The sequence below is a fragment of the Engraulis encrasicolus genome, chromosome 17 (assembly GCF_034702125.1).
Source record: "Engraulis encrasicolus isolate BLACKSEA-1 chromosome 17, IST_EnEncr_1.0, whole genome shotgun sequence".
NCBI lineage: Eukaryota > Metazoa > Chordata > Actinopteri > Clupeiformes > Engraulidae > Engraulis > Engraulis encrasicolus.
Genome location: NC_085873.1, coordinates 15,469,147 through 15,541,235, shown reverse-complemented (window position 1 = coordinate 15,541,235; position 72,089 = coordinate 15,469,147). Strand labels below are relative to the sequence as shown.

Sequence of the window (72,089 nt, the reverse complement as noted above, 5' to 3'; positions counted from 1 at the left end):
CAATAGTGTTAATAAGCCTTAACACTGCAAAATTAACACTGGCAAATTTACTGTGTAACACGTCCTTTATCTTGTGACAAAGCCCATTTTACAGCTATTGCAATGTCAAATTTACAGTAACTACAATATCCAATCAAATGCAGAGGAATTGAAGGCATTTACTGTATCTCAGTTTCAATGTTGGCATAGTTACTGCAATTTTCCTTTGTAGGGTAAGGGTAGCATAGTTTGCTATGTTAAACAAATGGACAGCGCGACCTCAAGTTGAAGCTGTGTCAGCATACGAAATCCCTCCCTTGCAGCGTTAAGATCTATAAATACCTTTCAGATAAGTAAAATTATTCCACTTTCCCAGACAATTGCCGCCGTGCTGCAGCCTCTCAAGCTGGTGTGTGAATGTGGGAAAGTGTGTGTGTGTGTGTCTGCTTGTGTACCTTCTCACGTGAACCTCGGACAATTGACGGCGTGCGGCAGCCTCCAGAGCTGGTGTGTGAAAGTGGGAAAGTGTATATGTGTGTATGTGTATTTTGAAAGCACTTTGAGACAACTTTAGTTTTGATATTGCGCTATATTTAAATACAGGTTGGTTCGTATTGTATTGTATACAAATATAAGAATCAGCAATATTAAGGGTAGAAAATGGTGATTCAGAGGCAGATTTTGCAGCTTTGGGCAATGAAAATGACTATGAGCATGCGGCGTGAACTTACCTATAAAGCTCACTGAGCAAGGACAAAGACCATGAAAAAGCAATAAGGTAGGCAAGGCACACACATTGTGCAGTACTGTAAAAAATGTCTGCAGAGTGTAATTGAGGTCCAGCTGCAGATAGAAAACCACAGTTTGCAGGATAGCAGAAACCCAATCATAGAAGAGGGAAATGATGACCGATGATGGGGAAAAGAAGAAACCAGTCAGACAGAGAGAAAACGTGGACACAGAAAGATACTGTATGGTACATTAGCTGTAGATGGGGGTAAAAGCAGTCGACAGGAGCTTGGTTACGTCGCTAGAACACAGCAAATAAAGGGACTTCTGAAGAGGAGTTTAGAAACGGTAGGGAAAGGGATTTATAGTTATGGTCTGGAAAGACGTGAAAGTAGCAGTGGGCTGAAGTGAGATGGGGGCATAGATCTGCTGCACAGTTGGCTGGGTTTAAATGCCCTTTCCCAATGGTACTCTTCCTAGGCACACAAATATCTTGTCTTATCTCCAAGTGGCAGGCTAGCAGACTACCATAATGCCAGTGTGTAGGTCACAAATCATATTTCACCTTTCCTGACCTTAGACATACTCCAATTTGGTATTGATCCACACATTATCTGTAGACATAATGACACTCTTTCTGTGCGACACAGATGCTTCCTAGGCACAGAATAGCTTGTTTCCTCTCTGATCTACAGGCTTGGAGTACCATCATTGCAGTTAATAGACACTTTTCATATGTTCATGTGCAAATTTCATAGGGATCCACACATAACTACACAATATGGCTACATTTACGGGAAACATTTAATTCAGAATCAACTCACTTTAATTCTGAATAAGGATAATTCCGCTTTGAAAGCGTCATGTAAGCACTATACAATTTGGAATTAAATGAAAGATCAAAAGTAAACTCGTCGGAACTATTTAATTATGAATTATTAATTCGGAACTAAAAAGTGTCACGTAAATGTAGCAATTGACACATTTTGTGTTGCTGTTGCTTCTGTACTGTATTCACCTCCTTGACTAAAGGTGAGTATGCCTCTCACAGCAAAATAATGATCTTTGCCAGAAGCTTTAGCGCCGCTGTCGGGCGTGGGAGACATGGGAGCTGCTGTAGACGACAAATCATATTCTAATTTCTCTGACCTTCCAGTTCATGGCGCAGTGATCAACACATAACGAGACAGAATAGCATGTGTTGGTGTTAGACAGTAGCTAAGGTCGTTACCTTATTAACTGAGTGTGATGAACCAGACTTAGACAACAAGTGTCGAGACCTTTGCATAACATGGAGCAGATGCTTTTATTCAAAGCATGGCTTACAGAAAGAAGAGACAACACGTTTTGTGTTAATGATGTAGCTACTATCGTCACCTTATCGACTGAATATGCATGACGTGCTGTTCTCAAACACGAGTTGCCAATGTTGGCCTGTTCAAACTGAAAAATAAGCTAAAAGTGGTACTTTTAGTGCTTTTTGAGTTCTAGCTGTAGCTATTATAAAATAAGCTTAAAGTGCTACTTTTAGTGCTTTTTGAGTTCTAGCTGTAGCTATTATAGTCACCTGAATGTGACATGTCTCTCTCTCCTCTCAGAGTCCCAGAAGCGGTAGGCATAATGATACATTTAGCTCTTGCTATTATCATCACTTTATTGAACATGATCTCCTCCCCCCCCCCCCTCTTTCTCTGAGCCTATTATCGTCACCATATTTTCTGAATGTGACATGTCTCTCTAAACAGAATGCCTCTCTCTCTCTCTCTCTCTCTCTCTCTCTCTCTCTCTCTCTCTCTCTCTCTCTCTCTCTCTCTCTCTCTCTCTCTCTCTCTCTCTCTCTCTCTCCTCTCCACCATGCAGGACCTGTCCCAGAAGCTGCAGGACTGCCAGGCGGAGACGCGGGAGCTGGCGGGCGAGAGCCTTGGGGCCGTGCGCGTGGTGCGCTCCTTCCACGCCGAGCGACAGGAGCTGGCGCGCTACCAGGCCGCCCTGGACAAGATGTTCCACATCAAGCGGCGCAAGGGCATCTACAGCGCCATGCACCTTCTGCTGAGGAGGGTAAGACTTGAGGAGAAGAAGGACCTTGCGTCCAATAAAATCCCAGGGCCAAAGAGGCCATAAGAGCATCTCTGCCAGAAATGAAAAGAAATGCAGCGAGAACCCAATTTAGTGTCTCAGTCCTGGATACGCCAGATGAGACCACAGCTGCGCTCTTTCATCCCAGCCACAGACATTTATTTAATGGCTTGCTTTGCTTGGTTTCTGTAGTAGTTTCTTTTTTCAGCTAGTCCTACGCAGAGGGGTATAAAGTAAAAGTTGAAATACTCTTGCGGTGTATCTACTTCATTACAGTGGAATAGCTGGTGTATAAACTTTGTAAGATCCATGTACTAGTAGCCTGGGAAATGCTGCTTTGCACAATCGTTCCGTTCTCACTTGTGATTAGGTCTGGTGGTAACCAGGCAAAGGTACTTGTGTAAATACATCAGAACTAGCACTACTTCTGCTGCTCCTACGACATGTACCTGTGTAATTACACCTACAACACTACTGAGTTTATGATAAAATTACGTCAGACACCGTTACCATGGTGGTGATAATATTTTATGCTACCGCGGGGCTTTGAACGTTCTAAAACAGAAAGGAAAACAAGCAAAGCTTGTTCTCGAATCCCATCCATGGCAATTCATTTAATGGCTTGCTGTTTCTCGATATCTGTTGTAGTTTATTTTTTTATGATAAAAAATGACGTCTGCGACCTCCGACGTAGTGGCCATGGTGGTGATAACATTTTATGTTGCTGCATGTGCACTGAGGCCGTGAAGACTCTAAAATAGATCCCATATGAGGATGATGTTCAGTAATTGCCATCCTCCGAGGGATACAGATGAAAACAAATGCGGCGGAGTTACGACGCCGTTGCAGATGTTGCTTACAGTTGTTAATAGCCACTTATATAATAGGGAACGATTGCGATCGTGCTATCAGAGTCAGCATTTTCCCCAGACCAGTGGGCAGAGAAGGGAGAGCATCACTCTGTAGTCTATTTTCATCGGGCGACAACAAGGACATTCTATGCAAATGAGTCCCAATCTCGGTGGGGCACGGCAGGCTGACAATGGCACCCCAAGCCAGCTCATTTCAGAGTTCAGTAGCTTGCAAGCTGTTGGAGTTATCTTTCATGCAGATGGCCCATTGTACATCCCCCGTCAGCTGGATGGGGTTATAGCAGTTGGAAAGTTTTGGTTACCATGGGTACCCACCAGTGTTGGTGACTTCCTGTGGTATTGCCGTGCATGTTTTTCATGGTGTGGGTGTGCGTGTGCCTGTGTGTGTGTCTGTGTGTGTGTGTGTGTGTGTGTGGGCATAAGGATTTAGCCAATCAACCAGTCACTCATGACGCTGCACGATTTGTGCCAGCGCGTTGTGGTTATTGGCGATAACCCCTTATAAAACTCGGAAAGCCTCCTAAAGTTGCCCAGGGAAAAATATCCGGAAGCTCGATATTTCAAGCCTTAATGAGATGTCAGCTGGGGAGCCATGGTACGTTGCATTTTCAGGTTGGCTTGTTTTCTCCCCTCTTTAGTTTCAGCGAGGGGCTTTGATTAATCTCTTCGTCGGAGCGTGTCTCCCTCCACCACTCCAGGCCCACTTCAGCTCAGTGTGTGCGCCTCTGGGGGCAAAAGCACAAAACAAACGATTAGCCTCGAACTTGAGGTTTGATCCGGAAGAATTGGATCTGAAACTAATTTGCATGACGGGCACAACCGTGCTCTGATCAGGGTGGTAAGTTAACTTTGAATGGGAGTTTAGTTCACACTGGGTCTCTTTCTTTGACGTGGAAAGCTGATTCATGGGCTGCCCAAGCACAATATCAAATAACAAATGAGGCAAAAAGTTTGAACAAAAGCAATATTAGATTTTCTTAATTGCGAGACATTTTAGCACCACATGATGTAGTGTATGACACACCAATGTAGTCCATAAGCATACTTTGCATGAACTCTTTAAAATTATACCAACAACAACACCAATATCATACAACAATGACAAGTGTCTAATCCAAGGGTTCAAGCAAGATGTCTACTGGGTCGTAACCACTAAAAAGCCACCAATCTTACAGGTCAATCATATCAAAACATGAACAAGGAACATGTAAGTATTCTTTCGAAAATCAAAGTTAGGATTTATTCTTACACTTCTGCAAAACAGTTCAGATAACTAGCAAAATGTCATATACTTCCCAAAACAGCTCATTCTTGCATCAGCACTAATCCTTCTCCCACATAAATAGTCGGTACCATAAAAATGGCATAGATCCTTCTCAATTGCTTTGGCTCATTTGCATTCATTTAGTCCTTCTGTCAAAATAAACTGGATGGTTCAGCATAACCTCATGGATCCTCATCACATGCTCATATCGCTCGGCTATGTATAAAAATGAAAAAGTGAGTGAAACCCTTGAAGTTTGATAACACAGACAATTTACTAAGGACATTTATCAGTAACTTTCTTTACTGTAAATTCACATACAGAAAGTAATGGCCATATATCACAGGTTTCTCATTGGTTTAGCTCATTTCTCAAAACAGAGATAACATTCTCAAAATAACATGGACAAATCCCAAAGCAACTAGCAATTGCTCAAAACAGAATGTCGTTTGAAAAAATGTCAAGAAATTAGCTAAATAACAGAGGAAACTGTACTATACACGGTTGTAAAATTATTTTCTACAAACTAATAAAGTTACAATATCATTTGGCCTGTTGAACACTGTCATGAATTTACCGTTTAATGAAATTCTTAAAATATTATGTCCTGGACTGTTTTGATAATTGTGTAGACTACTTTGCATATGATGACTTACACAATGAAATCATGCTGACATGTTTTGGAGAGGGCAGCCATTACACAGAGAATTGTCTAATTCGTTTAGATAAGCAAGATCAGTTTATTTGGAAAATGTGCTAAATGTATGCTCAATGTGTCAACTGTAGGGTACTTGTACATAGCCATCTGCAGAGATGTACTAAACATTTGAGACATGTACAAAGCATTTGATATTTGATGAAAGCAATGAAAAATGCCATTCTGTTTTGGGAAATTGCAAGTTGGTTTGGGGATTTGTCCGTGTTGTTTTGAGAATGTCATCTCAGTTTCGAGAAATTAGCCAAACCAATTGAGAAAAACTGTAATATACACTAAATGTATTTTGCAGCAGCCTTTTGTGTGACTCATTTCTTTTTCACTTTTTAGTAGTTCTGGCTTTGTTGAGTGAGCGCATCAAGTGAACAAGCGTCCACAGACAAAACGCACAAACGCAAACTTTGTTTTGTTTTTGTTTTGGGTTTTTTGGCCAAGAGGCGGGGGTTGCATTTACAAAAAGGGCTTTCGCAACTTTTGTAATGTGGAATGCTGATCATTCATAAAGACTGTGTGCGTGTGTGTGTGTGTGTGTGTGTGTGTGTGTGTGTGTGTGTGTGTGCATGCGTGCGTGTGCGTCCCGGTGTGTGCGTCCCGGTGCAGATGGTGACGGTGGGCCTGAAGGTGCTGATGCTTCTCCAGGGCCGAGCACTCATCTCCACCCAGAGGCTCAGCATGGGCAGCCTGCTCTCCTTCGTCCTCTACCAGAAAGACATGGCCACCAATATGAAGGTAATGTAAGCTTTATAACGCGCTCAACTCAACAAAAGTTAAGAGCAACTGGATTCTTATTCTGTAAGAAATATTCAAAGTAAAGAAGACAGTACAGCTCTCCTCGTTGCTTGTACTTTATTACCCATCAGATGTTTCGGTCTTACGTGTAACTTGTCCTGTCACCAATATGAAGGTACCACATTACTGTACTGGATTATATACAAGCAAAAAAGGAAATGGCCTTTTTTACTGGATTATATACAGGCATAAAGCAAATGGCATTTTTACACCATAGGGACAGTGCTTGTGAAATCCTACCCCCCGCCAGCTTGGTGTGTTTTTTATAGTTTCTTTCATATACAGGGCTGTAACTTGCAGTTATTTTAAATAACCTTTTGGGTCTGAGTCACTTAAGTGTCTTTAAGACCTCAGAAATAGATGAGGTTGTTCAAGAGATTGGATAGATAGATAGATAGATAGATAGATAGATAGATAGATAGATAGATAGATAGATAGATAGATAGATAGATAGATAGATAGATAGATAGATAGATAGATAGATAGATAGATAGATAGATAGATAGATAGATAGATAGATAGATAGATAGATAGATAGATAGATAGATAGATAGATAGATGCATACATTGTGTACAGTATGAAAGGGAAAGAGAGAAATGGAATGTTTATTCACTTTTTGAAGTGTGTTCGCCTTAGCAACTGCAAAGTTTTTTTTTTATTCTAAAGGGACAAAGACCAAACACACCTTTGACTATAACTAGCTGCAGCCTTGTCTATACCCCATGCTGTTCAGTGTCTGATCAGCAGGTGGACATTTTAAAAAAAAGCACTCGCAGCGAGACATTGCCAGTGTATTGTTTTTCCTGCTGGAGAGATGTGACTTCCACCAGATGTAGCCTTCCATCAGTGTGAGCTTATTGGTATTTATTTGCTGCTGTGTGCATAATTTCCATTGTATGCCTGCTAAGGAGTTTGATTACTCGATTCTGACAAAGAGTCTCAATTCTGCTGTTTTTGAAGGAAATGACGAATGTGCATTTCTGTTGCTTACTTAATTAAACACCACAGGGATTTGAGGAATTAGAAAAATAAATGGTCTACATAAAGAGTGTTGCACAATTCCATTTCAAATGCAAGGTAGGGGTGCTTTTTATTGTCAGGAAAAAAACAGTCATGTATTCAAAGGCGTATCCTGTGAATAGTGTCTTCTGATTTTCATTGTCGGGGAAAAGCAAAACTGTCAGCATTTCCCCGAATAGCATTCAATAGCACTCAGAGGCCTGCTTCCGTCTGTGACTGTAATAGCTGGCCCTGACTGCCGTCTGCAATTTCTCCATCTCCTGTTATTTCCCAGCACTTGGTCTACATCTATGGAGACATGCTGAGCACCATGATCTCCTCCAGGAAAGTCTTCGAGCTCTTGGACAGGAAGTCCAAGATGAGGGAGGAGGGCTCCCTGGCCCCAGAGACCCTGGAGGGCAGACTCACTTTCCACAACGTCACCTTCGCATACCCATCCAGGCAGGAGGTGCAAGCACTGAAGGTGAGAAGTTGTGAACAAGCCTTCTTTGTAAACAAGCCCTTTTGTCTGTTTAGTTTTTCCATTTGCAGTTCTCAGTGGGAAGTCAGTTGCAACCGATTACGTGAGATGAATTACACTGTTATTGATCAAGCAAAAGGAGAAAACGTTTTTTAAGCAAGATGCCTGTCAGGTACATGACATATTACAAATATCTGGCTTTTGCTTGTTGCTGATGTTGACTAAGTTGTACTCCTCAAGACAAATTACCTCGACAATTCCACACAGCAGCATTTTCATTTTCGTAACGTTTTGATGTTAAGAAACCTTTCTGATGATTCTGTTGTTTTTATGAAAATGTATTGTATAATTCCTGTTTTGACCCTGGAATAGCTGCAGTTGCTTAATTGGCAGTTGCTTGATTGGCAGCTAAATAAACGGCTAAATGAAAGATGCTTAGGGTGTGAATCAGGAGGTGGTCCCAAAGAGCATGGCAGTGCTGTTGGGGCCTGCTGGGGTGGGCAGAACTCCTGTGGTATTAGTCTCCAATATGCACCAGGCACAGTATACTGTACATAACCTAGGGGTGCACGATCTGACAATATTAAATCGTGAAGAACGAGAACGAGTAGAGGATCATAGACGACCTGCTAAAGTGGAGAAATAGTTTAGATCGCGTGGCCAATGAGCGTGATAACGGTCATAATTCACCTGGCCTGGCTTAAAGGTGCACTGTTTAATTGTAGTACGTAGTTTATTTAGAGAATTTATGCTGCTCATTCACAAATGTTACCTTTTTCACAAATACTCACAACCACCATAACATTCTAAGTATTTAGTATGAATGGGAAATTGCATTTTTCATACATGAAAAGGGGGATCTTTTTACTTACTGGCTTGCTTGTGATGGTGCTCCTCAGGGGGTGAGTCTGGAGGTGTCTGCGGGGAGCATGACGGCCCTGGTGGGGCCCTCTGGAGGAGGGAAGAGCTCCTGCGTCAGCCTGCTGCAGCGCTTCTACGAGCCCCAAGAGGGGGATGTGCTGCTGGACGGGGTGCCCCTCAGAGAGTACAGCCACCGATACCTGTGCAGCAAGGTGGGCATGGCATGGCAGTACCAATATTACATTACATTACACTTAGCCAACGCTATTTATCCAAAGCGACGTACAGATATTATTTTTTAGGGCATTGGTTACAATCCCTTGAGCAATGTGCGGTTAGGTGCAGGGCTGGATTAAGATCGCCTTGGGCCCCTAGGGTAAACGTTGCTGTGGGGCCCCCTGGAGGTCAAATTTCACCACAAATTTGCATAGACAGTGTCATAATTATGAGCTGGGGATCAAGGATAACATATTTACCAACTCAACTCAGCATTACAGTTGAATTCTTTCCATATTGCATCTTGTCACAATTCTGCCTAGACTGCAGCCATATCTAGCTTGTGCATTAATCCAGTCCTGGTTAGATGCCTTGCTCAAGGACACTTGAGGTGTAGGGAGGGGTCAGGTGGGATTCAAACTTACAACCCCCAGATAGAAAGACCAACTCCTTAACAACTAGGACACGGCTACCTCATTATGGGTTATGGGTCTGTGAATTGCTTGGAGACAGTGGTCACATAAATGGATGCATCATTGATGTGAACTAAAGCACGCTGGCAGGTTTTACCTAAAACAAGTAATTGAACTGCATCTTTCAACATTCAAATTTACTGTTTTATAACAGCACTACCATTACCTTCAAATTAATGTTTACACAATTGTTGCAGTGGTTCCTTGACAGACTGAAAGGCACTTCTTAATGGACTTCCCCACCCTCACTAAGGATGAGAAATGAGAAACAATTCCTCTTCATACCTGTCGGGTGATGGAAGAGGAAATGTATTTAATGCTGCCTTAAAGTTAAAGCTGTCTTTTTAATTTTGTGATGCGGGCTCTCTCTACCAAACCCAATTAAGCACAGCGAACCCTTTCCCCTTCCAGAACTCACCAATAATAATGGCACAGGCTTCCAATCTAATTTTGTATGTAGCCTGAAAGTCCTGCACCAGCCAAAGATCCGTCATTAGACCATAAATCAGCCCACTTCAGACATTCGGACAGCACTTTTGAAACCGACAAAGCACCATCTGGAAAGGTCGTCCTGTACCTTGTCAGATAGGTTGAATTGCTTAAAGAAGGTCATTAGAACGAGACGTCGCAAGTAAAACTCTGCAAATGTGAACAGTGTGTGGGAGCCTTTTTAGTTTCCTTGTCAGATAGATGCCTTCCACTTTGGGCACTTCTCAGCACAAAGCTGATGTCTGAAAAATGTTATTTGCCATGCGTCATTACTCACTATCAGTGTTTCCCAAACTAGCAAGGGGTACGGGAGAAGATTTGGAATTTAAAAAAAAAAAATGCAGGAAGAAAAAAAAATCAAATGGCAAAGAATAGTGGCAACGTAGGCCTTCTACAAAAAAAGTAACCTAGCAATCAGTCCCAGCACTTTACTATGCATATACATAGTTGTAGGTGAGGAAAAAAACGAATAAATAGGAATGTAGGAAACGCCATGTTCTCATTGCGCGTCTGCTCGTATGGTCATAGGAGGGAAAACGTAGGTCTAGTCTGGCATAACCAACAGGCCTACATTTTTTAAAAATGTGCTAGGCCTAAATAAATATATAATGAACACTTCATGACAGTCATCTACATTACGCCATGTATAGGGCTCCTACAACAAGACCTGTTTTGTTTTATTTTTTTCTAAAGCGGTCCACCTACTGGCACGTACCGACCACTTTGTTGTTTGACTTGTGCGCGTGCAGAAAGCAACATTTTCCCTCCGAATTGAGATGCGCAAATGTCCTGTCCACAACGAAGGAGTAATTTCCATTCTTCATTGTGAATGCTGCGTGCGCGCCTGGCCGCTATAGTACTCTCTTTGGCGCAAATTGGGCTATGGCTGGATAAGCACTTGGTGACCGTGTCGTAAAAATCACGTTCGTTTAAACCTGGCGCGGTCAAATGGGCAAGGAACACTGAACATGAATAAAACCAGAGCAGTCGCGTTGGAAAGCTGTAGGACTAAGTTGGAAAACTACTCTGTCTCTCCCTCTCCTTCTCTCTTCCTTGCGCGATTGACGGTATCGATTGACAGCTGAGACCTCCGTTCTGCAGTCGACGTGGTGTTTTATAGATAACAATCTTGTCGTCTTTTATATTCACAAGAACACCAAAATTAATATAATTTCTGAGCATTATTCAGCAAGCACCCTTCACAACAGGAAATTTGTGAAGTCCATCCTCGTTACATTGAATGCCTAACGCCAGCTGACGGCGCAGGAGAACAGAAAAACCTATTCCTACTTTCGAAAGCGATCCCTCCCGCTGCCTTTATTTGCGTTGCTTTTGACAAGCCTGAAAATTAAACGCCGACACAGGCAGGCTATGTGTAGCAGACGACGCACATTAACCAGGATTTCAGTCACAAGAGTTCCTGTGACGCACCCTCTTCAACTGGATGCAGAGCTCCACAGTTTTTTTTTGGGGGGGGGACGGGGAACGCGGATGGACATGAAGTGCTCCAAGGGGTACGTCATGTGAAAAAGTTTGGGAAGCACTGCTCACTATGACTTCTCGTGTATTCCTTTCAGGGCTAATTTGATGTTGTTGAACTTGACATTGAAACACACCTTGTTGGAGCTTAAAAAATGGCTGTGTAGATAGATAGATAGATAGATAAATAAATAAATAGATAGATAGATAGATAGATAGATAGATAGATAGATAGATAGATCGACTGACTGACTGACTGACTGTGTGAGTGACTGACTGACTGACTGACTGTGTGAGTGACTGACTGTCTGTCTGTCTGTCTATTTAGTCAAGTCAAGTCAAGTAGGTTTTATTGTCAATTTCTTTACATGCACTGGTCATACAAAGAATTTGAAATTACATTTCTTGCTTTCCCACACAGACATAGACTAATCTAGGTAAGGACATAGACAGTATAGACATAGACAGTACTTATACATGGACTTAAAGGATTGTTCCGGCGTAAAATGAAAGTTTCACCATCGCTTTCCCATGTCACATAATGTATATAATGATGAGCCATTCCGGGCAATGCCGCGCCGTTATGGAGTTAGCTAATTTTAAGCTTTTTGGCGAAAAACGCAGCCAGTATGGACATAGACAGTGCTCATACAGACATTTAAAGTGCAAGACTGGACAACAGAAGACTTGTAGAGGACATACATTAGAGGTAATTCTGGTGCTTTTGTGCTTTTCCTAAAAAGTCCTTTATAGCGTTCTGACATAGTAATAGTAGCATTTTGAAGAAAAATAAATATTAAAAAGGTCTGTCAAGTACACCAGCAGCTGTGTGTGTGTGTGTGTGTGTGTGTGTGTGTGTGTGTGTGTGTGTGTGTGTGTGTGTGTGTGTGTGTGTGTGTGTGTGTGTGTGTGTGTGTGTGTGTGTTTAGTGCAGGTAGAAGGTGCGTCTGTGTGTGTGTTCGTGTGTGTGTATGTGTGTGTGTGTGTGTGTGTGTGTGTGTGTGTGTGTGTGTGTGTGTGTGTGTGTGTGTGTGTGTGTGTGTGTGTGTGTGTGTGTGTGTGTGTGTGTGTGTGTGTATGTTTGGGTTTAGTGCAGAAAGTGCAGTGTGCTTGTGCTTGTGTGTGTGTGTGTGTGTGTGTGTGTGTGTGTGTGTGTGTGTGTGTGTGTGTGTGTGTGTGTGTGTGTGTGTGTGTGCAATCTGCGCATGTTTTGAGTTAGTGCAGGTTGAGAGTTCAGTCACAATATAGTAGTGCAGGTGGAATGTTCAGTCGCAGATATGGTGGTGGGGGATGAGGGGGGGTTGTCAGTGGCCTTGCTGGCTAGAGGCTGACAGTGGAGGGAGAGTGGGTTGAGTGTTCAGTATCTTGATCGCTTGGTGCATTGTGCTGCTCGCCAGCCTGGTGGTACGGGAACGGAGGCGCCTGTACCTCTTTCCAGAGGGCAGGAGGCTGAACAGTTTGTGTGCAGGGTGGCTTGTGTCTTTGATGATCATCAGTGCTTTCCGGGTGAGGCGTGTTGTGTAAATGTCCTGCAGGGAGGGGAGTGGTACTCCAATGATCTTCTTCGCTGTGTTCACAACACGCTGGAGTGTCTTCCTGTTTTTCTCCGTGCAGCTTCCTCCCCACACTGTGATGTTATTTATCTCTGTCTGTCTGTCTGTCTGTCTGTCTGTCTGTCTGTCTGTCTGTCTGTCTGTCAGTCAGTCAGTCTTACAGACAGACAGATAGTCTTTATTGTATAGTCAACAGCAACACATACGCTAATATTATTTTGATTTATTTTGATTATATCAAGGCCCACTTGGAATATCTTCAGGGTCCATCAGTGGGTCCTGGCCCACAGTTTGAGAATCACTGGTATATGAAATATTATAGGGAGTAGATAACTACCTTTGACCAAAAGCAGATGGAAATGAAGTTTTAAAAAATGATAGTCTACTACTGCTACCTTTGACCAAAAGCAGATGGAAATGAAGTTTTAAAAAATGATAGTCTACTGTTTGTGCAGTTTTAATTTGAACAGGAAGCTAGTTCCAGCATATGGAAGCATAATGGCTACCATTTCACCATGTCTGGATCTTACCCTAAGCACAACAAGTAGAGAAGAATCTGAAGACCAAAGACATCTACTAGGATGGTATTACTGTAGCCTATCTGCAATATAATTAGAGCCAAGGCCATTAAGAGACTTATCGACGATCAGAGGAGTTTCCCCTCTACTGTGCGCTCCTTATCGTGCACTGGGAAGCACAGTCCCAATCGGTAGCTCAGCCGATGAATGTTGATAGTGAGTTTGTAAAATCGCAAAACTAGGAGAAGGGCTTATCTCCCTTTCTCACACAAACATAAAAATACCAATTAAAGCATCCCCCCGTGCCCAAAGTCATGCGGATGGTAATCTCGCAACAAGGTGCGCACTCCTTGTCACACTTGCAAATGAAAAGGAGGAACTGTGCGGGTGTGCACCAAGTCACTTCTGCTCATTCCGGGCTCAAAAAGTTCCAATAACAATGTCACAGTAACGCTCAACCTTCACACAGTTCCCAATCATTAAAATTGGTAAGTGAGAAGTTGGAGAGCCCACTTTCTCACATCACAATTACAGCATCACCAAAATATGGATAAACCTCCCCTGCATAGGGGCGGACCTCGACTATGAAAATGCAATGGTGACTTGCCATTTCATTTTCAGCCGATTCATAAATGAATAGCAGCCGATCACTGATCGGATGCTACTGTATTCTGGCTGATGCTTCTTTCATTCCCTCGCAAGGCTGATGTTTCATGTTTCCTCGCAACTTCTAAATGCTGCCAACCAGCTATATCATTTTGACTATCCTCCTTAAACAAATAAGATGGCTGCGTAGCAGTTTTGTAGCACCACACTCTATCCTCATAATATCCTCTGATTTTTTTTTTTTTGATACGTTTGCAAAAAGTTGCATGGTTTCCACAGGAGACGGAATATGCATTGTATTCCACCTGTATTTTGACTTCTCTTTCTGGATTCCTACCTCATGCAGATGTTAAGCTTTTGTTAATCTGACTGACACACCTTGCTTGAAGTGGTCAACAGAGACCATAACCAATACAGGCGAAAGTGAAATTAGGTGTTAGGCTTTGTGCGTCTCCAAAATCTTGGCTACAGCCACAGTGTGTTAAACAGTGTATTTAACGGATATCCACAACCTAATAGGCCTAGTGGAGAATTTATACATGTAAGTAACAACGCAACACTTTTGCCAACGTTTACAGGCATAAAAAAAATATGTCAGTTATGATGACAATCAACGTTCTGCACTGGCAAGATCGCACAGTATACCACTTAAGTTGTGTGTCTAGTGTGCACTATGTTGTAAATCCATACCATCTCATCTCATTAATATGCACACTTGTGAGATGCCTCGGATGCATGATAACTCCATTAGCAAAAGACACAACTATGGTGGAAAAGTGGACTAGTAGTCACAAAACTTTTGTTGAAGCTCATACAAAGGGTTGCCAGATCAGGCAGTCGCAGCGGAGTAGAATAGGTCTTCTGCTCAGGAACAAAGCGATATTACCACGCAGTTGCATTCATTTCCGAAACAATTCACACAAAAACTCAACATTTTTTCATTCGTTATAATTTTATAAGGGGTCCTGAGCTAGGGTGTGTCCAGCTAATTCAGCGTGGTGCCGAAACACCACCAAAAACACCCTTGCCCCTGGAAAGGACCATGGAAGGGATATGCTCTGCATCGAAAGGAGCCGAAATCACTGCACAGTCAGTCTGTCACATTGTCTCGTCCCTTAATGAATGTTTGAAGGTCATTCTAAAAAATATGTATCTGCATGGCGGTGTACAGCACTAGACAAAAGACATCCTGATGAGTATGAGATTTGCTTTTTGGTGTGCGTGTGTGTGCGTGCATGCATGTGTGTGTGTAGAGCATTGTGCTGTCTTATTGCGTCAACTCTGAGGTGTGAATAATAATGAAACTCAATTATGGCATTGATGGGATTGAGAGCACGATGTTTGCATTTAGCACAGTGTTTTGCATTTAGATTTAGTTTTTTCTACCATGAAAGGGAGAGAATCAGCATTGAAAGGCGTATTAGGCGTTTTTTAAATTATTATTCTGATAATACACCCCTGATACGCGTATTGGGGCCGCTGACAGCTTTGACTGGACCCTGGACAAAGTCATCTGAAAGCCCCCCCCACTCTGTAATGGGGACCCGATTCTGCCTCCCCCCCCATCTAACCTCTCAGTCAGCCTCCCTGACATGTATGTACTATGTATGTATGTAGTACAATATATACTGTACATCCCTTAAGAATGAAGTGAAGTAGAAAAAGTGTGCATAACCTCTGCAAAATGACCAAGAGGTTGCAAATGTCAGCAGTGGGATGTGGCCCTTTCGGATTGTCATGGCAATTACTCCTTTTTCAGTGACAGGAGTGGTCTTTTCCCTTTCCTTCTCCTCCCTTTTCCCTCCCCACACCTCCCTCTTCTCCTTTCCTCTCCTCCTCTCCTCTCCTCTCCTCTGCTCTGCTCTTCTCTCCTCAGATGGCTGTGGTTTCTCAGGGTCCGTTCCTGTTCTCTGGGTCAGTGGGCTACAATATCCAGTATGGCATGCAGGATTGCACGGAGGAGCAGGTCAAAGAGGCGGGCAAGAGGGCCAGCGCTGACAGCTTCATCGGGAACTTGGGGGAAGGTTACGATACAGGTGATGCCGATGTGACAAGCATACAGATACTACATTACGACGCAGTATGAATACAATATAACCTGAAATCAAAATAATGATGCAATACATTCTGTATCTGATGTCTAAACACTTAACATTTATTAACACTAAGTAATTTAACATTATTCTCAAATGATATTCAAATGATATTCATGATGTCCCAGGCAATGCTTACATGCTCAAACACATTGCCCCGAGCCCCCACACCCACACCACCACCCATTCATTTTAAAAGGCTGCTATCAATTCAGTGACAGTTGTAGGTCTCACAGCGTAGACCAGTGGTTCCCAACCTTTTTCTTCAGGGACCCATGTTTTTTACCATTGTAAGCTTTGGTGACCTTGATATCATGATACCCTCTGTTTCCTGCGAAAATTTGATTCCTCAATTCGTCTCTGTCAAATATAGAATAAATGTTTAATGTAGCACTTACATTTTGTTGCTTCTATGCCTATATTAGTTAAATGCTTTGTCATTTATTCAACATGGGCTATGTATGGTACCCGACCCTCTGTGGATCTTTGGCGACCCATAGGTTAGGTCCCGGCCCATAGGTTGGGAACCACTGGCATAGATTATAGACATTTTGAATGCCACTGACGAAGGGTGGTCCATTGTACCCTTAATTGCTGTTTTCAGAAATTACACGCATATTTAAGAAGCATTGACGAAAGTAGAGGGAGCAGAAGGAATAATAACTGCAATTTTGTACAGCCATTTTACACATATATAATAAGGATGATACGAAAAATGAAAATCAATACAATGATCACCTCCTCCCACAAAATGACATTTGAAAGAGGTTGCTAGGTGAATGCTGATTGTGTTCTTCCATTCAGAATAAGCCAGCAGATAACCAAAAAAAAAAAAAACATTGCACCATGACGTCAAATGTCAACAAAGGATAGCCATTACTGGTATATCATAAACAAGGGAAAAAACGTAGTATTTAACAAGAAACCATGAAAGAGCATATTAGGTACACACATCATACATGTAAAAAAAACAACCGCAACCTAATCAGTATTCCACAGTGTTGAGGAAAAAAAAACTATACTCAATTCCTCATTTAAACCTTGAGGTTCCCAGTGTATGTATGAAGAATGCGTCTCTGCATAGGGTTGTCTTAATGATCCTCATTCTTTGGAGAGGGTGTCATTTTCTCAATGCCTCAACATCTCAGTGAGGCGAGGGAGCCATAATTACCCTCCTCATGCCATGAGGGCCACCATGAGCATGCTTCTAATTCTGAGAAAGAATTCTAGTTCTAAGAGATACATCTGTGTGACACCAGGTTTTTCCGCTTCATTCTATGCCTGGTCCTGCCCTGGTTGCACCGGCATGTCAACCTTAGAAGCGCGGCATACGTTTTTCCTTTGCTCTCAGTAGCCATTATATCATTTGTTAACTCATGGTCATCATGCATAGTACAATCCATCATCTACCACTGCAAGGTTAGCTACAGTATGTTTTGGAAGTGGATAGGTCATCTAGTGTTTACACTCACCATCAATATTATCCAAGGATCATGTTTGCGGAATGACACAGGGAGGCGAAAAGTCCTAAAAACCAAATGAGGCTAAATGTAATATTTGTCTGGTGCCTTAGTCAACATCTTAAATCTGTCTCATACCTGTCTGTGATGGCAAAAAAAGATCTAAAAAAAAGCAGTGGTGCCAATCCCGGGTCCAGAAAGTAAAACCCCTGCAACAAATTTGATGCAACCAGCTCTGAAACAGTAGATTATTAAGCACATAAGACGGGTAGACCAGCTACTTATTGCAATCACCTGTGTTGGAAAGAATCTGTGGCAGGGATTTTACTTTCTGGACCTGGAATTGACACCTCGAAAAGGATTGAAAATCTAACATCTGTCTTCTGTCTAGAGGAGGATGCACAGAAGATCTAAAAAGGATGTCAACATCTAACACCTGTCTCCCACTGTACCCACCGTATCTGTGTCCATAATTCAGACGTGGGGGAGAGCGGAGATCAGCTTTCCAAGGGTGAGAAGCAGTGCATAGCCATCGCCCGGGCCCTGGTGAGACGGCCTCAGATCCTCATCCTGGATGAAGCCACCAGCAGTATGGATGTCAATACAGAGCATGCTGTAGGTCCCACAGGACTCTCACTAACCTTTTCTTTTAGTTTATGGGTCAGTGACGTTTCAGCAGTAGCACACGTCAGGGCGGCGCAATGACAGCCAGTGCCACTGTTTTATGGATTTTTTTTGTTTGTTTCTTCTTAGTGGACTATCGAAGAAGTGTCATTCATTGCAGCATATCAACCACCAATTACTAATCAATTTATGAGCATTAGATGTCGTTGCACCACCTGACGTCCACACCCAAAATAAACAGTCTTTGACCCTTATACTGAACTTCTTGTGTTATGACAGAAATGTGAGACAGCCTGTGCATTTCAAATCATTTCATATAGTAGGTAGGTAATTTCGTACATATTTATGAAATTGTTGTACGTTATACGTACCATGGTAGTATTCTCACTGGTTATTTTATCTCAGTAGTAGATTGCGTTCAACTTTATTGTCATGGTACTATATACAGTAAATACAGGGCAACAAAGTGCAGTACATAACCAAACTGTTGTGTGTGGTTGAGTGTTCTATTCTGAGAGAAAATGAAACGAACTGAGCTTGTAAAATCGCTTCATGTATCGGTAGGTCATTTGATGCATACTGGCAATTAAGGAATTTTAGGTCAAAGCAGGCTTTCTAGCTGAATATACTGTATAATACCAACTGTAGTCATTAGGCAACCTATTTAGAAGCACTTTATGGGTCCTAAGTCTCATGATAAAGTGGCAGTGCTGTCTTTCATCCCCACTATGTATATATAAGGAGTCCTTGATGTTGAGGGTGGGGAGGGGGGTATTGAAAGGGCTCTGCATCCAGGCTTTAGCTGAGCTCAATGGGCATGTGATTGTGGCACTGCTGCAATTTACTATCTCCTCTTCTTGTCGTGTGTGTGTGCGTGCATGTGTGTGTGTGTGTGTGTGTGTGTGTGTGTGTGTGTGTGTGTGTGTGTGTGTGTGTGTGTGTGTGTGTGTGTGTGTGTGTGTGTGTGTGTGTGTGTGTGTGTGTGTGTGTGTGTGTGTGTGTGTGTGTGTGTGCATAAGGAGGGGGTGGGGGGGCTAAATTGCTGGCAATCCAGTTTGGCTATTTATATGTGTATGTATTTTAAATGAGTTCTGAATACACACATAGCAGGAGTTGTTGGCTTTGGAGTAATTTCATGTTCCCTAGTGAGTAGTCATGTTGCTAGTGCTAGTACTGTCTTGCTGTTACTATGGTAGCTCTGGTGCTGCTACTACTATTCCTACTGATGCTGCTGTTATTTTTCACACTTCTATTTCACACTGCTACTGTATTTTCAAATGAGCAAGCTGTTCACCTTCCCCACTCTAACCTTCCATTTCCCGCTGCCTTCCCACAGGTGCAGGGCGTTCTGAATGGGGCGAAGGGCCAGACGGTGTTGGTGATAGCCCATCGTCTGCAGACGGTGGAGAGAGCGGATCGCATCATCTTCATGGACCACGGCCAGGTGGTGGAGCAGGGGACACACCAGGAGCTCATGGACCTGAAGGGACACTACTACCGCATGAAGGAGAAGCTCTTCCTGAAAGACTGACAGCTGGCCTCAGAAAATGCCGAAGAACATTTTTTCCCCCTCTCTGGTCCAGCTACAACTGGGCTCAAAACCATGAAGAACCACCATCATCTCTGTGGTCCAGCCAAAACAGACCTGCTGGGTAGCCCAGGGTGACAGAAACCTGTTGGAGAGCTTGTGGGGGTGGAGGGAATTGGCAGATGTGTTTAGCAGAGGCTGTGTGTGGTGCACAAACTGGAAATGCAGTTAATTGGACCTGCTTTAGCCGTCTCTGTCCAGAGGTTTCTGGATGAGTTTGGAGATTTCACACTCCGTTAAGGCTCTAATGGTCTCCAATCACATTTCTGCCCCCATTATCTCATGGCTGTCTGAACACACACAGATTGGAATGCATACGGTGTTCCTTCGGCATGGGCTACTTCATCAAGACGGTCTAGCTTAAACCCAAACCCTGTTCCTAGCCTTCACCCCTAGAGGCGCTGTTGTAGTGCCTTGCTTGGTAGCTCTGCTCGACGGATAGCTCATGTCGACACGACACCACCACATTTCAAGAGTGCATCAGGCCCTAACACAGGAAGGAGCAAGAATACCTCTTGAAATACCTCATTAGGTTACATTTGGCTTTTAGTGCTTTTATCCTAAACAACTTACAAAAGAGGAAATAAGAGAAAAAAGTGAAGTACATGGGAAGAGTAGTGAATACACAGGCATGAAAAGGTGTGTACGACTAGGTTGTTATGATGGAAACTATTGGAGTCTCTCTTCTCTTCTCTTCTCTTCTCTTCTCTTCTCTTCTCTTCTCTTCTCTTCTCTTCTCTTCTCTTCTAAATGCATACTAGGCGTTTGTTGTATTAGTTTGTTATTTAATGTTTCATTTTGCATGGTATTGGCGGCCAGAAGGCATACATTCTCTTTGCTAGAGCTGTACATTTGAACTACAAGGACATTAATGTTGTGTTTATGATTTAATGCACAATGCTTCACTGCCAAAGTGGAACACTGGATCAAGCACCGGCTGTTTGCTCATGTAAGGACAAGGATACAAGGAAGTGTATTTGTCACTTACAGTACAAAACACTGCAATATGACATGCATTGTATGACAGTTCATTTGTCAGATGCTTTTATCCAAAGCAACCAAGGACTTGGAAAAGTGAATCATGTACTGTAAGTGTGGCATGCAGTGAACTTGCAGTTTGGTCTGCCTGTATTGTGCATCAGTGAATACCACTCAACACACTCCGCTGCTCAACCTGTACACAAATTATGTAAATGTGGAAACGGCAAATTAATTTTAATATTTTAAAATAAATGTGGACGATAACGCTTGAAAAGAAATGTATTGTGATATTTTAACAAAATGACCGTGAATTAAAGCATTTTCGCTGTGTACTGTATGCATATACGCTCACGTTTCATTAACACAGTAAAGGTGATTACTCTCATTATTATCACAGTCAGGCCAGGGAGGGGAAGTAAGTGACTCCCCACTTCTGCGCTGATTTATGTGATGGCTGGCTGCATGAACCACTCAAGCGTAAGACTATGTGGCAGGCAGAGTTCACTTGTCAGTTCCTGAATTTATTGCTGCTTAAACGCTTCAGCTGTCACAGTTTTCCTTCTCGCTGCCACTCTCACCCCCCCCCTCTCCAGTGAAGCAAGATTGGAAGAGGTAACAGGGCTTGAGAAGCATTGATCGGTTCTTTTGGTTCCCTGTGTAAAAGTGTACACATGCTGACTCACAAACACGTCCGCCTGTCTTCCACACCTTCCACGTCCGCCTGTCTTCCACACACCTTCCGTTTGTGTTCCTTTGATTAGTGCTGGTAGTTTGTCCATTAAGGCCTTTCCAAGTGTCCTTACTTCAACTGATTTCCAGCGTGAGACAGCTCTACAGTACATTTAATGGGGTTTTTGGCAACTACACAATTTAGGAAACAAAAGTAATAGGTGCAGCATTTAGAGAAAACCTATTGTTTTTCACGTTTGTTATGGTCTCCAATAACTGTACCCCTAAGCCATACTATTGCAGTTAAAGAGTTCAGATACATAACCTTCTAAGTGTATTTCTGATGAGTTAGCAAAAAAAGGGTTGTATTTCTGCACTGTAGATTTAGTGAACTTAAAAAAAATCAGTCCATCTAATTTAGTTTTTTGTTGTTAAAGTCTGGCTTGATTTACATTTAATTGGCTTTTTGGTTGTGATTCCTTCCTATTTATATTTAAAAAAGGAAAATGTACAGATTTTCGTAATGAACTTTAGAGAGTTTTTCATCTGAACTCAATTGGTCAGTGTTGTTCCCACATTACCTGGCAGTGAGTATAACTGGCAGTGAGTATAACTTGACCCCTGGTGCATGTCCTTGATTCTTCACTGACAATGCATTTCCTTTTCTGTGTAATAAAAGGCTAAAGCAGGATTCTCCCCCCCTGGACACATGCAGCCACTTGGTCACCCAACAAAATTGTGCAATGTAGACAAGCAATGGCCATGAGACATAACTCCCAAGAAGGAACGTGAAGGAAAGTTTCTTAGTTTGCTGCGGTATGGTGCTGCTCAGTCCACATAGTACATATGGAGTATAAGTGAGTCCGAGTCCATTTGTGCAATAGATTTCTGCATTTGTTGATGTAATGCATTTACCATTATGTTTCATTTTGGGGAGTCTACTGAAACTTTGAAATTCTGGTTACGACATGACTTGCTTGGGGGAAGTGGATATTTAATTAGACATACTTTGTTCCATTAAATTATCCTTAAACTCTTGTGAAGTATAAGTAATTTTAATTATGGCTTTGTTTAATTTCTCCAAGGCCTTGCTAATCAGTCATGATGCAGTCGATGATTACGAGTGCAGAATAAAATGTTCCATTCATTACAAATTCATAAGTGGCATAAGTTCTTGTATCCGTCCATCTAGAAACAGTTTTTCCACTTTTTAGTTGGCACAGTGTTTGTTTTTATTTCCTGTCTGGTTGGTTTAGGGAGACGTCCAATATCCTCGAGGCCATTTTGTTGCATTGGAAAAAGCCAGCTGAGGAACTGGTGGCAGAGGAAAGGACACAAGTATGATATTGTGAGTATGAATCAACTGAACTTTCCTCATTCAAAATGTGATGGTGAAGAGACAAGTTGAAAGAAAATGATAAATGAATGAATATATCCGTGCTTTTAACCCATTGAAGGGCAATGATGAAGTAAAATCCTGCTGGTAAAATCCTGCCTATTTTAGCAAGGTCACAACAAAGTCTAAATGTATACACTTGACTTTTAAGATAAATTGCAAGTGTTTTCATTCAAGCACATCCGGAGGCCTCTGATCTTATGGCACTTTCCGGTACAAAACCTGGCTGTGTGATGTGTTGTGTTAGCTGTTAGTGGCAGAGGACTAAAAAAAGCATGTTAAACCATTTCTCTGTGGGGTTTTAAAAAGATGGCCCCTATTACATAAATTTGTCGTTACCTGAATGGCAATGACCAAGTTGTAAAGTGTTACTACAGGCCCAGTGTAATGTCATAGTAGTGTTGTAATATGGTACTGAAGTCTTCTCATCGACTATTACAGCATTCAACTGACGGAGCAACGTGCAGCATGTGGCTACAAGGTGTCTCTGAGTGTTTTTCCACAACCGAAGCACTTGAGGACCAAAGGATGACAGAAAAAGCCAAGGTTGCCAGGGTTGGACAAAGAGACTGAAACACCTGTTATATTAGTGTGGGAGGTTTCATGGCTTCATTGGACCAGCCAGGTGGCCAATCTTCATTAAATGCTCATTGCACCACAGTTTTGTTCTAAATATTGCAAAGCACACAACATTATGGTGTGGCATATATCAGAGTGCGAAGTAGAACAAATTTGTAGTGTACATCTTGCTGGCACATCCGTGACCAAGACCGCAAGTCTTTGTGATGTATCAAGAGCCACAGTATCCAGGGTAATGTCAGTACACCACCAAGGACGGACCACATCCAACAGGATTAACAGTGGACGCAAGAGGAAGCTGTCTGAATGGGATGTTCGGGTGCTAACCCGGACTGAATCCAAAAAACATAAAACCACAGTTGCCCAAATCATGGCAGAATTAAATGTGCACCTCAACTCTCCTATTTCCACCAGAACTGTCCATCGGGAGCTTCACAGGGTCAACATACACGGCCGGGGCTGCTATAGCCAAACCTGTCTGTTTCAGTTTTATTGTCCAACCCTGTAGTTTTGTAGTGATTACCTTTCCTCCTGAAGAGCTATATATTTTACCACCACAATGCCCTACTGCTAAGACACAGAGCCTCAGCCTTTAGTAATACATTTCAACTTGGTCCTTAATATGTTTGTAATAACAAACTTCTAACAGGACGGCCGTGTTCTAATGCAATAGAGCAATGATAGCCAAGGGCAAATCCAGTCCAAACACCATTATCTGTTTAGACTTGACTTTATTGCTACTCTTTATTAGCCCAAGGAATTGATGTTTTGCATGCAAGACTGCTACCCAAAGACTGTTTAGTTTGAAAAGTCATTATTGTTCAATTAGCTCCCTTGTGCAGAGCCTCTGTTATAACCTGTCACCAAAATTGTAATGACGAAGTCTTAATCAGTCACTTGAGGTCATAGCAATGCTGTTGTGATGTAATGGAGTCATTTTAGCAGAGTGAAGGGCCTACCGGGGGGCCCATCTGCGTAAAGATGTTACGATATGCACGGTAGATTATATACAACTAGTCCTTCATGTCTGTATATCATTAGTTGTGTAAGTTGTAACATTGCGTACATTTTTTTTTTTTTAAATCCTGGTTGAATCTGACTTTTTTTCCTCTCTGTTTCACGGGATTCCCCAGACATTCCCTTAGCAGCAGAAGAAAGGGGAAACTGTAACTTAAAAAAAGGATTTGATTGACATCAAAGACAAATTGTATATTATCTACAGTACTGTGCATATCATAACATACATAGGCTATTAAAAAGAATATAACAAGCCCTGTGTTGTGCTGAAGGCTCCTAAAGATCATAGGGGCAGTGAAGTTCAGACCTAACACGTCTTTTTAATATATATATATATATATATATTTCTAGGGACTTTTATGCCTTTATTTGATAGGACAGTCTGAGATGGTGACAGGAAGCGAGTGGGACAGAGGGACGAGGTGAAATCGGAAAATGACCCCGTCCGGACTCGAACTTAAGACACGGCTCAGACACTTGCTATTACCAGAATGGCAATGACCAAGTCTTAAATGACAAAAGACTGTAATTTCATAGTAGTGCGAGGCGCTAAAGTCTTTTCAGCCACTATCACAGCGTTCCACTGGGCGAGCAGCACACATTATGAGGCTATACGCAGATCCTTTGGGAAAGAATCAAGAAGAGAGATGAAGAGGAAGATGCTCAGTGGGTAGCAGGTAAGTAGTCAAGAAGTAGCTAGTAGTCAAGATACCTGAACTGATATGGCACATAATGTCTGGACAGATGTTAACAAAATGTTATCGACATGAAGTCATGGAAACAGTCAGGGCTCGACTAGTAATATGGCATACAGGGCATTTTCTCGGTGAGTCGACAGTCATCAGGGGCCAATGCTTTTGTTTTGTTTTTTTGTTGTTGTTTGTTTGTTTGTTAGAGACCAGCCCACTATTTGGCTGGAGTGGCCCATTGGTGCATCCTTAGTATACAGTGGACTGAGGAGCCCATCATAATCGTATGGGACTATGGGCGTGGTGGTGAGGGGCTGGTCTATGCCAAAAATGCCCGGTCCGGTTTGTGGTCCCAGTCCAGTCCTGGAAACAGTGCAGCCCTGTCTGGCAGCATTGGAAAGCTTTTTTTGCACTGATGGAGCAAACTGACGAATAAATGTTTTGAAGCTTCAATTGAGGGGTTTTCAAGGCCAAATGTCGCACCGGACAAAACAGACACAAGCATGGGTAGTTGTAGTTTATGACCAATCACAGTGAGAACTGCAGCCATAAACTCAGAGAGGGAGAGAGAGAGCGCTCTGTTGACAGGCATAGCTTTCCATGGCAACCCAGGATGGAACTAAGATTGAGCTGGTTGTTCAGTTTCAGTCAGGGGGCTATTTGTGCATATTAGCTGCCCAGGAGTGAAATGAAAACACTCAAAAGATCCATACCGGAAAAAACAGAGGCACATCTTGTCACCAGGCTAGGAAGGCAGCCGCTTGGGGACCCGCAGCCTATAGTGAATATTAACAGCTATACTTTAAACTACAGTGTGAATGTTCATTCTTTTGCATTTTCGCTTGAGGCCACAGCTTACCATAGAATCGCCTGTGGGAAGAACAATCTTCTCTACCAAACGCTTGTGTCATGCAACAATTTTCTGGATACCTCTGCCTGTTAATGTTTGCCTCTACAATGAATCCAGTCTAATTTTTTATAACTCCCCAATTCTGCTGGTGTATGGAGTTTTCTTTTAGGGGTCCCAGGTCAGCACTTGTGCATTGCAGCATTCCCCCCCCCCCCCCCCCCACACACACACACACACACACACACACATACCACCACCACCACCATCCACCCCCATCCCCACCAGGGCAAGAAGTGCAATCAGGCAATCGATAACGAGGCCACATCAGCCCATGAGAGCCCGCGTTATCAAGACATCCAAAGGGAATGATCAGAGAGACACACTTAGGGACTGGATTTGCTTGCCTCTCTCTCTCTCTCTCTCTCTCTCTCTCTCTCTCTCTCTCTCTCTCTCTCTCTCTCTCAAACATCAGTGGTCCTGCAACAGGCGTTGTGTGTCTAATTCTGAAGTAGGCCTATAGATTTTACTGATCGGTGTGGGTACACCGGCCTATGTCATTAACAGCATGGCACACGACGGTATCTGATTTAGCCTACTTCATCAGTATTTGTCAGTCTTCATGCTTAAACTTTTTTAGAGGGAGACTGAAATGCTATGCCATCAAAAGATTTAACTTCTGGTAGGTAGGTCTATTTGTGTATTTAGCCTACTTGAACAGGTCAATATGGTGTTTATTATTATCAATTATAGGCCTATTATTATTATTATTGTCATTATTATTATTATTATTATTATTACTACCGTATTATTGTTATTATTATTATTATTATTACTGTTGTTGCTGTTGTTATTATAGGCCTATTGATGATGTTGCTGTTCCTGCTTCGGCCGTTTTATTCCATCCAGTAGCCCCAGTTAATGTAGGCTACCGACTAATACCCTGAAAAAAATGTCATCTTCGTCTCGTGTTTGGGTCGCCACTCTGATTTATTTTTCCCCTCTATCACCGAGGACAGGAAACATCATAACGGATGCAAACGTCACCAACCACTCAACAAAACTGTGAAGGGTGGCTCCTCGCGCGGCAGAGCAGCTTCCCAACTGTTCAGCGCGAGGACCTGTGAGATGCGTTTCATAAGTAATAAGTTAGGAGGAGATATTTTACGTTACTAATGACAGAGAACATTGAGAGTGATTGGACACTATATGGTTGTTAACTTCACCAAGTCGGACTGTTAATCTCTTCAAGAAAACACAATTAAACTTGATCCCAAACGTACGGAGAGTTGCGTTACGCGAGCTTCGCTGATGCGTGGCCGAAGTTCTTTCCGTGCGTCTTGCTGCTCTTCATGACTGGCTTGTTAACGGTGGCAAAAATGAAAATAACTTTTGGCTCCGTGGTCGTCAGCGCTGGTTTGTCGGGCATTTTGAGCTTCTGTTCCTTGGCCATCGCCATAGGCAGCGAGTACTGGTACATCATTGAGGACAACAGACCGAACTATGGAGAGGGCTCTCATTCTGGACTATTTCGGACCCACGAAGGTAAGGAGTCCTGGGAAACTTGATTTTCCGCAAACTGTCAGGAATGGTTATAATTTACAGCAATATATTTATCTCTCTGGTCAACGCTGTATTTGTTTAGCCTACATTTTATGATGTTTTAGTCTTAACATTTTGGAGCGAGGTTGGAATTTAAGTTAGACCTTGCATAATTCCCGTCGTCCGGGATACTACTATTAAGTTATCTTGCCGTTTACGACATTTGTTAACAGATTTGCACCCCTTAATGACTTAGAAGGACTGGCAGAGCCTTTGGCGCAATACTAATTGGTATTCTGTCTGAACCAAGGCACCAGACTGGCACTTTAGGACAAGGACAATTAGGCCGTGTTCCCCTACTGATTCAGACATCCCATCATCGGATGGATGGATCCGAAATGATGTACACATGCATGACCACAGTTCAGGATCTCATAGCTGGGGTCTGTGCACACACATGGTCTATAAAACAGTACGTTGACTGCATAACCTGTAGGGCAAATGAATGTGCTGAAAAGGCACATCGGGTAGGTTGTCATCAATCATAATTGTGCCAATATTTTTCATTTCTTTTGACCTGTGTTCTGAAATATTTAGTGTCAGCATATATTGTCACCATTGATTTGACAATGGTATGTGCAAGTGTAACACAAAACCAGTGTAATTGAAAATTGGGTAGTGGATCTGTAAAGTAACACTGCAGACTTCTTATGACTTATTCTAGTATGATCATTATTATGTGCATCATTATCTATTGCATAATGCTTTTTAATTGTATATTTTATTGCACAGTAATGCTTGGTTGTTGTTTTTTCCTGTGATGAAGTGAATGTTTTTATCTCTGCAGGGGATAAGGTCTACACATTCACTGCAGACACAAAGTCCTATTCGGACTTGGAGAAGCACATGCACAGTGAGTATTCTAGTGTTCCAGAAGCATAATACAGTATCAGAGTACCTGTGTTCCACTCACAACACTATGGGAACAGTACAGTGGATTTTTGTATCCAGTGCGAGCAACAGGCAATAGCATAGCTGTAGAGAGGCTATATTTATTCATTAGTTTAACGTGTGCAGTTTATTGTGTGTGTGTGTGTGTGTGTGTGTGTGTGTGTGTGTGTGTGTGTGTGTGTGTGTGTGTGTGTGTGTGTGTGTGTGTGTGTGTGTGTCTGAGAGAGAGAGAGAGAGAGAGAGAGAGAGAGAGAGAGAGAGTGGGGGTTTTGAGTAGTGTTGCACCGATACCGATACCAGTATCGGCCAGGGCCCCGATACTGCACTAAAATGGTGGTATCGGTATCGGCGAGTACCAACAAATAGGGCACCGATACCATTTACAGATGCTCATATGACACTTGAACGCAGCCTTGATCTTAATCATGTTATATCAGAGGCATTTAAAAAGCATAAGAAGTTCTACTTGATTCACTTTATACAGTATTTGTCTTTTTCCTGTTTCACAAAGGTAGGCAGCAGCCTGACAAAGCCATGATAGCAATGATGTTACATCCAAGTACCTATGCAGCTCTTCATACTGTATATAAATTTCAAACAGAGTAGTATCGGTATGGTATCGGTATCGGCCGATACTGCACAGTTGGGTATCGGGTATCGGTATCTGGGCCAAAAAATGGTATCGGTGCAACACTAGTTTTGGGAGGGGGTTGCTGAAAAGACAAAAAAAAACAAAGTCAGGGTCCCCCTTGAATGATGTTTCAATGTTTATCTCTCCCTCTCCCCCACCCCGCCCCGACTGCAGACATGCACACTGCGATCATCGTGCTGCTCCCTCTCAGCCTGGTGATGCTGGTGTTCGGGGGCATCTGTGCGCTGGTCAGCTCGCTGGCTCGGAGCTCCTCTCTCCTCCTCGGAACCGCCTCCTATGTGCTGCTCAGCAGTAAGACTCACATTTCCCTCGCCCTCACACGTACTGTATAGCCTTTTGCTGCAGATTGAATATTGCCAGCAGTTCCACTCATCGCTTGCTAAGAAAAAACTCATCGTCTGCATCTACATCATAACAACAACATTGCCATGACACCACCAAGCGTCTTACAGATTAAGATTCATTACCATTTGGGTTAAATACCTGTACAAAGCTCATAATAGAGGCTCTGATGGAAAGAGTTAATGCATATGTGTACATTATTTTTTCAATAGGAGTGCAGTGCGGTTCCTGTTCAGTTTCATTGGGTTAGGTAAGATGTCTCTTCGTATAACCTCCAGAATAAATTTGTCTGTGAGATAAGGAAAGGGACAGTATGCCAAATGCAACTGGAGCGCTTCTCCGTGTCGCCAGCAGAGTAGCCCCATGACAGCCAGTATCCACAGCAACAGGATCAGGAAGAATGCTGTAAGATGTCAGAATGCTGGAGATGTGTTGATGTGTAGTGGTGATACAGTGGTTGCATTGGCAGAACATTGTTTTAAATCAGAGTTGGTATTTCAATGATTCTGTTTTAGCCTGTCAAGATTATGGCTGTTGTGCATAAACACGTGCACTGTAGCTGCTGTGCTCTCTCTACCAGCATGAATGTGCTTTTGCTATGTAGTGATGAGTACATTACATACAGATGTAGAAACCTGTAATCAAGCACCACATTTCTCCAAATTTCTGGTTCTGCGCTTAAAATACAGGTGATTTCAAAGCTTTTTTTATTTGGCTGAAGGCTGTGCAGTGATATTCAACACGGTAAATATGACAGTGTGAAGTCAACACTACAGTTGAATTGAACACTCTTCTACAGTAGTCTTTTAGTAGTGTTTTTAATATGTAGAGCAGTGATTTGCAACCTTTTTTGAGGAAATGCCCACTTGTCCTCATAACAAGCCTCTCAACGCCCCCTTGACATCATCATAAGACTGGCAACGCCCCCCTTAGTATTAAAAAATGAAATGGACTAATGCCCCCCAATGGCAACTAAGCACTGCCCCGTCTCAGCTGTATCCTTCTCAACGCCCCCCTAGAGCTATTCAATGCCCCCTTAGGGGCTGTACCACCCCCGTTGAGAAACACTAGTGTAGAGGTAGTACATGTGCTACTGGATTGTAGCCTCTGAAAGTGAATTGTAGATTGTGCTCCACATTGTGCATAGGTAACAGGCCCGCACATACGAGGGTAACATTTAAGACCCGAGTCTGAAACCATAGCCCATAGTTGTAAGGTTGCACTAACACTGCAACCTTGCAACCTCTACATTTACGGAGTAGAAGGGGCACTTGTGTTACTGGACTGTGTCCTCTGAAAGGTGAACTGTAGACCGTGCACCATCATAGGCAACAGGCTCACACACTTAACTCCACACACCTTCTGTCTGCTCTCTATGTCACAGGGAGAGTGTGGTGTGGAGGAAAAGGCTATTTTCCCAGGCTGCTGCTGCATGGCGATATTACAGCCACCTTGCAAGCCCATGGCGACGGCACTCTACTGAGTAATGGCAGTGCAGAATTACCTCTCCTCCATGTTTGCCCAGTTGATTTACTGTCAACAATCTGCAGGTGATTTGTGAACAAGTTAGAGCGAAAAGCCCTCTGGAAAAAAACAATATTGCATCCCCTGGACTTCGATTCCTTAAAAAGAGGGGTGTGCAGCAGTCAAAACCTTTATTATATTGCTGCCCGCCTGCAGCCATGTTTCCGTGTGTGAAAAGAGGACAACGGGTGGAGAAATACTGAAACAGGGAAAAGGAGAAGATTTGCACAAAGGCGGGGACAGTTCTCATAGATGCAAATAGATGCACAAATTCTCCAGATAGAGGGAAAAAATATGTCTCGCTCGACCTGGACACAAAGCCATCTTCAGATTTCAGATTTGGTACACACTCAAGATTCAAGTCAGAAGACTGATATTTTATTTGTCACATAACAGCATAATCACATCACAAGCCCCGGCCACCAAGACCCAGAGAAGAACATGCACAGTTTGTATGTGTGGCTTCTCAGTGTGAATGGACAGTATAGTATGTAGGCATTTATCTGGACCGCTCATTCGTAGAAAACGTACAAAAAAAGTGCAGCTGCATTGGTCATGGATATCCTATATTCTCGTCACTTACTCGGTCAGTAATTGCATGTGAAGCTGTGAATGCCTTACACAAGGAGGCCACACATACAGTAAATACTAGCCCCGGAGCTCGGCAGTGCAGGGCGGCTTTGATGATCATTAGGAAGCCGGCACAGAATCTGGTGGTCGTCACAGTAGAGAGAGAGAGAGAGAGAGAGAGAGAGAGAGAGAGAGAGAGAGAGAGAGAGAGAGAGAGAGGCTGGACTGGACTGGACTGGACTGGATGGGTCATTCTGGTATACATTTCCGGTGGGCCTCCAGTCCTCAGGGACCAAAGTTGTTTTTAAAAAATATATATTTTACATTTTTGTAGACGCTGTTGCTCAATTAAGACGGGGCTGTGCAAAACTGCCTGTGCCTTTTTTTAATCACAGTCCAGCCTGAGAGAGAGAGAGAGAGAGAGAGAGAGAGAGAGAGAGAGAGAGAGAGAGAGAGACTCCTCTTCACTTCACTTCATTTCCCTTGTCTCCACTCCATGGCTCTGAACTAATGAGGTTCCTCAGCGGAGCAGTGGTGGCCCATGTGATGTGTCCATAAAGGCCTACCTTGTGTTGATGGGAGCCTGAACTAAAGGTGCTCCAGTCCCTGCACTGCCACTTAGCGCCAAGCTAATCAGGAGCATGTGGGAAGTGTGAAATAGGATCAAGTGAGGATTTTTTTTTTCCCTGGCCGGGAAATGCGTAGGCTACACACTCACTCGCTGTCTGTGGTCTGTGGTCTGTGGTCTGACCCCTTTTAACGAGCATACGTACACATTCACAAATATACTGAAGAAGCCTACAAATGACTGGCTCTTTATTGGCTCCTTATCCTGAGGGCGTGTCGTGGAGCGGGTTGCTGAGGAGGACACTGCTGTGAGCAAGACAAAAAACACAACAACAGGCGATTAATATTGGGAGCATACGAGATTAAAAAAAAAAAAAGTTTAGGCTTCCAGCTGACAGGCTGTTAATTTATCTGTCACAACAACATGCATGACGAACCCATGTAGAGAAGATTCTAGGTACATATAGGCCTAACATTTTCTAAATGTTCTCTTTTTGTTTATGTCAACCCTCCTTGGCAACATGTCAAGAAAATGAGATGTTTGTTCCAATGGATGAGTTAAATAGTGTTCCCTGACGCATCATTTTTTTCTTCCGCAGCACTATGATTAGGTATCAAAAGGGTAAATATTGGCGGAGAAGAAGAGTTTTTTTGACAAGGCAAATGTCAAGTTTGGGGAAAATCTGCTACTTCTCAGCACCATCCTCTGGCTTTAATTATTGACAGGGTTGTCAATGGATTGACCGTTTTGCCTCCCATGTTCAGCCGGAGCTGCTTCTATCCTAGTCTCTTTCATCATTGTCAGTCCCCTGCCCCCGTGTGTGTGTGTGCGTGTGTGCGTGTGCGTGTGTGTGTGTGGCAAAGCCCTGCCTGGCTGTCAAACGTCTGTTTGTATTTATGGCTGCTGAATTTTTAATGCCTTCTCATTAGGGTGACAAGCTCAAACCCCTGAAAACCCATTTTCATTCCGCCAACGTCCAACCAAAAATTGCACTTTCAAAACATACGGAGAGGATTGCAATTAAATATTGAAGTAGTATTCTCTCTGTGCACCCATGTGCGTCATGACAATAAGGTAACCGCTTGCATGAGCTAATTGTTATTGTGTAGCTAAAATACCGGAATGATTCCCCAGCAGTCATATAATTTAGAATTTTACCCACTTAAATGGTTTTTATGCGGATTTGGACACAACACAGCAGGATGAGTCAGGTACGATTCCTCTGGCTCTGTTAATTTGTCCAGGTCTCAAGCTCCTCTCTCTCTACCTCCCTACCTGCTCCATTAATGCCATTTGTCTTTCTTTGCTCTCTACCTGCCGTCTGCGATCCAGCAACACCGCATAGACGAATAGTTTGTCAGTCAGTGTGCTGAGGGCGCTTTTACTCATAGGGAAGGGAGGGACTAAGGGGTCAGTTATCCCTGGCTGAGGGAGAGAGGGGGCCCAAAATTGGGTTTTCATTACATCGGGTGAATTGCATGGGGGACCCTTTCAGATGACTTTGTCCTGGGCCTGGCAAAAGCTGTCAGCAGCCCTGCTCCCATTTGCCTGAATCTCCGTGTCACAGTCATACCAGACTGATGGTGGAATCACAGAAAATGGAGGTTGGTTTCCAGAAAATTGCATAGGCTTTTTTCCTGGTTGATGGTTTGACTGCTGTACATCAATATGCGCACGATTTAAAGGGGATGAGAGGACTTTAAATGCCTTGAAGTAATTACATCCCTGATTGCCTGCCTTTCAGTTCACTGGGACAATTCCAGAGTCACTGATACAATATACCAGTGCATGCAATGTGACCATTGAGTGTAAGATGTGAAAAATGCACCCTGCTGTTTTATTTAATCAAAACTGATTCAAACTATTAAACCAAGGGTGCTAATTTGCACAAAGTAAATGACAAAATGCATCATAATTAGAGGACAAGGAAATTAGTCCTGATTCCTGAACTGTTGTGTTTTCTTAGTAAATGTCACACAGCAGTAGCCTACCACACAATTGTGCATTCTGGCAACTGACCAAGCAAAGGGTATACTGCGCTGTTATTCTCACATTGACTGTAGCCTATAAATTATTTTGACTGCAGGAGTACTAGATCTTTAGCAGCCATGATAGGACCGGGAGCATCAACTAATGGTGCCATTACGTACTGTACAATTGAGTGTGTAAATCTGAGTGAAGGATGTGTCCGTCAGTCATGTCAAGCTGCTTCTCCTGAGCATGGGCCCCATAATCTCTAGCCTCCGGCTCTTCCTCCAGCGGTGTCCAGTCGTCCTGCGTCACCGCTCAGTCTTTGTCACAGTCAAGGTTATCACACCCCTTGGTCCTCTTCGGTCGGGTGACACCCCATCTGTCTCGGCATGCCCAACCTTGCCTTAGTCCTGTTGCCCTCTCCCACCCACTGCCCACTATGCTGCCGTACACAGGCAAATTAATAAATTGAGTTATACTGAAAATGGTCTTCGTAACACCTTCCACATCTTGTGACAAAGCTCTTTGGTCCAAATATGCCCTGCTGTAGAGATGTTGCTATGTCAGATTTGCAGTAACTGCAATATCCAATCTAATACCAAAACTTTGAAGACATTTTCCCTCAGTCTGTTGACATACTTTCTGGCACTTTGCCTTTGTAGGGCACTATTTTCCTCACCACCCTCCCCATCCCCCTGTCTTTAAAAAAAATGTTTTGGTCTTTTTCGACTATTTGATAGGACAGTGTAAGAGGTGGACAGGAAGCGAATTGGGAGAGAGACAGGGAGGGCTCGGCAAAGGACCTGGGCCAGGAATCAAACCCAGGTCAGCCGCATGGCAGGCGAGTGCCCTACCGGTTGGCCATGACAGGGCCTGCACTTTGCCTTTTTACGGCACTATGACTATATTCCTCACCACCCTCCCCCTCCCCCTGTCTCATGCCAATAACATTGTTGGGTATTTAGTGGGGAACTTACAGGAGTCAAGAAGCAAGGGGCTAGTGGAGCAGAGGCACTGTGGGCAGAGATTGATGCTTTAATCTATAGACCCGTTAAAGGAGAAATACTGTCACGTGGCAGCAAGAGCGCTGACAAAGTAGGAAGGAGATCAGGACCAGACAATCAGGCCCAGGGAAGAGGCTCTCAGGATATGCCAGCGTGACTTACGGCAGCACCGGCAGAGATGCCATGTAAGCATCACACAGTGCCATAACCCTCAGCCACACAGCTGACGTGAGATATAGGAGCATTGTATACAGACGTAGTCCCACCAAAAGTTTGAAAGCACAGAAAAATGTCCTTTATTGCCAATTCCGCATTCAAAATGTTAATGCAATTAAATGTTAAAAGCCACATTCTACCAGTGCACCCAAGTGGGCCATGTTGATAAAATAGACGCTTGCTTGAGCTAGGTCATTGCTGTTTCACGAAAATGACCTGATAATTCCCCAGCTGTCATGTCATTGTGAATTTTAAAACATGAATGGTTTTTATTTGGATGCAAACACGTCATAATGTGCCACGTGTCAGCGTTACGGTAACAGCACCATATCCCTCGTGCAGAATGTTGACCAGAGATGCAAGTGTATTGGACGTAGACCTTGGTGTTCCATCAAAATTTCCACCAAAATTAGACCTTGGTGTTCCTTCGGTGTTCCACCAAAATTAGACCTTGGTGTTCCTTTGGTGTTCCACCAAAATTTGAAAGCACTGAAAAATGCCCTTTATTACATTACCCTCTTCTACTTTTGGCAACATATGCCCCCCCCCCCCTCCCCCCAACATGCCCCCCAACATATGTAGGCAGCATATCTCGAGTCTGCATCCTTCGTGTCTTCTGTATAGATCATACACACACATGCAATGTTTTGAAGGTACTAAGGCGTATTATCGCTTCTGCTGGTGACAATTTGCCAAATGGAGGCCAGGCGGCCTTTTGTTGTGTTTGTGCGTTTGTGAATACATAATGTGAAAGGCCACCATTTTACCTCAAGGATAAAGAGTCCTGCACTGATTACGTGCACTTAGCCATTTTTCTGCAATTTTGTGTGTCACACAAGTTCCGTTTTGAAGGAATGTGAAAAAATGACTACTGGCTTTCATAGAAAACAGTGGGGTTCAGTTCAGTTAAATTCAGTAGCTTTATATGTCCCAGTATGAGCAATTGTTGTGCAGTAGTACTACACCTCTCTCACACACACTTCACACTTAAAAACATGAAAACATAAGAAACACATAGAAGATTCAAACAAGTAATACAAGTAAGGTGGAGACATAAATAAATATGTACAGCACAGAGGATACATAAAACATGTATATGCACATGACATATGACTATCTGCGTTTCCTAGTCGAGTTTGTTTCTGTGCCACCGGATGCTACTTGTCCTGCATTGAATTTAAAGTGCCCGAGTTCATGTGAAAAAGGTTCATAATGATCCACTTCTGTGTTTGAGTGAATGTCTCATAGAACCATGTTCTCAGTATACCCCCCGATTGATATTGTTTTTGTTTGTTGTTGTTTTCGAAGGTGTGTTGACATTGTCCGGCGTGTGCCTGTACATCAGCTACTCCCACCAGGCGCTGGAGGAGACGGAACGACGCCTCGGGCCAGAACAACTGGCCAACGTGCACACGTCCTTCGGCTGGTCTCTGGGCATGGCCTGGCTCTCCTTCATCCTGGAGGTGCTGGAAGGACTGCTCCTCTTCCTCGCGTCACGCATGGTCGTCCCGCCTTAGAGGGGCACGTTCTCTTTTGCCTTCACCGGTAAACACAATTTATTCAGCTCTCTGACGAATTCACCACTACCAGCACTCAACAGCAGCATCACTCACAACAAAACAACTTCAATTATGCCCTTGGCCATGGATCAGGTTCAAGCACCTCTACAATATTGCTGTGTTTTTTTTTGTTCTTCTGAGAACTCAGTGTGAGTCATGGATCTAAGACAAGGCAGAGAGGAAGAGAAGAGGACAGAGATAGAAACTGACCAACCAACAATGAACAGAAACAGCAGCGGTTGGCAGTTGCTGGGAAACTCTGGACTAATCAGTCTTTATCACATTTCTTTTCACTGGCAGATTGATGGGTGGGTTGAGGTTTTCAAATTAGTCAGTCAGCTACAAATTGTTCTGGAGTCATTGACTTGTAACAGATGGCATTCTTCTCATCACCACCTTGATGGGATATTTTTTTGTGCAATATTGTGCATCAAGTATTGTGCTTTTGGTCTATGCCATGTCAGTGAGGCTACTGTGGTGTAAAAGCTTTTTCTGTGATTCTTCCTCAGTGACGACCATGACAAAAAGTTAAATGTTTCTTCTTTTTTTTTAAATGGTCTTTTTCGACTTGATCTGATAGGACAGTGTGAGAGGTGGACAGGAAGCGAATTGGGAGAGAGACAGGGAGGGGTTGGCAAAGGAACCGGGACGGGAATCAAACCCGGGTCAGCCGCATGGTAGGTGAGTGCCCTACTGGTTGGCCACAGCAGGGCGAAATGTTTCTTTTTTTCACATTTTCTTTTAACCAATTTTTTGTCACTGTCTCCTTAGGCACAATTGCGAGAATGTTATTTTCGGTCCCTTAGAAATCTGATTAGCATCATTGGGGGGATAAAGGTGCTGCTGTGTCATGGAGGATGTGAGAGGCCTTTTGTCCCAGTGTCTGGCCCTTGACCTGCAAATTTACTTAGAATGGCTTTCACGTCTGGGCGTCAGTAGTACCTTCTCGGAGAGAGAGAGATATAATGGACAATTCATGAAAGTAAATGTGCACATTACGTTTCCCTCCTCTCTCAATATATCAAGTCAGCCAAGTCAACTTTTATTGTCAGTTTCTTCATATGCTCAGGTCATACAAGGAAATTAAAATTACGTGGGAAATTGAAATTGCGTAATTATATATTACCCATATTGGAGTGAATGAGAAATAGTTGGGATTTTTTTGAATTACAGTTGATTCTCACTAATGCCTCTGCTCTGAGGACTAATGAGATGCAAACGAAAATGAGATATTTCAAGATTTGGATTTGTATTCTACAGGAAAAGGACTGGCAACTGGGTGCAAAAATCATTTCTCTCTGAGCAGCAGGTTGTGTAAAGGCAAGCAGATTCCTTTGCTTTGGCTGTTCTCCAAGAGCCAGCATAAAATGTGCTAGAAAAAAAGCCGGCAGCGGCAGTGAAAATAACCAGTGACAAATAAACACTTTCTTGGTCACACCAAGTTACACTTAAAAATGAGAAATCGGCCCGAATAAGTAAATGTAGGCCTAGTGTGAAAACCCATCTTTGTGGAGTGTGAAAGGCTCAGTCAGGCTTTAGTCCACAGCTATATATGGGCCTGTCCATCTCCTAATGTCCACCCCCCGGTAAACTAGCTCTTCAACGCCATGTTAGAGATAAGATTGACTGAGACTGACTGGCCGTGGAGAGCCGGATTAAAGACACTATCTATCCATTTACCCGGTGTCTGCCGCTGGAGCTGGCGTGGGAGGGGAAGTCCTGAGTGGGGTTGGCAATTAGACCCAGTCTCATGTGATTGACTGCAGCCGATGGATGTTGTGGAGGCCTGCTGGCTGAGATTGGGTCTGTCAGCGCGGTGAGAGGTCAGATCGGATTGCATCTCTGGCTTCTTGAGGGATTCAGCAACAAAGCGAATCATCCTGGGGCACCACAAGAGAAGGAAGGAAGGGGAGGGAGGGCAGGTTAGTTCAGAAGCAGAGGAGCCTTTTACATCTCTACCTCTTGGCGATCCCGATAATTTGATGAAAGTGACGGCCTGTTAACATTGTTTGCAGCCCATTCAGCCATCGCTGATGGATCCCATTGCAATGCCATTCTTGTTCCCTGCCATTGGAGGCAACTGAATCCCCAGTGGGCTTGCTACTACCCATTTTTCAGTAACTTAAATTATTCATTATTGCTCATTTATAGTCCACACTGGGGTTCCAAGGATTTACTAAGACACATATATCCATTAGAGCAGCGGTTCCCAAACTTCTTCCCCTGCGCACCCCCTTGTACATTTCAGTGTGGTTCGCGCATCCCCTAAGCGAATATTTTGATGTGCTGATGGCCACGCAAGTATGATTCACTGTGCATTCACAGCACATTATGCACAGTTGTTTTGGGGAAACCTCTTTTCCAATAAAAACTCACATATCCACCATTGCTCTATTTAGCTCGCGCACCCCCTTATGGCAGGCCGCGCACCCCCAGGGGTGCACGCACCACAGTTTGGGAAACCCTGCATTAGAGTGAATGTGGTAGTAGTAAAAATCCAATCTTTATTAATTATATTTCCCCAGGAGCAAGAAAGTCAAACTCCTCCAAATTCCAAATTGCTTCATTGTCCATCGTCTGCATACCTGTGAAAACAAATTTCAAGCACACCTTCTCTCATTAGTCATATCTCACTGAAATGTAATATTATCAGATGACATTTTTCTGGGTTTTTTAATGCTATTTGTGAAATCAGAGATGTAATTAAAAAGTGGCATTTTGCATCCATTCCTTATACTGTCATTTGCTGTGGAGAGATATTGACTATGAAAGTGGGGCATACATTTTGTCAATAGTTAAGTACAGCTCTGTATCCATCACTCCAAACCATGATTGCAATTAGTGAAAGCTCCAAACATACATAAACACAGTTTGATCATTTCATTTTTCACCACCGTTTGCTACGGCAAAAGAAAACATTGTTTTTTGCAGTATTCTTAAAATATATTCACAGCAGTACGAGAGGCTTTAAACTGAAAATCAGTCTGCTGAAAATTGTTAGGATTTGTAGCTGTGCTCTCTCCTCAGAGCTATGATTGCTGACTGGCAGGTTAGTCTCTGAGTTCTCAGAAGCCCTGCAGGGGCAAGTGTAATATCTACACGTGGCTGTACTGACCATGATATTTCTGATTGATATCTACAGCACCACAAGCTACAACACAGCCTCTCACACGAGTCTCAAACTCTCTCTTCATTTCTGGGTCAATAAACCATGAGACATAAAAAAACAACATAGCACAGTATGACTGATCTGACTTTCTCCATGGCAATTACATTTTCAGCTGAACTCTCGCTCAAACTCAACGTGAGAGCCCTGTCTAAAACATTCATGCTGTGTCAAAGTAGAACTCATTTTGAAAGCAATGTGAAAAGTGATGAAGTTGAAAGTATTGTTCATTCAACCAAAATGTAATAAAGATGGCATTTTTGTGTGTAATGGTATAATTATAGCTATTATTATAATTGTGATCACTATGGTAATTTTCCTTATACTTCCATTTGTGTTGTTTTCATAAGCAGACTGGCTTGGATACCATAGTTCACATGGCCACAAACTAAGTAGGCTATGTCTGCATTCCCAGACACTAGTGGTGAATGATCACAAAAAAGGACAATTTAGTCACCATTCCTGAGAACCAACTGATCATACAAAGGTCTTGCGTCAACTGCATAAAATGATCTAATGGTGATAAAAGTACATGAGATCGGAGCAGCAATGCAGCTTGTTTTGCTCTCCCAGGGGCGGGGGGAGGTGTGTGATGAACTCACAGCTGGAACTGGCGAGAGTACATTATTCTTATGATGGCCAACCGCACTGCCTGCATGCTCTCGCTACATAATATTACGAGTGCATGGCGGTTCAAGGGCCCTTCTGTAATTGTTTTCTATTCCCAACAGTGGCACCGCCACAACAATCACTGCTACATACAGTGGCGGAACAATTGCAGACAGGGCCCCAGGGCAAGGCACTTATAGGCCCCCCATATGGCCTACCAAGGTCACAATAGGGCCCCCACCACCACTGCAGGAGGGCCCTGGGCCCCGGGGGAAATGCCCTGCTCTCCCCCCTATAGCTCCGCCCCTGGCTACATAGGCTAGAGGTCGTCTCAAAGGAGGCTTGGGGATCACTGTGAAAATTGTGTCAGGACACGACCAGGCAATTTAAAATCACATCAGTGCTTGTATTTCCCAAGCTCGTGGGTGCATTCGTTTTTAAAAAAAATTAAATTTGAAAAACGATGATGGGAAAACAGTGGAACCAGATCTTACACACAGATACATAGAGCATCTCTAACAAAACAGCAGATTTCAAACCTCTTTGCCAAAGATATAAGACTACTCTGCTTCTCTCCTACACTGTTTGCCTCTGCCATCCCCTGGCAAGAGGGGGACCTTAGGCTGCAGCCATATCTAGTAGTGGTGTGCATTGGTACTGCCCTCACGATTCGATTCGATTACGATTCGGGAGGTTTCGATTAGATTCGATTCTATTCCATTTGATTCGATTCAATCCGATTCAATTCTACAATGCACTGTAATGCATTACATTTCTACTGAGAGCAAAGCAAATGTTTCATCAGTCATAATGAGGCAATACAAGTAGTCAGATACTGAGCAACAATTTATTGGCTGTTTTCTGTATCAGTCTTGCAGTTTTCAATGCTTTGAAGTTCTTTTATTTAATTTAACATTCATTTGCTCCCGAAATATCAACGGAAGTAATTGAAACTTAAAAAAATTGCAACATCGATTCTGGAACTTGCCGCATTGAATTGGATCGCCCATGCAACGCATTGCATTGCCGAATCGATTATTGTTGACTAATATCTTAGCCTGGGAACTCCCATACTGCCTTTAGTTCTACACAATCGTTTCGATCTGAAAGACACTCTCACTTGTGATTAGGTCTGGTGTTAACCAGGTAACTAATATCTAGCCAGTGGGTTAATCCAGCCCTGCTTTCCTGCTTGGTGCAGGCAGGGAGAGATATGGATCCAAAAAACATGTCGCAAGTTTGATCCAACCAGTTGTGCATCAACTGATCGTAATGACTACTCAATACCAGTTACTCATTGAATTCACCCAGGAAAGAATCTGTGGCTTTTTACTTTTCAGGGTTTTTACTGCTGAACCAGGTTTTTGATAGCCTGGTTCTCACCGATGGTGCGTGTGTGTAGCTCTGGAGCCCCCTGGTGGAGCGGAGCCACACACACTGTGTACACACACGAATCGTCGGTGAGAACCAGGCTAGGTTTTTGACACCTCTGCTGGGGTAACGGGTTGGGTGGTGTTGTTTCCATCACTGCGCTTGAGTCTGTTCTTTACCCAGCTGCTGGCCTACAATATTGGATTCAACTCTTCCTCTTCATCTTCAACATTCTTTCTCAGCTGTCCATTTGGTTCTTTGTGGGGTGGGTCTGGGTATGTGTTGTGTTGTGTTGTGTTGTTGGTAACACTAATAATGGATGTATAAAAAGTCTTTATTTACTTAATTACTTAATGATTAATTCCTTAACTAATCATGAATTAATGATGAACAATGCTTGTAAAACAAATGTTTGTAAATGAGTGGGAAATGTAATGTTTGTATATATCATGTAATTGCTTACATTAAAATGTGATGATGTTCTGTTCATCATTGGTTAATTATTTACTAAGTCTTTATAATGCTTTTTATGCATCCATTATTATAAGGTGTTACCGTGTTGTGGTGACTGCGCTTTGAGTTTTCTCTCTACCCAGGTCTTAAACTACAATATGAGATCCTACTCTTCATCTCCTCTTCTAAGATCTTAGTCATGGCCTGTTCGTTTCATACTTTGGTTCTGGCGGTGAGTACTGTAGGTGTTGTCGTTACCCTCTCGGAGCTCAAGTCTTTTCTCCAGGCTTGAACGAAATTCTGAATTGAATTCAAAGTACTGGCATAATACGAACACTAGGTGGTGGAAGCAGCCCAACAGGTGCCGGGAATAGACACATCCCGACAAATATACAGCACCATCTAGTGTTCCCATTTTGTCATTACCTTGAATTTCTTTGAATTTAATCTGCACCACCCATTGAGAATACATAGAACACCACCATCTAGTGTTCATATTATGGCATTACTGCGAATTTCAATGAATTACTGTGAATTTCAATTCGGAATTTCGCACAAGTCTGCTTTTCTCTAACCAGCTGCTGTGCCACGAACCACATCTTCAGCACAGTGAGCCTCGTGTCCTCCTCCCAGATGTCCACATGCCACATGACGTGACCCTCGCACAGAGCCCCCGACATGGGGCTCACACCCCCTGCCTCCCCAGCGCCTGGTCCTTCCCCTCCGACACGCTGGCCACTTGCACGCACTGCTCCACTGGGGTCACGCCGGGGTTACGCCGGCCCCGGGGCACACGTGGAATTGGTTGCCACAGCGTCCAGGTTCACGTCGTAGACAAGGGGGTCACACTGCTGAAGAGCTGAGGGGAGTACACACACACACACACACACTCACACACACACACACACACACACACACACACACACACACACACACAAACACAAACACAAACACACACACACACACACACACACACACACAGAATGGATACAGTATATTTATAATAATTAATAAATAATTAATTAATAAATAATTAATAATAAATAATATAAATAATTTATACAGTACTGTATAAATGCAATTGCAATTGCAGTTGACATTGACATTGACAAGTACCTCTTCACGTAAAGATAATGCACAGACATACAGTATACATTAATAGACAATGCATATGCTGTACAGTATGTGCACATTAATAGACACAGACAACCACACGCACATATACACATACTGCCATATACGTCACACGCATACACTCACCACATATACACGCACACGAAATCCTTTACCAAAAGAAAATCACAGCTGTAATAATTTAACTTATGATATTAAAGTTCTCGATAAGATAACTTTCTTGAAAGAGCAATTCCAATTCAATATCCCCTAACAGCAGTGAGTTATTAGCTTGTATATCTGATCTGATTGAAAGACTAAGAGTGATGGTGGTACTTGAGTGACAGAAACTACATAAAATTAATGGTATTAATATATGATAGATTACAGCATATGAACTTTAAAGGTCACCTCCAATCTAATTAAACCAACTTTTTCTTGCATTATATGTGTTTTGTTAAAGCTATGTGCTTTATGTAGCTTGATTTCAAAAAGGCTTACAGACTCTCTGTAATATGTGTATTGCAGGTTTTATTTTTTCTTTCATCCGTTCGTTCTTTCGTCTGTCCGTTCTTTCTTCCTTTCTTTCTTTCTTTCGCTATATTTGCATTCATGTGGGGAGAGAAGTTATGATTCTAAAGGCCCAGCACGTACGCGGGGCAGTTTGAAGGCTATGACTAAAACATTTTAAAATATATATATTGCCTTGCCAAATCCAATATCATTCATGGGGCCCAACTTTTTGAGTAGTGCTCTTGTGTGGTCTCTGGTCACCTTGTGCCAAGCTCTTGGCATGGTGATGGTCCTCATGTCGTCTGCATACCATGTCTGACTGGCGCTCGCTTCTCCGCAGATGACCTCAGACCGCCCACCTCATGCCCTCGCCCAGCACCTTGCAGGCACTGCACCGCCCGCTGCACTTGAAGCCTTGGAGCCGCCCAGCATGGTGCCAAACGGCACCCGGAGACCCTGCCAAGCACAAGTGACAGACATCCAGGTGAGAGTGTGTGTGTGTGTGTGTGTGTGTGTGTGTGTGTGTGTGTGTGTGTGTGTGTGTGTGTGTGTGTGTGTGTGTGTGTGTGTGTGTGTGTGTGTGTGTGTGTGTGTGTGTGTGTGTGAGAGAGAGAGAGAGAACAGTGTGTAACTGGTGTAAAGGTGGCACCGGCTGATAGTGAATTATTACTGTATGCCAGTTCAGAATGAAACACAAACACAAAATCTGTCTCCATATACAGTAAGTAGATATACTCAATCTTATACTCAAGATGAAAACAACTTACAGCAAAGGTCACCAATCATTTGCAAAGAAAAATAAATTGTGAACAAAAAGCTACTGCATATTAACAGGTCAACTACTGTATGGTCTGTGTCACTATGAAGAGGTGTGAAAGGGTACAAGTCCACCTGGGTGTCTGACACAAGTTTATTCTCCAGGGCAGCTTTGTCCTAGCCTGCTCCTGACCATCCCATAATACTACCATTTCAGAGCCAATCCTTTGGCGGAAGTATGTAGGATGGCTCGCGAGGCTAGCTTTGTCCATGGCTCACATACAGTAATTGGGACTGTTCAGAGCACACACGTGTGCAGAACACAAGGGCACACACACACCCAAGAAAATGTGGTTGCAGGTATTGTTCATATTAGTCAAGTACAGTAGGTTGAGATACATACGTTCGTTCAATTTTTTTGGGGATTTGTAAAACTATATATTTTTGGAATCCTTAGACCCTGAGGAGTGAGAAAAGCAATGTTTGACAATTTTCAAATGTCATTAATACATCAATTTTGGGTCTTGAAAAAGTGGACACTATCATACTAAAAACGCCTAGGCTAATTTGCTAATATCTTGATAAATTGAACATAAAAGTAGGTGTGAGGTAAATATTTTTATAGGAAAAGTTGTTATTCAACATTCTTAGATAGTTCAAAGGGCCCTTAACACAGATTTACCACAAATAATTTAGTTCAGGGCACAATTTTCATGGGTTTTTCAATCAAAAATTAGTGTTTTTTCTCAAGCGAGAAAATACTGGTAGATTGGCTTTAAAATAAAACTTACATGCCTCACCACACAATTTTTCCTCATCATCACTTACGGTGCAGTACAGGGTTTTTTTATATTAAAAGTTTTCTTTAATGAATGTTATGTTTCAATATACAAACAAGGTGTAACTTAAGCATGCGCTAATTTACATGCACACCCAAATTTGACATGTAGACAAAGGCCCTATTGAATTAAGCAGAGACTACAGTGTGTTTGGTGTTCAACAGAGGATAATGTTGTTACTTTTTTACTGTGCTGTCCAATCCACTGGGGTACAGACATTTTGGGGGTCAGGTGCTCGAGATGGGGGCGGAGGGCATATGGAACTGACTAGGATATTGATGTTATCAGTTTTACCGTAGATGATCACATCAACATGGACCACAGTACATTGTAAAAAAAAAAAAATCCACAAAAGAACTCAAAAAGGGCCTTTTTTTGTCCAGTGGGGCTTTAGCACCACCACGTTCCTATCTGTGCACACCTATGATACAGTCACCGTTTGGTTTGGAAATCTAACAGTATAAGTCAAGTTCCAAATCAACAAACTGATCTGCTCCGCACTGAAAGTAGTGGGGGCTAGGCAGCACCCCACCCTCCAAGCAGTATGAGTAGTCTGTACTCAGGAGTCCAGTAACGGGGAGTAACTGATTACATGTTTCCAAATTCCATTATTCTAAATACAATATTTTAAGAAGAGCTGTATTTCGTTACAGTTACTACTTCCGTGAGTGGTAATGAAACTACATGTACTACACAGTAAATGTTGTGGTGTTAATTCAACACTTAGAAAGTTCATATGAGTCCAAATGATGTCAAATCAACTCTCTAAGTGTTAAATGAGCACTGCAGAATTTACTGTGTACGTGAAAGTAAGTGGTAGTTTCTAAATTCATGTTTTGATTTTTTATTTTGATCATTTCCATGCATTACCAGAAACCACAGTGACATAATGTGTTGGTGTGGCAGTGTCTGTGTGTCTGACAGAAGGAAATTAACATGATGGACTGGACTGCGTGAGTCTTCATGCACAATTATCTACCTTTATCTGGCTGTCCCTGCTGGTAACCCTTATAATATCCTCCTTGGCTGAGTTTCCCAAACACACTTAAGCGTAGGTAGTACATAGGTGGCAGGGTTGGACAGGCATTTTTAGCCAAGACCGTCCAACAGGCATTGAGAGAGACAATGAAGCCTGTGACAACATTTTCACTCCTCTATTACGAGCTATTTTGACCACAAAAGACAAAATCAGTATTATCGGACTCGGAGAGGCCTGCTGTAGCGGCATGAGGACTGATACAACTGCACAGACAGGAGGACCAGGCCAAAATCATCACCAGTCCACCGTCAAATGCCCTGTAGGCCTTGGCTAGTCCAGCCATGTTAGGTAGTGGTACTAAGTATGAGGCACCCCTTAGACAATATCAGGGGTAGACATCAATTCAAGTCCACACAATACCTTTCCTTGCACATACAGTATACCTGTACAACATGATGAACATAATACGTATAAGGAAAAGTAGTGTAGGCCTATATAGGCCTTTAAGTTTTTAGTGATGATGTCAGACCTATTCTGACATACTGACAAGGGGCCGCCTCATAATTAAGTACCGTATTAGCCCGAATATAAGACGATCCTGATTATAAGACGACCCCCCATTTTCAGGCTCATGTTTTGGGGAAAAAAGTTTTTTGAAGACTTAATTTTGTTTCACATTTGAAACTTTTCTCAAAATGCAGTTTTTAATTTGTTGGAAAATCTGAGGCTTTTTACAAAGAACAAATTGCACAATATAATTTTCATGGAATTTCCATGATATAAGACCACAGATGGCTACTCATATCCTTTTCCTTTCTTTACTGACTTCATCTGTCAAGCGCCAATAGGCACCCTAACAGGCTACAGCCGTCTGGGCCCGCCTGTTTAAAGTGCGACGCAACATAGCCTACATTCAGAGTCTGCGCCAGCCAGGCAGGCAACCAGTCCAGTAGAGATAGGCAATCTATTGTGCAATGCACAGATTTTGCGAAATGCTTCGTTGACAGCAATATCTAACCAGCAGCCGCCTCGCCAAATCGCCGTTCATTTCATGCATCCAAAGTTTTCCGTTGGACTGTAGAAACCGAACGTGACCAAAGGCAGATTGACGCATTGCACTTGAAACCCATGCGCTGCCTATCAGGACCACGTTGACATTAAAAGTCCGATTGATATTCATTTCGTACCAAGGGTAAAACTCCTAGTGATTTTATATGAACAAGACAATCTCTTGCCCTAACCATTATTCTGTGTTGTTGCATCGTTGCGAGGCATATCGTCGCTTTGTCGCGCACACAGATGACCATTGATTGGCTTATGACAGCATCCAAAACTTAGCCTACAGGTTGTTCGTCAAATCACCCTTCATTTCTTTAGTTCTAGTGGCGTTATCGGCTGACCAGAGAGAACGACCAAAGCTTTCCTGATGAGACTGTAAAACCAAACACAAATAAAAGCAGAGCAACAAGCCGCGATTGACTTGTGTTTTTCCCCTTGCACTGTCGTCCGCATCGCATTGACATTGACAGTTGATAGACGTGCGGTGCAACTGTCATAACGAAACAAGCATCTGCAAATTTGATATGGACAAAACAATCTCTTAACCCATCCATTATTGAGTTTTGTGGCATTGTTGTGAAGCATAGGCTAATGGCCGAATTCAGGTTAAGTTTAAAAAATATATATATATATATTTTTAAACTTTTTTCTCTAGCGCGCGGAAATAAGACGACCCCCCTTTTTAGAGTACTATTTTTAGAACAAAAAACACGTCTTATATTCGGGCCAATACGGTAATAGCCTCTTACTGCAGATGGGCCTGTCAGCAGGACTATTCACTCTTTGCTGAAAAAAAAACAACCACATCATAACAACATTGTTATGAAAATACAGGGAGTCTTATATAGACGTGTATAGTAAACGATTAAGACTTGGTCATTATCATTTTGGTGACAATAAGGTTATAACAGAGGGACTGTGTTAAGGGATAAGATTAATAATGACTTAATACTAATTTATTTGGGGAAATTTAGCCCAGGACAATATGCAGCACCATCTTGGACAATCTGCAGCACTGAAGTCTCTCACAGCACTGGGCAGCCTTTCTATCCAAAGGGAACTTGGCAACACAGTGCAACTTACAGTACTAGAGCATTGAGCACCACACTGCATTATATGACACTTTTGTACTTGGGAGGGATTACCACCATTACACATTATTACTCTTTTCAATTACATGCTTTTTTTGGACAGCTAAGTGAACGTTTCTATGCATGTATGCAGATGTGTGACTGATATGCTGCATTTCTGCAGTGTCTGTTGTACATGCCTATGTTGATGTCTTATGAATAACATCTTGGATTTCTGTGGTGTGTATTATAAAGGATGTACAGTATAATCTGGACACCTGGATTTCAACTAGAATTACTAGGTTCCCTGTACACATATGTATTATGTGCTAACATTACACACACACAGACACAGACACAGACACACACACACACACACACACACACACACACACACACACACACACACACACACACACACACACACACACACAGGCACAGACACACACACAAACACAAACACAAACACAGACACAGACACAGACACAGACACACACACACACACACAGACACAGACACAGACACAGACACACACACACACACACACACACACACACACACACACACACACACACACACACACACACACACACACACACTGCTATAAAATGATTCTCAAGTAGTGACAGTGACAATGAGAACGAGGATGATTTGTAAACTCTTTTCTGATGCTGTGTAGGCCTAAAAGAATAGTAAGGGAAGGAGAAGGGAAAAGATGGGGTGAGTTCACAATTTAATGCTTTTTCTCCCACTCTGAGCAAATAATCTCCTCTGCTATAGAACCTATCTGCACCCAACTTTGCAGGCCTATTCTTAGCAATAGTGTGAATGTTTGTATTGAGGGATTTGATGATCTCATTCATGATTTTTATGACATCATAAGCATAAAAATAGCCGAAAAGCCATTTTGTAAGGTCATTGGCAGTATTTTCTGATTTATTGGATAAAAAAGAAGATAGAGAGGGAATTGTGGCTATGTTTTTGTATTTAACATAGGACTACTAACAAAATAATAATAATAATTTTAAACCTGGCTTTTTCAGGCGGCCAGATTAGTTGCTTCAAATTATATGCAAATTAGTGCATATTTAATTAGATATAGCCTAAAAAGTACATTTAAACTTAACATTATTCTAAACTAGTAATACATTTTGTTCTCCTATTCATATGATTAATTGACTGGTAAAGTTTCATAGTGATATCTGTAAATTTAAAAATGTACCCTATTTACCTGCCCTGTCTCGCCTTAAAACAAAATAAAACACAACAAAAACTCAAGTATGGGTCACTGATAATCCAAAACTATATGGAAATATTTTCTCTCATCCCACATGACAAATTGATTGCTAAAAATTAATTTACAGGTATTCCTGAAGATGCAAGATAGTATAAATTGGTATTAGAAGGCGGCCATTTTGAAAGCCCAATATGGTCTCCATAGCAACGCAAAAAAATTGTCAAACATCGCTCTTCTGATTCCTCACAGTCTAAGGTTTCCAAAAATATATAGTTTTCATAATCCCCAAAAAAATTGAACGAAATTACACAAGATACCTGACTATATTGTTCATATGTTGATTACAGGCAGAAAACAGATTGATGTCAGACCCATTTTCAAAAACACAATCACAAGAGCACTTAATCACATGCAACCCTATACAATTATGGTTACCATATATTTAAATCATACTTCAATTACCATTGTTAAATTATCATCCAAGTAGGTTAACATAAGACAAAGCTGACATCATCACAAGGCCTGCCACACAACTCATGTCACTATCGCTAATTAGTCTTTCAACACTCGTCAATCTGAATAGTAAAGGATGTAAAATTGAAGCAAAGCATATTGACAGAAATGAAACAATTTTCAAAGGATTCACGGACATCCTCAGAAGTTTCAAATAATTGCTTTGCCTTCTAACACTGTTTTTCTCAGAGAATCATCAATGGTATTTATAGTCCTGAAGATAGCACAGACCTTTGTTTCTTGAGGTAATTGGCAGGCCTTATTCTTGGCACGAATGCCTCCCTTACTCCATATCTTACACAGTGCCACTGACAGCTTTGTGAGGAATTGCATAGGTCAGTGGCATTGAGAGACAAACAATGGTGGAAAATTCTTTCTATTCTATCCTCTGTGGCTTTCTGCCCCCTATAGATGATACCTTCAGTATCTTGTGTAGTGCTCTGGCAGTTCGGCAGCAAGCATATGCACTTACAGTAACACAGTTGTTCGTGTGAAAGGTCGCACAGCAGGCATATTCCAACCTTAAGACTACATGGCAGAATGGATTGGCAGCCTTAAGACTACACTGCAGAATGGATTGGTAGCCTCCTTTTCCCAGCCCCGAGCATCAAAATAGCCTCAGGCCATTGCCTCGGTCATGCCCGTCAAAGGCAGCACACTGATGCATTTGTATGCGGAAAAGTCATGCTGAACATTCCAGATGTGATTGACAGATTTACGTATTTACCCGTGACATGTGCTGTCACTCTCCCTCCAAGCAGTGATTGTTTTCCTTCGTCAAACATGTTGTTCCCTATTCCCATCTAACATTATAGGAAAACCCTCATTGAACAGAAGCCTCAACATTTCAGGATTAACAGGCATGCAAACGATGACCTATAGATAATGTGCTACAAAACGTCAAGAGAATCTTACAGGTGGTACATACGTATATGAAAACAGAGTAATGGAGTGGTGTTGTTGGTACTTGCTAAAGCAGATTCTAACCTTCACATGCTTCACTTCACTTTTTTTTTGATATTTCATGTTCTATATCTTGGGCAGTGGGGTTTATATAAAGGTTCTAGGCCTTCAATTGCCAATAACCATGTGATGTGAGTGGCTTTTTATCTGCACATCTATCTAGAGGAATAACATCTCAGAGGCATGTCATTTCTCTGAAGCGCCGTTGTTGTAGCCTGTCAATAACCCAACAAAGGAGCTTCAGAGAAACACACTGTCCCCAGCCTCTCAACATCTATCCCCTGTTGATAAAAGGGATTTTTATGTGGAAACCATCTCATGAAGCTGCTTGTCAAGGACCTATAAAATGATGGCACATCCTGTTTCTGAAACTAGACACCGATGATCAGACACACACTGAGAGCGTGTTTTTTTATGGTCTTCATCTACTTTTGGGGGGCTTTATTTCATAGGAAAGCAGACAGAGAGAGGCCTGAGAGAGAGTGAAATCTGGGGCTGGAAATTACCGAGGCTGGATACGAGGCTAGGTCCCCCTGTGCACACAGAGCGTACATGGTGCAGGGGTCTCAGGGTCTTTTTGTTTTTCTAGACCTGTATTTGAATTTCCAACTGCTGAAGCTCTGAGGTCTTCTTTACACAATAAGTACACCAGTGTTATTGTTTCAACAGATGTCAGTAATAATAGGCTATCATATCTCTGTAGCATATGCAGCTTCAACAGGGTTTTCTCGTGAGCAATTAGCCCATTGAAATGAGCACAATGAAACAGAAACAAAATCCCATGAAACAAGGGCTTGCTGGTGATGGACTGCTCAATATCTATATACTGTAGATACTTTATTTTTGTAATTTAAAAAAATAATGAACAAACCCTAAGAATCTGCAACATACTGTATAAATCTACATAGTACTGCATTTGTGATTAGTTTCAGGTTAATTAAACGAGGAGGTTTTTTTTTAATATTTGAAAGCAATGACATTTTGTGTGAACCAATTTTTGATGCAGCAGTATGCAGGTACATTGCAATCAATCAAAATATCATGGAATGGTTCATTAAATTCATTCAAACTAATAATATTTGGATTCTTCCCACACAACATGTGTGACTATTTACAACTCTGAACCCGATTCTATACTGAAAATTCCAGCCTATAGTATGTAGATGCATTGTCTAATAATTGATGGTCAAAACATCAATAAATCAATAAAACTGTGTAAAAGACATTTCTAGCCTCTGTAATGTTACATCACAATCACGCATACAAATTATACTTACTGGTACATACACTTAGGCCTGTACCTATGTTGCTATTTTAAAGCTTACAGGATGTGGTTGGTGTTTGATTGTGACTGCTTTACATTTCATATCGCAGTAGAAAAATAGGCCTAGTGTTTTTCCACAATATAGAAATTAATTAAGATGGGGTTGTATAATATGTTTGAATGCTAGTTTATGTCCTCTGTAAATTCATTTTCTGGTACTGTAACAGGTCAACATCTCGGCATTACAATAAATATGGGGGGTTTCGCTCAATATTTCCGTTGAGCATCCAGCTATTCATCAAGCACTCATAAAAAAACTAACAATGGCAGCAGAATGGTTTTGCGAGCCATGAGAACACAAACGCCAAATCAATGCACTGCCACTACTGTAAATCGATTGCATGTGGACTGTGGAGCCATTTTCCAAGTGGCACATCATTTTCTGTCTTCCCAAAGACAAACAATTTTGTCTTTAAGTTCAAGTAAAAATAGAAGACTGAAACCTTAGTTCACTCTCAGCTCGTACTCACTGAAACTTTGGAAAGTGATTTTTTCAGGGAACAAGTTGGCCTAAATATCAAATGGCAGATGCACCATGTGTGCTCTGCTGATTGAGACCTGCGTGTTTATAAAAAGATGTGCCAGGAAATCCGTAAAATCGACAAACAAACAGTGGGGGCAAGACTAGTGGTTTCATTTACATGCTAATGCAAAACAACAGTGGTTATTAAAATGCAAATGCACGACACAACGCCGCAATGTACTCTATGGGATTAAGAGTTGTGGTGATCAATCGGTGGTACTGGGCAATGCTGGACCTCTGGAGAGAGAGAGAGAGAGAGAGAGAGAGAGAGAGAGAGAGAGAGAGAGAGAGAGAGAGAGAGAGAGAGAGAGAGAGAGAGAGAGAGAGAGAGGGGTGATGGAGGTAAGATGGAGTGCTAATGTGTCACAGAGTCGTGGCCGTGATGCAGCCCACGGGTCCAGCACTTGCGTGCCCACACAGAGCCTTACAGAGGAGAGCTAATGCACTTCACCTCACCTCACATTAATATTAGATGAACATTTTTGCAGTAAATTGTCCAGAACCATAGGCCTACATGAACTGGCAGGTGGGGAAAAAATCTTTCATCTTTAAATGTTTAATGAGGTGAGAGTGTCACCAAAAACACAATTAGGTGTAAATATTCAATGTCAACGTACTGTGAGTGGAGAAAGGCAATGGAATGGACTGGTCTGAAGTCTTAAAGGTGTAGGAGGGTGGGCAGACGTATTGCAAATATGCTGCTCATTGAAACTATATGCTGCCTATTGCCAAATCTTTTCATGAATATTTGCTTAATAATAAAATAATATTTTCTATGACCAAAGTACAGTTTTGCAAGTTTGCAACTAAAAATGTCTGTGTGGAAATTCAAAAGGGCAGAATTTAATGGTGGTGGTAAGTATTTGTGATAAAAGATTTGGGAATGGGCAGCATGATTTCTGGAGACCGCTAAAAATATCACACAGAGCACCTTGAAGGAAAATGATCTAGTTTGTAACTTAATATGACAGAGTGATCCTTTTATTGTTCAGTTTCTTCATTAAGTGTTTTGATAATGTGAGAAAATACCTTTAAGACTTTAAAATTGAGGCTCCATTAAAGTTGGTTGTGAGTGTTCACAAAAAATAATCCATAGCCTCCGCCTCTTTCAAATAGAACAAAAGACATACAATTTAATCTAATTGCTTTGAGTGAAAACAAACCGGTGTTGAAACTCTTCGCGTCAGAGACTGAAAGGTAATTTCACAGGGGGCCAATAAATCACGTCTCTTTCCACCCAACTTACATTTCCTCCATGTGCTGCAAAGCAATTAAAATGAATTGTGGTGTGCTGAGGAGAGCATAAAAAGGAATATTTCTGCTGCAGTGACTGCCATTTGAAGCTGTTAAATGTTTCATGTGTAGAAAATTGTGATCATTCTGTGTAATGTAATGTATTCAGGTTCCACAAGGCTGCTGCATGAAACAGGAAATGTTGCAGCATGGAGAATGTACTGCAGAGTGTGTGTGTTTTTCTTTTTTTAAGGTTTTTTTTTTGTCTTTTGCAACTTCATTGATGATAGGACAGTGTGAGAGGTGGACAGGAAGCGAATGGGGAGAGAGATGGGGAGGGATCTGCAAATGATCTGGGCCGGGAATCGAACCCGGGTCGGCGCATGGCAGACGAGTGCCCTACCGGTTGGCCATGACAGGGCCGGTGTATGTTTTTCTTTGAGGGCACGTTAGGTCATACACAGTCAATATGGTGTGGAAAGATTAGATATCTTTGTTTTTTTATTTCCCCTTACACATGGGAACAGTCCTGTTCAAGCAGTGGTTTTCAACCTCTTTTGAATAAATGCCCCTTTGCCCTCATCCTAAGCCTCCCAACGCCCCCTTGACCTCATCATAAGCCTGCCAAATAAAGTGGACTAATGTACAACAATGGCAACTAGGCACCACCCCCTTTCAGCTGTATCTTTCTCAACCTCCAGCCGAGGTTGACTGAGTCTAACAGTGCACCTCTCACCTTCAAGCTAGCATACACCATTAAAACTTATCAAAAGATAAGAATCTTATCATACGATTCAATGATAATTGCAAGCTTGTAAGCATCACCAGACCTAGAGAATAGCTGAAAGAACAGAAGAAATGTAAAACTCAATTATTTAACTGAAGGAGAGGTGTAAAATGAGCTTATTTCCAGAAATTACAGTATCGCTTTAAGTCCTACTACTTAGTGTTCCTTTCAAGGGTCAGTGTCATCTCAGCAGTATAGCACACGTCAGGGCGGCGCAACGGCAGCCAGTGACATTATGGTATGGATTATTTTGTTTGTGTGTTTTTAGTGGACTATCTAAAAGCATATTCATTGCAGCATCTCAACCACCAATTACTAATAACAGTCTTTGACCCTAAAGCAGAGTGCCTTGCAGACGCTGACGGTGTGGCAGTGCTGCGGAATGAGGACGGCACCCCAAGGACCACTTCCACGGCCATCACTCCAGTCCTGTCCTGGTCCGTGAGCGACCACAACTGCGGAACAAAACATGGAATATAATATATTATACATAACATTCTGCACACACTCTCGAATCTAATTTTTTGTTCACACCATTCCAGACACACACGGTCTCTCATCATCATGCATATTAATATACAGCTGTCTATTATGTGCACTGCATACATATAATCACATTTTTTATGCATGCACAACTGGCGGAATACCGAATACCTGTATGGCCTAAAGCGTACAGGCTTCCCCCTTGGAGTGCACATGTGCATGAGCTTTCTTCCTGGCAAGGAAACCTAGACTTGTAGTGGCACCACTGTACCTGGGCAGCACAGCACTGAGTTCCTCAAGCCTCCTGATTTATATCATCTCCTCTGGGCAGGCCTTCCCAAAAAGACTATCAAACAGCTTCAACTAATCCAAAATTCAGCTGCAAGGGTTCTTACAAGAACAAAAAGAATTGATCACATTACACCAATTTCAAGGTCCCTACATTGGCTCCCAGTAAGCTACAGAATCGACTTTAGGACATTAACTTATTACTTGTGTTCAAATCATTAAAGGGGTTGGGGCCCAGCTACATATTGGATATGTTTCAGCTGTATACACCAACTAGGCATCTAGGTCTATGAAGGAAAAACTTACTGGTTTTACCTACTGTCAAAACAAAGTGTGGTGAGGCAGCCTTTAGCTGCTATGCTGCAAAGCTTTGGAACCAGCTTCCAGACAAAGTAAAAAACTCCACTACTGTTGATAGTTTTAAGAACAAACTCAAGACATAGCTTTTCTCAGATGCCTTCTCTTAGAGATAAAAAAATGTTTAGGGCATTTTGCCTTTATTTTCGACAGGAAAGTGGAGGAGAGACAGAGAAGGGGAAGGATTGGCAAATGACCCGGACCGGAATCGAACTCGGGTTGATGGCGTAGTAAGTAACCCCAGTAACCCAGTTAGGCCACAGGCCACGGCAGGGCCAAATTGTCTTTGAAATTTTTATTTGCCTTTTCTCCTTATTTCTTTCTTTCATCTTTTACTTTCACATGCCATGCCTTGCAAGATATTACATTTTTGTTCTCTCTATTTTATGAATATGGTGTATATCTTCCTATTGGGCCTAGAGCCTACTGGAGAGATGTGGGGGTTATGTGCCTTTTCAACGGCACCAGCCATGGGAGATGGGGATTGGTAAGGGTGGGAATGAACCAGGAACCCTATGATGTAAAATTCCAACTCCATAACCATTACACCACCGCTGACCAATACAAACAACATTTTGGCTATAGTTAAAATCTACACTGTATGCCTAAAATATTCCCAGAGACGCAGTCACAATGAGCATTAAGAATAGTGTAGCAACTTCCATTTGCATATTTAATTTTGTTGACATAGTCTGTTCCTCGGGGTATCTCGGGGTGTTGTCTATCTACCTCACACTTTGAAGCCATCAGTAGCTGGTAAGATGCCAATTAACATGCACTGACGCCCATGCCAGTCGCAGCCATGCACTGAACTGTACAAGCCAGGGACCAGAAATAACTTCTTGACTCTCATGAACACGTTTCTAAAGAGTTTTATTAATTATTTTTTTTTGGGGGGGGGTGTCTTTTTTACTTTATTGATGACAGGACAGAGGTGGACAGGAAATGAATGGGGAGAGAGACGGGGTGGGGTCGGCAAATGACCCGGGCCGGGAATCGAACCCGGGTCAGCCGCATGGCAGACGAGTGCCCCACCGGTTGGCCACGGCAGGGCCGAACATGTTTCTGATCACATTCAATAGCATGTACTGTATATAAAAATACATTTAAAACACTCAATTTATCTCCATCACCTACTCTCTGACACATCTTGGAGGCACACTTATAAATGGAATTGCAATTGGGAAATGAGAGATTTATATGTCGGGGAAAGAGAGTAGGCCTATGTGACATAGTCAATAACAATATTGACACAAAATCCATAGCCTATCCACACCATGTCAATATCAACTCTAAAACTGCACTCATAAAAAGCATCTACACACAAGCATGTGGGTTCGGTTATGCATAATGAAGTAAAATGACAGAGAGACAGAGATTCTTGTGTCAAAGAAACACGAAAAAAATAACATCAATAGTCTGGAAATCAACTGAAATCTACACTCATCGGCCTGTGTATTTGGCACAACTTTCTACTCAGCAAATAACATGGTGACGGTGACAACTCAATGCATTTAGGCATGTCAGACATGTTCATGATGATCATCAGATCTGAGGGGTCAGATCGCACAAAGGGGTCAATTGTCCCAGAACTGCATTTTTAATACAGATACTTTTTAAACTTTTCTTAAAAACGTTTTTCAACTTGTATTTTTTCTTTTTACTTTTTGGGACTTTCTGAGCTTACAACTTTTCATCATGAATTGTGTCTTTTGCATTATTGAATTACATTACATTGCATTTGGCAGATGCTTTTTAACCTAAGCGACTCGAGGACATAATCATAGCCAACATTACTAGCAGATACTAAGTGCACAGGAAATAAACAATAAGTGCAGATGCTGCTAAGTAGGCCCTATGGTAAGTTTATGGGTTTTTTGTGTTTTTTTTTTTAATAATAATAAAAAAAGAAAATTAACACAGGGTTAAGAAGAGTACAGTAGGCTACATACACATAGAATACACATCATGCCAGATATCTGGCCCGAGACTGGGGCAGCTCAAGCATTGTAGCAGACAGAAATGAAAGAGAAGAGTCTTTAGGCCTACACTTGCTTCTTGAAATTCATTGAAATTGGACTAATAATGCCCCCTAGTGTTTAAAAGTAAAAATAGCACGCAGATTATTATTGCAGTATTGGCATATGCGGCGGCGCGAACTAGTCAGAGAGAAGTTCTAGCTGAACTCTAAATTCTAATTATGATGATGAATCAATCAGGATTTCATTTTTTATGTCTTGCTTCTCAACCAAGGAGGTCTAGTTGTTCTCAACCATCGAATGTAATACGCTACAGGTAGCGACTAGCCTATTTCTACTGTTCCCATTGACAGTAAATTGTTCCTCACCATTGACCCGAAGAGGACATTCGATGTTTCAAACAGAAAAGAATGCCTGTGTCACTACTGGCAACTTCAACGTGTCCCCAAGCATTGATTCTTCATTCTTCCCTTTTCTGTGGATATTGGACAACACACATTTTCATCTGAACTGTTTGCGTCGGCAAAAAAATGGGGAACTTTCATACTGTTGGACCCAATGAAGCCCTTGTTATTTCAGGTAAATTAATGTGATATATTTTATCGCTGTGTTAAGCCTCAGACCATGGCTAGCAGAAAAATACGTTAGAACAACAACCAACGATCAGAGCTCTGGATTTTAACGTTATGTTTTGTCAGTCAACTAGAGTTGATACCGAGTGGTCAATGATTTGAGAGACTGGTGGTGGATTATCTTATTCTCTTGTGTAGAGAAAGCACGGGAAGCTCTTTTTCTGCCCTTACCAATTAAATGGTAGGTTTATGACATTTCTTGCTCACTAGCTTGTCCAGACGTCCAGCATAGTGATGTTAACCGGTAACCGTTTAACCGATAAGCTTAGTCGACCGGATCGACGTTAGCTTGTTCTGCCACCGGTTAACCGGTTAACTGGTTGTTTTTTTTGTGTCACTGTCCTTTTAGCCTGGTCCTGACCATCCCATACTAGTAGAGTAGTGGAGAGCCAATCTTGTGACCTTGTCTCCTCCAGACCTCCACTTGCGCTTGTCTCCTCGCCCCGCCTCCTGGCCCCTCCTCCGTGGAGAAAAGGATAAAGTTTCCCAGCTGTCAGCCTAACCACAACAACTTTTGAGGGACTGTTTTTCATTCACCATAACAATTGCAAACGAGAAAAAGACTCTACAATTGAGCTTTTGCAAGATATTGAAATATAATGCTGTTGTCAGTGATGTCATCATGACGAGAAGCGAGTGGAGGAGGCAAGTGGAGGAGGCAAGGTCCCATATTAAGATGCACTCATAGTCACTAGTATGGTGTTGTTTGTGCAAGATTTTATTGTGACTGATGTGTCAGTGAGTAACTGTAGCCTACTCTGTTGTTTGTGTGAGCTTTTGCTACTTTTACCTGCAAACAAATCTACCTTCGGGTTACCTTACCTTACCTTACCTTACCTTACCTTACCTTACCTTACCTTACCTTACTGTTTGTGTCTACTGATTTCCAGGTGGCTTTCAGAATGAGAAGAAATACATCACGGGTGACTTCGCCTGGGTGTGGTGGATTATTTCGGATGTCCAAAGGTGTGCATTTTGCATTCACAAAGGCTGATGGCATGGCGGCATTTTATGGGAAGTCAATGATCGACTTTATCAATGCATCAATCCTAGCCGACAATTCGATTAATCGATCTATTAATCTTGTTTTTGTGTTATAATTGCACTCACTTTGCTCATGCAGTAATGATGATACTGACTGTAATAACAATGTTTCTCAAATAAAACGCATGCAGATATTGCAGCTTTCATCAATGTATTTAATATTTCATACCTAGCCTGCAAGTTTAAAAAAAAAAGAATCATTGAATTGAATCAATTTAAATCAAATTGAATCATGAGAATTTCTTCAGTATTAAAAATAATCAAGTCGTTGTCTTAAGACATTGATCTTGAACCCTTCTTTCCTTTTTCTTTTGTGCAAGAGGATTTTTTTGTTCATAACAGTATTTTGGGCCCTTTATTTTCCTAGGATTAGCTTGAGGATAATGACACTACAACCCGTATGTAGAGACGTGGAGACTGCAGAAGGAGTAGCCCTCACTGTCACAGGCATAGCACAGGTACAGTATGACTGTTTATTACTGTATGTCTGTTTACACATACTTTATATGGAGGTTTATCTCCTTAAAACAGATATTTTTAAAACCGGAGTTATAAGTCAAGATTTCTAAAATGCACCTGTCACAATAGTGTTATCATTTTTATCCACAAGAACACAACATACATGCATGGGTCTATGATTTTTTTTAGTAGCAGACTTCACGTGGTACAATCACAGCTAATGCCCATTAATTAATTAGTTATCGGAAATTAATGTACAAACAGTGAATAAGCGCCTTAGATAATCCTGTGAAAATATAATAATAGTTAAAAAAAATAATACTGCCACGAGCTAGTCAAATGAGGACCCCAATTCACCTTTCCGCTAAACACCGCCCACTCAGGCAAGAATATGATCGTGTCTTCATTGAAATGCATGCACATCAGGGTATTTCTAAAGTCCTATTTCATAGGTGTTTAGCTGTTAACTGTTGGACAGAAATGATAATGCCCTTGAATAGTCACCTCAAGTCAAAAATGTTGTACACCACCTCCCGACCACCTTAGTCTGTAGGCCAGTCAATCTAGCGTTTGACCCGGGACAAATTGCAATAGTAATCATCCCAAGTTTTTTTTGTAATCCCTACGTATGTCCAAATAACATATTAAAAATCTACAGCTTTATATTTAGTGGAACATACTTTTTTTCAAGGTCACAGCTGGAGATTTCCCATTCATTTTCCCATAGGGAGACAATATAGGAGATACTTGGGGAATAGGCTAAAATTTTAAACAATGAGATATCAATTTGAAATTTTCACAGTAATTTTCTCCAGCAAAGACACATATTTTTTGTATTGCAAGTTGTCTGAAATATGATGATTAATGCAAATGAGATCACATCTACTTAATTATGCAACAACGGGCAAACCATAAAACAAATAGCAAGAATAATGATTCACACTTTTTATTGATACTTTATCCACCCTACATCACAAATGACAAATCTACCTCCATCACTTTAGTGGAACATACTTTTTTGAAGGTCAGAAGTTGCAGATTTCCAATGCATTTTACCATTCAATGGGTAAAATACTTTTGACCTTGGGAAAAGTATGTTCCACTGAATTGATGAAAGTTGATTTTTAATATGTGATGCAAAGGGGTTGAAGGATCAATATAATGTATGAACCATTACTATTGCAATTTGTTCTATGCTTCGTCTGCTACCACAGATTTTATGACATATTTCAGTACATATGACCTCATTTGCATATTTCATCATGTCAGAAAACTTGCAATAGTGTTTGGAAGTAGGGTGCACACATCCACAGGTAGTTGTCCAGGTGCCAGACAAAAGGTAGTAGGTAGTGTGATGAAGCGGTCTGCACACTGTGTATTAACTCCAAAAATACTTTATTTCATTTTAACATATGGCAACGTTTCGATCCAACAGAGGGATCTTCCTCAGGCCTGTTGGATCGAAACGTTGCCATATGTTAAAATGAAATAAAGTATTTTTGGAGTTAAGACACAGTGTGCAGACCGCTTCATCACACTAGAAGACTTGCAATACAAAAATCGTTTGCCTGAATGAGGGTAACCAACTGAAAGTTTCAAATGAATATGTCATGGTTTAAAATGTTACCCTATTCACCTTGTATGTCCTATATTGTCTCCCTATGGAGAAATGAATTGGAAATCTGTCAAATTTGACCTTGAAAAAAAGTATCTTCCACTAAATACAAAGTTGTAGATTTTTAATATGTGATACAAGGGGGCTTAAGGATCACTTAAAAGTAGGAACGATTACTATTGCAATTTATCCCGGGTTTGGGCCTTTTTAGAGCTAGATTGACTGGCCTACTGTGCTCATGATGGAATTGATAAATGCCAAACAGAGCTGAATGTACGTTCACTTTACACCAGTTTTCCACAGTATGATGGCTTTGGAAATTCGCTTTGCTGCATTTCCAAATTGTATTACGATAGAAAGTGGACAGACCTCTTTATGACTTTGTCAATCTTCCCTCTGTAGGTCAGAGTCATGCCAGATGATGACAAGCTACCTGTGGCCTGTGAGCAATTCCTGGGGAAGCCTGTGAGTGAGATTGAAGGTGTTGTTTTGCGAACGATGGAAGGCCACCTACGCTCAATCTTAGGTAGGCTATGCCAATTTTAGAACGGTTTGATTATTTTATCTATCTATCTACAGTGCTGGGCGATAATGGAAAGAAAGACACATATCACAATATGGATTAGTTATCACGATAACAATATATATCATGATATACCACAATTACTTGTTACGATGTTTTCAGTTATTCTCTTTGTTTTCTCTTTATTGTGTCGTTCCACCATGTTTCTATAAAATGAATCCTTTTATTCTGCTTTTTACAGTTATATGAGCACGCATAGGTACAATAACACAAATATTATTATATTATATTATATTTTAAATTGTATATTAGCTGTAATGATGGATAAAATTAGTTTTTCATGATAGAAAAGTGTCTTTCAAGCCCTTTCTACTCTATCACGATAATCATATCGTCATATCGTCCAGCCCTAAAGGAGGGTGTCCACAAAGAAAGTACTCCTTGAATTCAAAGAATATATGTATAAAAAACAAAATATGGCTACAACATCTTAAAAACATAGACTGGGCAACCTACATCCTGGTCAGCCCTACGACCCGATTTGACACTGCATTTCACAGTGCCCATGCACAAAAGGCACAAATTGCCAGGCAGTGCGATTCGCTTTTGATTGTGTCCTCACCTCCACCTCAGCTCAGGTGCGCGTTTTCCTTACAGGTTTTTGTCATCTGTAGTTTCGAAAAATAAGTCTGTCATGTTGTACAGTGTGAGCATTCTGGTCGCCGCTGACACTTAAGTTCTTTATAGTGTGAGGACGTGAGTCGTGAGAGGTGAATTTTTAAACCATACTGTATATTTCACTCGTGCAGTGCGAGCAGGAACTGAACACCCACGATTGAAAATATTGCACAGTATATGCCTGGCAATAGCTAGGGGATTAGATCCCCATGCCATCAGTGGAACTTATTATTTGTTAAACCTTTGCCATACCACACATTACACAGTCTTTATTAAGACATAGGCCTAATCTCTACGTTTACATGAGACATTTAATTCGGAATTAATTCTGAATAAAGCTTAATTCCACTTTGAAAACGTCATGTAAACACTTCTTAATTCAGAATTAAATGAAAGATTAAAGGAAACTCGACTGAACTATTTAATTTAGAATTATTCATTCGGAATTAAAACGGCATGTAAACGTAGCCAATGACTTCATCATTGCCATTCTTGTAACAAATTTAAATTAGGGGCCTTGTCTTAAAGTATTGGCCATGTTCTTGGCATACTCCCCCAGGGACTCTTACGGTGGAGCAGATCTATCAGGACCGAGACAACTTTGCCAAGCTGGTGTCAGAGGTGGCCGCCCCAGACATCAATCGCATGGGTATCGGGATTGTCAGCTTCACCATCAAAGTGAGTTTATGAAAACAGAAAGTGCTCACAAACTGTGCACTGCTTACACAAAAGGATATTTCTGAAAAAACACACTTTTTTTGCCATCCGTTTTTCATGTAAACTGAGTTTTATAAAGTGAATTTCAAAACTCTTTTAGTGGGCTAACGCACCTGTCACCGTGGATTTTTTTACTTTTATCCACGTTGTGACGTGATTGTGCTGTACGTAAACTGATAAAAAAAAATATCCGCCTTTAAAAATATTGCATACAGTATGTGTAACCAGCATCTAGATTACAGTATATCCTTCATGTTGATGTATTGTGAACAGTTTCAGCCATACACGATCCACCCAAAAAGCTTATTTTGCAACATAAATATTGTACATAGAATTTGTATGTGTGCTTATTCATATGACACGTACCATAAAAGTAGGCCATTTCTTATTTTCCTCATATGACTGTATATGTGCACCAGAAATGACTGAACCAAACACAGCGACTTAAGTCATTATTTCTCTATAGAGGGCCATCGAACTCGTCGACCAAAATAAATTCCCTAGGGGCAAATCAAACTGGGTGACCAAATAATAATAATAATAATATGTAATGAGATATGACATGGTTTGGCGAAAACCAATTGGAATGTTCATACCTTCAAATGTCAGAGGTGTTTTTGCGATTAGTTCAACCAGACATGTCAATATCACGGCCAGAATGAAAAAAGGCAAATTCTTCCATGAAGCCAAACTCCACCAACAACTTCGGCTGCCTGACCACTTTGGTCATTTCTGGTGCAGTAAGTGAAAAGTGAAAGCATTGTAAGCTTTGTAAGCTTGTAAGCCTTGTAAACCCGTAGAATGACTTTATACATTTTATATATTTCTCTTATGGATAGGATGTGGATGACAGGGTGGAGTACCTCAGCTCCCTGGGGAAGACGCAGACCGCGGCTGTCAAGAGAGATGCCGACATCGGAGTGGCAAACGCAGAGAGGGATGCTGGCATCAGGGTAATGAACTGACATGGGACTGGCTGATGTGAACAAATGTACAAAAAAAATATATACAGTGCTGGCCAAAAGTATTGGCACCCCTTCAAATCTGTCGGATAATACTCAATTTCGTCCAGAAAATGATTGCAATCACAAATGCTTTGTTATTAATATCTTCATTTCTTTTTCTTGCAATGAAAAAAACACGAGAGAATGAAAAAAAATCAAATGAATGATAATTTTACACAAAACTCATAAAATGGGCCGGACAAAAGTATTGACACCCTCAGCCTAATACTTGGTAGCACAACCTTCAGACAAAATATTTGCGAACAACCACTTCTGACAACCATCAATGAGTTTCCTACAACGCTCTGCTGGAATTTTCGACCATCCTTGAGGTGATTTGAAGGGTGCTTTCTCCAAACTATCATTGTGAGATCTCTCCACAGATTTTCTATGGGATTAGGGGGTGGACTCCAACATTATGCTGCAAAATGTGTTGATAGTCTTCGGCTTCATAATTCCATGCACACGGTCAAGCAGTCCAGTGCTTGAGGCAGCAAAGCAACTTCAAAACATCAGGGAACCTCTGCCATGTTTGAATGTACGGACCGTGTTATTTTCTTTTAAGGCCTCATCTTGTTTCCTGCATTCATTTGAATGAACAGGAAAACACTGAGGCCTTCAAAGAAAATAACACGGTCCGTACACGGACCCAATCCACAGGTGTCGCTACTGATCAGCACTGAGAATCTGTTGAGGACAATCATTAAGTTAAGGGTCCCCAACAAGACAGTTATTGACGGGAGGGGGGGAACCAAACCAAACCTGGCGGTAACAACAAGGTTTCGGTGCTCCTCTTCTTGTTTAGGAAGCAGAGTGTATGAGAGAAATGACGGACGTCAAGTTCTTGGCAGACACAAAAATGGCAGACTCCAAACGAGAGCTCGAGATGCAGCAGGCAGCGTTCAACCAGGAAGTGAACACTAAGGTCAGTGGAATAGTGTTTGCGATCTTAATACATAAAAGTTAAAGGTGTACTGTGTAGAATGGTGGCCAGAGTAGGGATTGCAACTATACTGCTCACTGAAACTGTGCTGCCTATTGCCAAATGCAATCTATTCATGAATATTTACTAAGTAATAAACTATGTTTCTGAAAGCGGAGTCCCATCTGGTCTATGAGCTGCAGGCAGCCAAAAGATGCATCTTACATCCATATCTACACTCTGCACTTTATATGTTTGAAGTAAAGTATTTCTGCAACTCAAGTACGTACTTCGTCCATTTTCTGGCACCTAATGCATACACATGTATTTGTCACGAGTGCAGAAAGCTGAAGCCCAGCTGGCCTACGAGCTGCAGGCAGCCAAGGAGCAGCAGAAGATTCGTCTGGAGGAGATCGAGATCGAGGTGGTGCAGCGCCGCAAGCAGATCACCATCGAGGAGCTGGAGATCCAGCGCACCGACAGGGAGCTCATCGCCACCGTCAAGAGGCCCGCTGAGGCCGAGGCCTACAGGATGCAGCAGCTAGCCGAGGGAGACAAGTGAGTACTGAACAAGAGGAGGGGAATCAAAACTAGTTATGAAAGCCCACCTGGGAAAGTCCAACTCCCATTGTCATTGTGACACAGCACTCCAGTGCACACTGCACACAACAAAATTGCATTTATGCCTTACTTGTGCAAGGGTGCAGCCCCCAATGGCGCCCCTAGGGAGCAGTGCGGCAGCACGGTACCATGCTCAGGGTACCTCAGTCATGGTGGAGGAAAGCACTGGTCAATTTCTCCCCCCAACAACCTGGAGTGTCAGGAATTGAACCGTTAGCCTTTGGGCTACACGTCCGACACTCTAACCGTCATAACTATACATCATATACAAATTAAATTACACTTAGCTGGTGCCTTTATCCAAAGCGACTGATGGATGCTGCAAGGCATCAGTGACAGTCCCTGGAGCAGTTGGGCACTTCAGCCATGGAGGGAGGAAGGGAGTGGTAAGGGTGGGGATTAAACGTGCAACCATGTGACCAGTGATAAAGTAGTGCGAACTACGAAGAGTAATTTGCTAAGAACACATCTTCATAACTTGCTACACAGCAACATTTAAAGTCTAAATTAAAATTTGGTTTGGTTTTAATCTAGACATAAACAATACCCACAGACTCAGATGTGCGGATGTCAAGTAATTTAATTTCAATTTCAGCACTTCACAGCCATATCAGGGAATTTTATGGAGGATCAACCTCAGCTTGTTGTGTATCAGTGCTTTTGATGTTCAATGCTTTGCACTTGGAGCATTTTGAAGGAAGGCTTTCAATGTCATTGTATTGTGTCTAATGACAATAAAGGCTCTCTATTGTATTGTATTGTATTGTATTCCATGCACGCTGCAATTATGTGAAGTAACAGCTGGAGGTTGGTGTGTCCCCTCTTGGCAGGATCACAAAGGTACTCACGGCTCAGGCAGATGCCGAGAAGATCCGCAGGATCGGCGAGGCGGAGGCGGCCGCCATCGAGGCCGTGGGTAAAGCAGAGGCTGAGAAGATGAGGCTGAAGGCCGAGGCCTACCAGCAGTACGGAGACGCCGCCAAGACGTGCCTGGTCCTGGAGGCCCTGCCCAAGGTGTGTGGGCAACCACGCGAGGCACACAGTTATCAAGTCAAGTCATGTCGGCTTTATTGCCAGTTTCTTACTGTAATGTGCACAGGTCATGTATGAAAAGTGCAATTGTCATAATGAATAGAATTTGATGGTGGTCGTACCATAAGTACTCATGAAAAACGCAAGATTTGCGAATGGGCAGCATGATTTCTGGAAATAAATTATCTGTACTAAAACTATTACACAGTGCACCTTAAAGTCACACAACAAGCATACACTGGACTGACCTTAACAGGACAGACATTAAAGCTACGCAGCTTTTGGATGTAAACACAGAGCCATGTAAACGAACTCAATAGTAGCCTCTCGTGGTTCTTCCGGAATACTGCACTATGGTAAAAATGACCAATAAATTATTGACAGTGGCTTTGAGATAATGAGTGAATCCATATCTGTTAATTGTGCCTTTCCTTGCATTCAGTGCTCTTTATTTCTAAGACTTTTCCGATGTTCATATGTGCAATTGTTCCCTTTGCTCATGATTTCTCTGCTTCGTCTTTTTCGCAACTGTGATTATGACTTTTTCTCCTTAACCCTTCCCGGCACGATGGATGTTTGACCCAGTTGACTTGTACTTTGACTGTTTTTTTTTATTTACTATTATTATTATTACACATTTCCAGTAACTATATACAGTATCTATAGAGGCTGAGAATTTTAGAGGTCAAGATGACGAGCTGCATTTTCATCTTGTTGTTGAACGTACTGTATTATGATGAGGAATGGAAATAGTTGTGAGGTAATATTTTCGTGTTGTAGCTTAGGAAAAGGCCTGTAAGTGAAAGTGGCTATCGATATATATCCAATGCATAGGCTTTAAAATATAAAATAAGGATTATTTTAAGTATTAAAATAAGTAATGTTACAAAATAAGTAGGCTAGAGTTCACGTTTTGTCTCCTCTCCTCGCAAATTGCATATTCCAAATAGTTAATTGAACTTCTGGAGTCTTTATGTTTTTTTCTTCTTCTACGTTTTTCATCATGACAGATTGCCAACAAGGTGGCCGCCCCTCTGGCCAAGACCAGTGAGATTGTCATCCTGAGTGGGGACAGCAGCCGCGTGACCGGAGAGGTGAACCGCCTGTTGGCCGAGCTGCCCGTCTCCGTTAACGCCCTCACAGGCGTGGACCTGAACAAGGTGAGAGTGGCCCGCCAGAGACCCCTCAGTTGGCACAACTTATGACTTGGACAAGGACAACAGCGAATTCTTAGAATGCAGAATTTGGTTTCAACCTTATGTAATAACAAAGGCTTGGATGTCTGCTGAAGAGTTAAGCCTTTGACTTTTTTTTTTTTTTGCTACTTGCAAGCCATCATGAATCATCATAGGAGTTTTAAGTTCATGTTTTTTTTTTGTTTTTTTTTACTGTAGTACCATTTAAAAGGTGAAAATGAGGGTTGTGGTGGTGGTGGGAGGGGGGGGGGTATTCTACAGCGATTAATAAGAGGTTGAAATAGTTTTTGATGGTGAACCTGTACATTGATATGGGCAAGTCTGTATATTTATAATTATATATTGTATAAATCTGTATATATGTAATTATAATTGAATATATCGTTGTTCAATTTAAACAGGAATACATTTCATTCACAGCGATTAGTAATTTATTATCCTAAAACTTTGAAACTGCTCTTAATGTGCATCATACAAATAAGCAGTACACAGTCGTGGCCAGATTATTTGACCAAACCTTTTAATGATTTAGCAGAAATCCCACTTGTGAGATATTGTTAATGAAACCCTAACCAACAATCAATACACACGCACGCACGTACACACACACACACACACACACACACACACACACACACACACACACACACACACACACACAGCCTTTAATAAAATACCAATGTTCTAGCTTTTTTAATCTGAATCTTTTGAATCTTGTTAGTGGAAGCCTAACCAAGAATTCCCTCTGTCCCCAATAGCTCCCTCTACTGAAGAAGATGAGTAGCACCACTAAGGCTTGAGGCCTGCCTCTCCTCAATGACACGTCCATTGGCTTCACTCCCACTGCCCTCAGAAGACTTGAAAACACAAGACGATTTGTGAACCTCTGGTGCCTTACTCTCCCCAAGACCAAGCTATCTGCTTACTGCTGCTTTCCGTGAAAATAACGAGTAGAGTACTTTTTATTAACATATACGTATGTACATAATAATTAAATTATTATATACATAATTATTAAATTATTATACTATTATACATATTAGGGTTGTATTCAGACTTTTTCATAGCTGGAATAGATAGGACAGTTGATTTAATGTAGGATATGTACATAAAACCTGAGGTAAGAAGGGGAGGAGTGAGGTCATTTTGCACATGTGATAAGTTGAAAACAAACCACTCGTAATACCTGTAATACTGTAACGTGTACTATAGTGTGCCTATTTAATGTGTTTTATTTATTTCAAGGATTTTATTGGAACTGGTTGTCATGATGTAAGCCATGTGCAATATGAAAACTTTGTTCAACAGAAACTTAGCAGTTTTCAGTGATATAATGACCTTGGAGTGAGGGTTTGTTTTTCAGCCTTGTCATTTGCAGAATTTGTTCTCTGTTATAGGGGGGAAGGAGAAATGAATCCATGGTGGTGGTTATCTACATTATTTTGTCTTACTTGAGTTCATAACATTATTTTGCATTTTCACAAAATACATTTTCTCACACGTGAATTCATCGTCATAAACTAAAATGGCAGCTTATTCAGTTGGTTGTTGGCATTGGGCCATTGTATGTGATTTTGATATTACTCTGTACAAATCCTATTGTAATAAATAAATATTTATACTGCACGTAACACATTGTGTGAATATATTTTTGTTTTGGGGCCAGTAATGCTTATGACTATGTCACCTGCATCACGGCATAAAATGATAACCCAAGAAAACATATACAGTATACTATACACTGTAAAAAAAATAGCTGTTAATTTAGGGCAATTCTGCAACAGCATTCTACTGTCTTTTGAAAAAACAGACAACTACTGTGAAAATAATCCTTTGAGTCTTTGAGCATAAACAGTAAGTACTGCACAATAGCAGCATTGGCCGTTGTGGAAGCAACCAAGTTATTTTAGGCAGCACCTTGAAACCCATTCATCCTCCATTTGTCCGTGATCACCATCAAGCTGCTATACCACCTGAAAAACTTAAGTCATTCTCACTGGTTAAAGATTCTCTGATACTATCAGTGGTGTAGTCTATGTTTTCAGGGATTTCAGTATACCCACTTAAAATTGATTGATCCATTGTTTTGAATAGTACAAATATATACAGTATACCCACTTCAAAAAATGCTCAAATATACAGTATACCCACCATAAAAAAGTAGACTACACCACTGGATACTATCAAGCATGAAACAATTTCGGAGGAAACTACAATACTTAAAAAGTGATTGATGCAGCACAGTAAGAGTAGCACATGCATTTTCATAGTGATGAAAGTGTGAATGGCTGAAACATTTTAAGAACTTGTAACACTCTTGCAACAACCATCTAAACCAAACTGCTAATCAGTGCCTGGCCTCACCTGAGTACTAAGGGCTGTTGTTCCATTATTCAATTATGGCCTTCACCTGCCAAATGCCTGATGACTCTGGGCACATGGTATTCTTGCACCTGTACAGTGCCCTCCATAATTATTGGCACCCCTGGTTGAGATGTGTTAAAAGCCTTAAAATAAATTCAGTGTTTATTGCAGAAGAATACTGTCACACTGAAAATTGTAGGAAAATGTAGCCTTCAACTCAAATGAATTGTAAGAAAATAAAAAAAATCCCTGACTAAAAAATAATTATTTTTCATTAAATCACCTGTTCCACAATTATTGGCACCCTTAACAATTCCCAGGAAATAAATATAATTGAAGCATTTCTGTCATTTCTACAGTAGTTTACAAAGTTTACCAGAGTATGTAGGAACATTTAATTAGTAATTCATCACTTCCTGTTTCCCTGGGGTATAAATATGACGTGACACCGAGGCCATTTCTCTTATCCACTCTTAAACATGGGAAAGACAAAGGAACACAGCATACAAGTGAGGCAGATGTGCGTCGACCTTCACAGGTCAGGCAGAGGCTACAAGAAGATTGCCACTCAACTGCAGCTGCCCATATCCACTGTGAGAGGAATAATTAAGAAGTTCAAAACAACTGGAACAGTGGTAAACAAGCCTGGACGAGGACCCATGTTTATTTCGCCACCACGCACAGTGAGGAGGATGGTAAGAGAAATCAAAAGATCTCCAAAGCTC

The 72,089-nt window shown here is 41.8% G+C and overlaps 3 protein-coding genes and 1 long non-coding RNA gene across 5 annotated transcripts in view; 3 read left to right on the top strand and 1 right to left on the bottom strand.

The window, feature by feature from the left end:
• The window catches only part of tap2t (transporter associated with antigen processing, subunit type t, teleost specific), a 45,398-nt gene extending 24,006 nt beyond the window's left edge, over positions 1 to 21,392 (top strand). The window contains exons 6-12 of the mRNA XM_063221845.1: positions 2,569 to 2,766; positions 6,236 to 6,364; positions 7,720 to 7,908; positions 8,805 to 8,978; positions 15,977 to 16,136; positions 18,132 to 18,268; positions 19,614 to 21,392. Coding sequence (XP_063077915.1) covers positions 2,569 to 2,766; positions 6,236 to 6,364; positions 7,720 to 7,908; positions 8,805 to 8,978; positions 15,977 to 16,136; positions 18,132 to 18,268; positions 19,614 to 19,808 — 1,182 coding nt within the window. The 3' untranslated portion in view covers positions 19,809 to 21,392. The remainder of the gene's footprint in view (positions 1 to 2,568; positions 2,767 to 6,235; positions 6,365 to 7,719; positions 7,909 to 8,804; positions 8,979 to 15,976; positions 16,137 to 18,131; positions 18,269 to 19,613) is intronic.
• A 5,771-nt stretch (positions 21,393 to 27,163) lies between these two features.
• Positions 27,164 to 44,645, top strand: LOC134467871 (transmembrane protein 235-like). 2 transcript variants are annotated; one of them, XM_063221844.1, is made up of 5 exons: positions 27,164 to 27,588; positions 28,433 to 28,498; positions 29,342 to 29,479; positions 36,692 to 36,928; positions 44,508 to 44,645. In XM_063221844.1, the coding sequence occupies exons 1-4, from the start codon at positions 27,396 to 27,398 to the stop codon at positions 36,898 to 36,900; spliced, it is 606 nt and encodes a 201-aa protein (XP_063077914.1). In that variant the 5' UTR covers positions 27,164 to 27,395; the 3' UTR covers positions 36,901 to 36,928; positions 44,508 to 44,645. The 2 variants fall into 2 exon arrangements, with proteins under 2 accessions (XP_063077914.1, XP_063077913.1); XM_063221843.1 differs by lacking the exon at positions 44,508 to 44,645 and having other exon boundaries at positions 36,692 to 37,959.
• An 11,145-nt stretch (positions 44,646 to 55,790) lies between these two features.
• Positions 55,791 to 59,023, bottom strand: LOC134467872 (uncharacterized). Its single transcript, XR_010038658.1, has 2 exons — positions 58,926 to 59,023; positions 55,791 to 55,905 (listed from the first exon to the last, which is right to left on the bottom strand). It is a non-coding gene; the product is annotated as an uncharacterized LOC134467872 (long non-coding RNA).
• LOC134467870 (flotillin-2a-like) lies at positions 58,983 to 70,631 on the top strand. Its single transcript, XM_063221842.1, has 11 exons — positions 58,983 to 59,136; positions 60,080 to 60,155; positions 60,601 to 60,691; positions 62,710 to 62,833; positions 64,068 to 64,186; positions 65,065 to 65,178; positions 66,035 to 66,154; positions 66,495 to 66,709; positions 67,603 to 67,786; positions 68,815 to 68,964; positions 69,759 to 70,631. The coding sequence occupies exons 1-11, from the start codon at positions 59,088 to 59,090 to the stop codon at positions 69,798 to 69,800; spliced, it is 1,284 nt and encodes a 427-aa protein (XP_063077912.1). The 5' UTR covers positions 58,983 to 59,087; the 3' UTR covers positions 69,801 to 70,631.
• The last annotated feature ends 1,458 nt before the right edge of the window (positions 70,632 to 72,089 follow it).

What these genes read in the sequence shown, in the direction of transcription:
- LOC134467871 (XM_063221844.1), top strand. Translation starts at nt 27,396, where the DNA reads ATGACTGGCTTGTTAACGGTGGCAAAAATGAAAATAACTTTTGGCTCC. An exon ending in ACTATTTCGGACCCACGAAG is followed by an intron (nt 27,589 to 28,432) that starts GTAAGGAGTCCT and finishes TTATCTCTGCAG; the next exon opens with GGGATAAGGTCTACACATTC. An exon ending in CTTGGAGAAGCACATGCACA is followed by an intron (nt 28,499 to 29,341) that starts GTGAGTATTCTA and finishes CCCCGACTGCAG; the next exon opens with ACATGCACACTGCGATCATC.
- LOC134467870 (XM_063221842.1), top strand. Translation starts at nt 59,088, where the DNA reads ATGGGGAACTTTCATACTGTTGGACCCAATGAAGCCCTTGTTATTTCA. An exon ending in ATTATTTCGGATGTCCAAAG is followed by an intron (nt 60,156 to 60,600) that starts GTGTGCATTTTG and finishes TTATTTTCCTAG; the next exon opens with GATTAGCTTGAGGATAATGA. An exon ending in CTGTCACAGGCATAGCACAG is followed by an intron (nt 60,692 to 62,709) that starts GTACAGTATGAC and finishes TTCCCTCTGTAG; the next exon opens with GTCAGAGTCATGCCAGATGA.